At 41.9% G+C, this 72,089-nt stretch overlaps 1 protein-coding gene across 4 annotated transcripts; it reads right to left on the bottom strand.

Moving 5' to 3' along the window:
• Positions 1-17,795: 17,795 nt before the first annotated feature.
• kif23 (kinesin family member 23) lies at positions 17,796-67,871 on the bottom strand. 4 transcript variants are annotated; one of them, XM_033050513.1, is made up of 25 exons: positions 67,868-67,871; positions 53,337-53,351; positions 46,765-46,831; positions 44,391-44,519; positions 44,196-44,301; positions 43,696-43,832; positions 42,814-42,929; positions 41,751-41,921; positions 37,291-37,332; positions 34,125-34,237; positions 33,690-33,811; positions 32,882-32,984; positions 32,193-32,272; positions 31,718-31,837; positions 31,228-31,387; positions 29,418-29,576; positions 28,597-28,763; positions 28,284-28,457; positions 27,756-27,941; positions 25,624-25,917; positions 20,088-20,321; positions 19,730-19,818; positions 19,255-19,330; positions 19,034-19,104; positions 17,796-18,605 (listed from the first exon to the last, which is right to left on the bottom strand). In XM_033050513.1, exons 2-25 carry the CDS (start codon positions 53,345-53,347, stop codon positions 18,590-18,592), a joined length of 2,943 nt encoding a protein of 980 aa, XP_032906404.1. In that variant the 5' UTR covers positions 53,348-53,351; positions 67,868-67,871; the 3' UTR covers positions 17,796-18,589. The 4 variants fall into 4 exon arrangements, with proteins under 4 accessions (XP_032906404.1, XP_032906405.1, XP_032906407.1 ...); XM_033050514.1 differs by lacking the exons at positions 37,291-37,332; positions 67,868-67,871 and having other exon boundaries at positions 53,337-53,436; XM_033050516.1 differs by lacking the exons at positions 25,624-25,917; positions 67,868-67,871 and having other exon boundaries at positions 53,337-53,403.
• Positions 67,872-72,089: the final 4,218 nt, after the last annotated feature.

Here is a 72,089-nt window from a genome sequence, read left to right as displayed (position 1 = left end):
TGCCAACCACGATGTGTGCTGTGCCCGTTCATTTTTACAATCGAGGATGAATGATTCCCAAGCCCATCTGCCCGCACTTCACCCTACTCCTTTTGTTCAGCGATCCTGTAATAAAACTTCCCCCTTTCCCCCCTCCCTCCCTGTGACCTCCAGTTCTTTGTGCTATTGGCGTCTGTGTTGATTGTGCAAATAGCAACTCTTTCATTGTTGACAGAGCTAATGTTGACATTTTGTCACAAACTGCAGAGTCAATATGATAAAATTAATCGCTGATTAAATTCCCAGCTCATTCCCACAGCCTGCTGAACAGATCAGAGCGCTTGGTGAGCTTCTCTCTGCTTGCATAAGCACATTACTGAACCACTCTGGAAACTTCAAGACTCAACATGAAGCCTCACTTGTTTTTTAACCCAGACATGGCAGGATATTTAATTTCCTTTTCTCTCCCCATCTTCTCAAAAACTGCCTTGGCTAAACGTTGGCCCAAGAAGGAATTCATTTATTCAATAATCACGTCACACCAATATAATAATCCATACGTCACAGTGGCTGCAGTCTCGGGAAATGGCACAAAGCGTTTTGTCATTACTGATATCTTATGGCCTATGAGTAAAGCTTTAACTGTAAACATTCAGCACCATCAAAAACAGGACAGTAGTTAGATCACCACACTGAATATACAGTAAAGGAACTGGCCAATCCACCCATCTAATCAATGCTGGGAAAAGAAAGTAAAAAAACCACAGATGCTGGACATAGGTTTAGAGATACAGTGCCAATACAGGCCCGCCGGCCCAACGAATCCGCATCGACCAGCGATCCCCCCGTGTATCCCATTACCCTACACACTACGAACAATTTACAATTTACCCAAGCCAATTAACCTACAAACGTGTACGTCTTTGGAATGTGGGAGGAAACCGGAGCACCCGGTGAAAACCCACATGGTCACGGGGAGAACGTAGAAGATAACACCGGTAGTCAGGATCAAACCCGGGTCCCTGGCGCTGTAAGGCAGCCACCATGGTGCCCAATGCCCAGGTGTGGGCACTGATTACATCTCAAAGAACAATATCAACTTCCACTTCTTCCTGGTGGCCAAGTATCAATATTCTAACATGGGAGGCTGAATCATTTAATGTATTCAATGAGGAGTCAAGGGTGAAGGATAGCAAGCAGGAAACTGGAGCTTACGCCAACGTCAACCACACTGAATGGCGGAAGTATCTCGAGAGGCTGAAAGGCCTTCCCCAGCCTCTGTTTCTGATATTGTCCAGCAAAACACTCTGACACAAAATGCTGGAGTAACTCAGCAGGACAGGCAGCATCTCTGGAGAGAAGGAATGGGTGACGTTTCGGGTCGAGACCCTTCTTCAAACATTCTGACAATTGCATGAGGGTGAAGGGGCAGGGCAGGAATGGATGCATGTGGCAACGGACACTGGATGGCAGATGAGTTTACAGCTGTCAAAGTTAGAAGCTCCAATTCAAGCAGGTGCATTGTACAGTGTTTGGCTGCTCGACCTCCCTCGATCGCACTCTTTGCCGGGTCTACACAACCCTCCTGGTGGCTTTCAGATTAACTGAGTTAATCGTGCTGCCTGAAACCACAGATTAGGAGCCAAGCTATCTCCAGTGTTTGCTGTGAACAAAGCGTTTCTGTGAAGTCTCAGGTGCAGAGGGAAAGAGATAAAGCCATTGTGTGATTTACACAGGTCACTGCACGTACAATCATAGCTCAGGCTGCAATGGAAACACAAAGCTTATCTTTGTGTTGGGAGTTATTCTCAAAGTTTTACATTGCTTGCAAAGCTCTTATATCTCCTGTTTATTTTACAGTATGTTGTGCATTAGTGAGTGGCTCAACAGCACCAGTGCTGATGCAACATGTTTAGGTCAGGACATTTCAAATGCTGTTTACCCAGTCAGGTCTGGCTCTTGAGAGATGTTTGCAGCAGCACCTTAAAGGGGAAGAGGCAGAAAGGCAGAGGGAGAGAATCCCATAGATGAAGGCCTTGCGGCTGAGGGCACAACACCAAAGGTGGAGCAGGAGAATTTGGAGTTACACAACTGCGGGCAGTGTCGCAGCGGTGAAGTTGCTGCCTTACAGCACCAGAGACCTGGGTTCGATCCTGACTATGGGTGCTGTCTGTACGGAGTTTGTACCTTCTCCATGCGACCGCGTTGGTTTTCTCCGGGTGCACCGGTTTACAGGTTTTTAGGTTAATTGGCTTCTGTTAATTGTGTAGGATGGAACTAGTGTACGGGTGGTCACTGATCGCATGGACGAGGCACGGACATTCATCTGGTCCCACTGTGAGAATGTAACATAGACCATTTTACACCCTCATTCCGCACCAAAGTACCTTGCAGCCGCTGACGTTATTTTGAAGGAGAGAACAGTTGAATTCCATGGAGTGCAGCTCTCTTACAGCTCAAATGACCCAGGTTCAATTCTGACCTTTGAGAAGTGCTGAGAGGAGTTGATATGTTCTCCCCATGGCTGGGTGAGTGCTCCAGCTTTCTCCCACTTCCCAAAGACATGTTGAAAGGTTAATTAGCAACTGTAAATTATCCCAATTGTAGATGGCTAGTGGAAGAATCGGAGATGTTAACGGATACGCCTGAGAGAATATATTAGAGGGAAATAAAGGGAGGTATCGGATTAATAGCATCGCGCTGAGTAACAGCATAGGCTCAGTGGTGGAACAACCTCCTTCTCCACAACAGGAAGTATGAAACTATATAAAATGTGGTTACAATATCGCAAACATTAGTTTCCACACTGTAAGCTCCCATAGTGTATAACAACAACCAATAGAAACAAGGAACTGCAGATGCTGGTTTACAAAAAAAAGACACAAAGTGCTGTAGTAACTCAGTGGGTCAGGGAGAATGCTCTTAAGAAAAGCCCCGACCCAAAACGTCACCTTTCCATGTTCTCCAGAGATGCTGCCTGACCCTCTGAATTACTCCAGCACTTTGTTGTCCTTTTGTGACAATAACCAGATCATTTAGCATTTTCAATTATTGTCGAGGAATAAATATTTTCCTTCGGACTTCAGAGATACAGAGTGGAACCATGCCCTTTGGCCACTGTGTCGACCCAGACCAGTGGTCACCCCATACACTAACACTATCTTACACACTAGGGACAATTTTACAACTTACCAAGCCAATTAACGAACAAACCTGTACGTCTTTGGAGTGTGGGTGGCAACCGGAACACCCGGAGAAAACCCACGTGGTCACAGGGAAAACATCCAAACTCTGTAAACATCCAAACTCCCTAACCATAGGTGGAACTCCCCATGGGGCGCTGGATACTTTACACCATATCAGAAGGAGGATGGGACCTCAGTTTACCTGTTCACACAAAAGGCAGTTCCTCCGACTGTGAGATTTCAACCCACAACTTTCACACACTGAGTTATCGTTGCTGAATCAAATGAAAAGTGCTGGTAACATTCAGCACGGCAGGCAGCATCAGCGAGAAAAGACTGATGATTCCATGACTCCGGAATCTCTGGACATCAGGATTAAATTAGTATTTCCAGTGGCGCCGCGAGCCTCGCCATCAGCTGTTCATCCTTTCAACTTTTTTTGTTTTTAGTATGTCTAAAAGTGCGTTTTAGTGTGGGGGGGGACGTTTTTTAGTCACTCACCTCGGTGGAATGCGACGTCTCTCCTAGTTGCATTTCGCCCTCCCTCGTGGCCTAACAGCTTGGATTGGTGCGGCTTCTCCCAGTCGTGCCCAGAGCTTCAGCAGCGGGCGCAGCGCGGACTTTCCATCACGGAGCAGGGCAGAAGAAGTGCTCCGATCACTGGCCCGCGGGCTACAACATCCCGAAGCCGCGGTCTGCGGAGCTTCTAGCCGCGGGCGCGGCATGGACTTTCCTTCGCTGAGTCTGGGATCCCTTGTCGGGGATCGCCGGAGAAGAGCTCTGACCGTCGGCCAGCGGCCTATAATATCGTGAAGCTGCGGTCTCCGGTAGGAAGCGGCCGATTCGGGACCTCCAAGCCGCAGAATGTCCGTCCGTCCCGACGTCGGAGCTTTGAGCATCCCGATGAGAGGGCCTGTACGTCCGTAGCAGCAACTGTGGAGGGTTCATGGCCCCGACCACAGATAAACAAAGGAGGAGGACTGACTGAACGTTATTGCCTTCCATCACAATGAAGAATGCTGATTCCACTGTGGTGGATGTTCATGTTACATTCTATTGTGTTTTGGGCTCTTTTTGATTGTGAGGCTGCATGGTCAATCAAATTCCACTGAACCTTAATTGGTGCTCGTGGCAATAAATGTGAACTTGAACTTTGCCAATTCTGTATTCACCTGTAGTCCCATTTACACAGGAAACTACATCTGAAATATTTTAAATTGCTCTATATGCCCGGAATATACATCACCATAAGCACATCCATTAAACAGGATTAAATAGGGAATTGTCTACCTTTGAAAGTGTTACCTAGTTGTTTTCTTCTCGTGAGAATTAATTACATACCCAAATTTTCAAAAGTAGTGTTACCTAATTTCCAACAATATAAATAAATTCAAATGTTTCATGTTTGAACTTGAAATTTTTACAAGATAAAAGTGCAAGCATATCAATGAGTGCATTAAAAATAGGGCTTTTTCCCCTATGTCGTTTCTATATCCTCACTGACCTCTTTGGGAAGAAGGGGTGCATAGGAATGTATCCTTTTGTCATCTCCAAAACACCATCAATGATATCCTCTCATCGAGAGGCCCATTTGAGAGTGAAATAACAATTATTTTCCTCACCTCTTCAGAAAAGCTGGCTAATGCTGCCAGCTGAGACTGCAGTGGGAGAAATAACTTGGGAGAAGAATTCAAATACAAAAAGCAGTTTGATTGCTGGTCCTCTGATTTAGATTGCCATATAGTTCATACCCTTGTGGAGATCAAGGTCTCAAAGCCTGGCAGTGGAGATACAATGGAACATCTTGGGGTACTGAAACAGCGCGCCATTAGTTCTGTGCAAGGTGGATCTGTCCATCCCACAAGCTCACTTTCATTCATCCAGTGTGAAAGGTTAATGCATGAGGAGTGTTTGATGGTTCTGGGCATGTACTCGCTGGCGTTTAATAAGATGAGGGGAGGCATCGCATTGAAACCTACGGAATAACAAAAGGACTAGATAGAGTGAATGTGGAGAATATATTTCCAGTTGTGGGAGAGTCCAGGACCAGACGGCTCAACCTCCGAATAAAAGGTTGTACCTTTCGAATAGAGATGAGGAGGAATTTTTTTAGCCAGAGGGTGGTGACTCTGAGGAATTCAATGCCACAGATGGCTATGGAGGCCACGTCATTGGGTATTTTTAAAATCAGAGATTGGCAGGTTCTTCATTAATAAGGGTATCAATGTTTACGGGGAAAAGGCAGGAGAATGGGTTTGAGATGAAAAATAGATCAGCCCTGATCGAATGAGCCAAATGGCCAAATTCTGCTCCCTTGTCCTATGATCTTAAATTCTCAAAACTATAAAATGTCAATCACTAGACCTCAAATGCTTCTAAAACAGTTTTAACAAACAAAGGATATGGTATGAATATTAAATTTTGACTTGTTAGCTCGGCATTACAAAAACTGAGCATATAAACTGCTGGAGGAACTCGAGAGGTCAGGCAACATCCGTAGAGACAAAGGGAACTACTGACCATCCTCTTGCATCCACAGATGCTGCTGGACCCATTGAGTTCCTTCAGCTGTTTCCCCCCCCCCCCTCCCCCACGATAGCAACATTGGCAATCTCTAGTGCCTCCATTGAACAAATAACATTGTGCATACCAGTTATTTAAAATTGCACGAAATAGGCTTGTACTTATAACAATACTCCTTCGTGATTACACCAATCACCAATTGAAATAAAATGTTCAGAACCAATGATTCACATGATAAAAAAATAAATCTGTTTTGATCTTGTAAAAAAGAGCAAACTGAATCTGTAACTGGTTTGGCAGCTAATTTGCAGCCTTAATGCAACAGGAATCAGAGATGCAAGAAATCAGGAGACAGTAACATGAATAAGCCATCAATCATACTTAGGCATAGTGAGATGCAATAATGACGTGTGCAACAGCAATTTTGCTGGGTGTTGTGTCAAACTGGCTTTAATTTAGCAAAGCCTAAATGCATCAGAAACTGGAGCCCAGCAGAAGAAAAATCACAGATAATCACTCCCAAGACACAGCTTGTCCTTGCTAAATTCCATTGTTGTTCTTTTAACAGGAAGACATAAAAGTTAACAAGAGTACGAATGCTCTTGACTAGATTCCACCAGTCATTGTACCAGAGAATTTATCAGCCAACAATTCCCTCCACAATGTCACGCTCCCCCCCTCCCCCTTCCCCCACCCCCTCAAAATACGGTCACAGTAGACAAAATACCGTTTGGCAATTCTGTAATAATTAAGAGCTTAATAAAATATATTAGAAGCCCATTATGAGGCTTTTTTGAAGCATCCTGGCCAATATGGTTCCTGAATTAATGCCACTAAAAACAGAATGTTCCCATGGAGGTTGTGGAAACTTGCTGAGAGAGAGATAGCTGTGTTTGTTTCCACACCACCATAAAGCCACATTCAAACAGCACTCAGGACATTCTGAAAGGCATCAGAGGAAGTTTATTTGCAGTTGTCCATACCCACACATGCGACTGCAGGGAAAGGCTGCAATGCCTTATCCAGTTGAATAATTCGCCCTCTGCAGTCATGCCACACTGAGGACCAACTTTGTTTACTCCGTTTGAGGCCTGCTAACTCAATATAGTTGGGATCCAATTCTGCTGCTTTCCAGCCCTGTAGCAGTGTCATACAGCACGGAAACAGGCCCTTCAGTCCATCTCATCCATGCCAACCAACATGCCATTGTTCTTATTCGAGTGACTTATTCTAAGAGAATTGTGTTGAACTATCGCAACACCTGCTGGGAGGGGGGGGGGGAGAGGGAGAGAGAGGGAAAGCGAGGGGAGAGCGAGGGAGAGAGAGGGAGGGGGAGAGAGGGGGAGAGGGAGAGAGGGAGAGAGGTAGAGAGGGAGAGAGAGAGGGAGAGAGAGGGAGAGGGAGAGAGGGAGAGAGGGAGGGAGAGAGGGAGAGAGGGAGAGAGGGAGAGAGGGAGGGAGAGAGGTAGAGAGGGAGAGAGGGAGAGAGGGAGAGAGGGAGAGAGGGAGAGAGGGAGAGAGGGAGAGAGGGAGAGAGGGAGAGAGGGAGAGAGGGAGAGAGAGAGAGAGAGAGAGAGAGAGAGAGAGAGAGAGAGAGAGAGAGAGAGAGAGCAAGCAAAGAGAGAGAGAGAGAGAGCAAGCAAAGAGAGAGAGAGAGCAAAGAGAAGAGAGAGAGAAATAAGGGAGAGCAAAGAGAAGAGAGGGGAAGACAGAGAGATAGGAGAGAGAAGGAAAAATGGGGAGGAGAGAAAGAAAAATGGGGAGAGAGAAAAAGGGAGAGAATGAGAGAGAAGAGAGACAGGGGCAGGGAGAGAAAAAGATGGGGAAGAGAGAGAGAGAGAGTGTGTGTGTGAGGAGAGGGGGAGAGGGGGGGGGGAGAGAGGGAGAGAGGGAGAGAAAAAGTCCACACAGACATTGGTTCAGTTATGCAAACAAGCACATATTGAAGCTGTGTGTATGAATAGAGAACAGATGCTGGGAAGTATTTTTATTTCCTCAGCTGGAATAGAACCCATTGTTGTCCCTCCTTTCTGAAACTTTATTGAAGTGAAGTAATACCATAGTAACTATTGAAATTAGTTTGGCCACACGAGATATAATTCAGAAATTATGACGTTGCCATTAATAACTGTATCAAAGAGAAGAGAGAGATACCCAACTGAGAGAAAGAGAGAGAGGTCAGGTCAAAGAGGAAGTTACAGTTACAATTGTTTATGGCAAATGGCGTATTTTAAAACTAAACACTCTGAAGTCAGGAAAAGTGATCAATTCAACCAGCAGGCAGTCATGCGAGACTGGGGCTGCAGTGGAGAAGGGTGGACTGGTCAGTCAACAGAAGTTGTGTCTCATCAAATTGTTCACAGACACACTACAGGACAGTCGTAAGTCTAAGTAGAGCCAAGTACAGAGGGGAAAAGAAAAAGGCTGGGTGTCCTAGTGTTAGCTGTTACATTAATGTTACTGTAATCCCTCAACCCCAAGTGAAAGTATTACATCACAAAATAATATTTGCATTTTTTTATATCACTTTAAAAAAACTGAGGTTGTGACATCTGCACAGTTTGTGGAATTCACCCACAGGCCTGTTGTACAAATCGGTGGGCGGAGGCAACGTCATTCCTCCCAGAGGTTGTGTTTGTGTTCTGCTGCCTCTTTGTGTCAAGCAAGCAGGTCAGAACATCTGGGGGATGGTGCCGACAGTAGTTGGAGATAAACCAACATCAACAACGTCTGGTGCTTGTGAAGCACCGAGGATTAACTCTGAACCCAGGATGTTTGATGATCAAACAACGGCAGTGGGCGCCACCTCATGGACTGCAGAGATACAGGATTCTGACTGGATTGAAATATTTGTGCTTTTATTACAACCACTATGCCCCTGGTCTTCATGGCATTACCACCCATTGGGAGCTTGCTGTGTACAAATCAGCTTCATTACAACAGTCGTCGCCTTTCAAAACTATTCTCTTCTCAGGCAGAGAACACTTGACTGGAAGCGTGTAGGAAAGAACTGCAGATGCTGGTTTAAATCGAAGGTAGACACAAAATGCTGGAGCAACTCAGCGGGACAGGCAGCATCTCTGGAGAGAAGGAATGGGTGACGTTTCGGGTCGAGACCCTTCTTCAGACTGATGTCAGGGGAGTGGGCGGGACAGGTAGAATGTAGTCGGACACAGTAACACTGGTAGGAGAACTGGGAAGTGGGAGGGGATGGAGAGAGGAAAAGCAAGGGCTACTTGAAGTTAGAAAAGTCAATGTTCATACCGCTGGGGTGCAAGCACCTCATATTTCGCTTGGGTAGCTTGCACCCCAGCGGTATGAACATTGGCTTGTCTAACTACAAGTAGCCCTTGCTGTTCCTCTCTCTCCATCCCCTCCCCCTTCACCTCATGCATTGTCATGGACTTGTTCATTTATTTGCACACTCTTTTTATCAACTTGCAAAATGTATGTATAAGTTATGTACAATTCATGCTTTGAGTGTTATCTGAGTTTATGTGCTTGTGATGCTGTTGAAAGCAAATTTTTATTGTGCCTGTACTGAACCGTACTTTCGCATAAACCCGACTTGATGTGACTTTAGGGTTACATTTCAGCAATGACCTCACTGAATGGTGGAACAAGCTGAAATGGTCTTAAGTGTCTCAAGCCCTCAAGTGTCAGATAAGATTTGTTCTCCGCAGCACAACAGAGACACCTGCTGGACATCTAAGGTAGACAAAAATGCTGGAGAAACTCAGCGGATGAGGCAGCATCTATGGAGCGAAGGAAATGGGCAACGTTTCGAGTCGAGACCCTTCTTCAGACTGCTGGACATCTGGTGTTTTGCACAAAACCAGTGCTGAAGAGACCCAGGATTATAGGAGGTGGACAGAAAGTGGAACAGCCAAAGACAGATACACAATTTAAACCATGAAAGATTAATAACACGGTAGAATTTTTACCCCACTTTTTCTTTTACAAAATGTATGTCAACTCTGCTTGGAGAGATACAGAAACTGCATCCAGCTTGGGACCTCATTATACAATGCATTCACAGAGATTTATTTGAATCAACCCATTCGTATGAGTAGTATCCAATAAATAGGTGACCAACCCTCCCAAGGAGATATTTGACCTAGTGACCAAAGGTTTGGTCAAAGGGATAGATGTTTTGTAAAGGAGCATTTAAAATGGAAGATTCAGGGATGTTTAGGGGTGGGATTCCAGGGCCAACGGCCCAGGCAGCGAAAAGCACAGTGGCCAATGGTGGAGCAATGGAAAGAAAGAAAGCATTGTTTCAGAAACAGAAACGTTTGCAGAGTTGGGAAACATATCAGTGAATAGGTATTGGTGGGACATGAACATGCTTTTTTAAAAAAAAATCTTTAGTTTTATAGGATGTGCAGCTGGGAGCCAATTTAGGTCAGCAAGCTCCACTTAAATGTGCCAGAATATAGAGCAACAGAGTCGTACAGCACATGTACATTTTATATACCTCAATAAGGTCACTCCTCAATCTCTTACATTCCAGAGAAAAAACCCGCAGCCTCTTCAGTATCTCCTTATAACTCAAGCCCTCCATTCCCAGTAACTGCTCGGTAGCAGTTTGGGGATCAACCCAGTGAAGTACAGGAGCTACCTTTCTCCCAATACAAAGAGAATTTCCAGCAAGAAAGTGAGAAGTACCAAAGATCTCCAACTTCTACACGCAACGTTTCAACCTTTATCCCACTCAAAGATCCCTTGCAGATTGTTTCCTACTTTATAATGACCACATTCAGAACTATTTAAGAGTAGCTTGCTGTAAAATGGTTTAAAAAGACATTTGTAGCATTTTAAAACATTTCATGTATTTAAAAGTTTAGAACTTATGACTATTGCATTAAGTTACTACCTTGATCGCTTGTTCATTATGTCTAACGAAACATTGTATATTACTTCCTCCTTTAAGAATACAGTGCACCTGTAAATATAAGCAGATTCAATTCTACGACATCTTTTGAAACCCCTGGGTCACTCACTTTAAAGGCAATGAAATATTTTAGAAGCTTGATCAGTTTTCTAAGCTCTGTGGCAAACAATTTGTACACAGCAAGATCCCACACAACTATAATAAAAAGCCAAAAAAGAAACAGTAGTTGGTGGGAATTTGGAGTATTAAAAAATGCTGCTAGTACTCAGAACTTCTGGCAGAATCTGCAAAGATCTAAAGAGTTGAATTATTGATCTTAATCTTTTTAACTGTTTCTTTGTCCACAGAATGCTGGAAAAAAACTCAGTTCAATTTTCATCCCACAAATAATAATTGATAATCTATTTTTGTGGTGATGACTGAAGGATTTTGTGAAGTGCTTTCCTGCTCCCCTTTGAAACTGTGGTGGGATTTTTAATTGAGAGGGTGGCTTGTTTTAACCACATTTTGAAAAATGCCACCACCAACAATGCAGCGCTCCCTCAGTATTGCAATGGATGCATCACCCTGGACTTACGTCACTGCGGTCACGGTGGCGCAGCGGTAGAGTTGCTGCCTTACAGCGAATGCAGCGCCAGAGACCCGGGTTCGATCCTGACTACGGGTGCTCTCTGTACCTTCTCCCCGTGAACTGCGTGGGTTTTCTCTGAGATCTTTGGTTTCTTCCCACACTCCAAAGTCACACAGGTTTGTAGGTTAATTGGCTTGGTAAATGTGTAAATTGCCCCTCGTGGGTGTAGGATTGTGTTAATGTGTGGGGATCGCTGGTCGGCGCGGTCCCGATGGGGTCCCGCTCTGTATCTCTAAACTAAATGAAATGTCAACTCTAGCAGTAGGGATGAAACCCATAAATTTCTGACTCCAGAGGAAATTCAACAGTACTAAATAAGGGGTTTGTGTCCTTGGACCACTAAAGTCCCGGTCTCTCGCAGCAGTTATTTCAAGCGAAATCAATTGCAAATGAGCCTCATTTTTTCCTTTATCAATGAATGCCTCTGTGCTGAAGTGGACATAAGCATCAATTCACACTTACCTTCTTACAGTCTAGAACATTTGTAACCAGCTTTGTAAACCCATACAATCCAATCCACAAAGTTTGATGTTTGGCATAGTGGAGTGTGGATAGAAAGTATCAGTGAATGTCTACTATGACAGTCACCGATATCGGTATTCCCTGTCAACTGGAAAAAACACTATTAATTCAGGAAGAATAATAGGCAATTCTAGCTGCAAAAGTGCTGAGATATATTGGCTGAACAAACTGTGTACTCAGGTCTTAAAACGATCCATTCTGTGCAAGCAGCAATGATGCCGTGTGGTAAAATAAACACAAGGTATAGTGCAGGAATTGACAGCGGCAAGGTTAAAGTGCCCAAAAATAGAAAATTTAACTCGCCTTACTGGCAGCGAGTCAAAGCAAGAGGAAAATAAGCTTCTTTAACTCTGGCAGCTGACTGAAACCATTCATGAATCACTCCAATCCGGAGAACAGGAAGATAAGCAGAAATTCTTGCTTGCAACTACAGACTTCCATATGCAAGTGCGAAAAATATGGAAAAATACCGGCTGTCTTTTTTATCTTCAAAACAGATCATTCAATGCTGGGGGACACACAATAAGTTTTATATTAATAATATGAATCACCGACAGCAGTCATCACAATTCACTGCTGCAACCTGCTTGGGGGCCAGTCGAGTCTTTGTTCTGGGAAGATAAAACTTCACTCATAGAATCTGTCACTGACACAGCCAGCATTTGCTCCTCACATCTAATTGGCTTTGGGTAAAGGCGAGCTGCTGCTGAGAACCATGCTGTATGTCTGCACCATTGACACTGTGGTAAACTGATAGAACGCAAGCTTGAGTCAGATGAGTTCGAGTCCCACTCGAGTACAAAAGGTGCGCCTGTTGTAGCAGTAAGGGAATGCTGCTGCATTGGATGCGGTGCCTTTCAGCTGGGATGCTAAATAGAAGTTTATATTCTCAGGAGGATATCAATGGAAGGCCCAGGAAGGAACTGCAGATACTGGTTGTCACTGAAAATAGATACAAAATGCTTGAGTAAACTCAGCAGGACAGGCAGCATCTCTGGATAGAAGGAATGGGTGACGCTTCGGGTAGAGGTCCTTCTTCAGACTGCTTAAATTTTTTTAAACGGGTCAGCAAACAAAGCGTCAGTGGTCAGCTGGAGGTGGTGTCGGTGGCCCCGGGGAGGTGGTGAGGGTCAGCGGCAGCGGCCCCGGGGAGGCGGCTGTAGATTCGGTGGTCCAGGCCTGGGATCAGCGATGAGGGTCGGAGTAGCTGTGGACGTTTGTGCTAGTCTTCATGGCGATAATGGCCTCCGGGGTATCTGCCCCGTGGTGGTTGAGCAGGCGGCGTGGCCCAGCGGTGGAGTCATGGGCCTGTGGGCAGTCGAGTTGAGGAGTGTCGGTGGAAGGACCGGTCTGGAGGCGGGCAAGCTTGTGATCCTTAGTAGAGTCCAGGTAGGCGAGGAACTGTTTGTTGAGGACATAGAATGAAGTAAAGTTGGGGTCCATTGCAGGTCTTGGTGAGCATGGCCCAGATCTGCGGGAGAGTCAAAGCGAGGGCCTGCTCGTGCCGGCTCATTGATATTTATCCCCCAATCACCAGAACAGATCAGCTGGTCATTACTTCTTTGCTGTTAACTTTGGCTTTGCTTGCCAATCACAGATTATTTGTTGCACATTCCCAGTTTGAAGATTAAAGAATTTTGCTTTTGCTACATTTTGGCAAGCCAAGAAAGGTGCCACGGAAATACAAGTTCAGTAGTGTTTCCTATATTATATTTGCAGGAATTACTTCAACAATTCCTTCCTTGGGTGTGACAATTAATATAATCCCAGCCCCTCACCACAAGGAGCACAATACCACCGTAGACAAGTTGTTTTATTTCTGCTGATCAAGAAAGACGATTACAATATTAACTTCAAATCTCAGTCCAACAATTTGGGGCCGAAGAAAGACTGAGATCAGAGCTGGAGGTGCAACAAGCCTTTAACCAATCACAATACAAGCATCTACTCGGCACATCAGGTGGAAAAACCCCGCCCAAAATCAAAATATATTCCAACCCAATAAAAGTGTAAACTGCTGAAATACTCAATAGGATAACTGGCAGTGATATGACAATGGCCTCATTTGGCAAGGCCAAGTGCCGATGTAGCCTCCTATGGCTCAGTGTATGACATTTTCAGCCAGATGGCCCTTTGTATTGAGCTTCAATGGCTCCAGATACATAACCCAAACATAAAGTGGCCCTAATGTCCAATCCAAGCACATCTTGTCTGTTTCCTAAGAATGGCTATTCTCAGCCATTTCCAAGTACATTTTACACTCATTTACAGACGAGTCATCCCATTAGTCAATAGTCAGATTTATTCGTCACATACACAATGAAGTGCAGTGAAATGAACTTGCCAGCTGCGGTACGATAAAAATAAATAAAAAACACACACAATACACAATAATTTTTTTTAACACAAAACATCCACCACAGCATTCATCACTGTGGTGGAAGGCACAAAGTTCAGTCAGTCCTCCTCCATTTTTCCCCGTGGTCGGGACCAAAAACCTCCACAGTCGCCGCTGTGGGTGGCCAGATGTACAGGCAAGGTAAGTCCCGAATCGGTGCTTCCCTACCAGAGACGTGATGACAAGAGTTCAGGGCTTGCCCTCTTCACTATGGCTTTGTGTATTGAGCCTGCTTCAAAGGTGCTGATTAGTCATTCATCACCCTGTTTTCTCTTGTCTTGGCCTGGACCATGCACATCTACACAGGCATCCCAGAACAGTTCCTATTACATGTTTCCACTCTCTCACTGCAAACCTGTCTGCTTGTTCTTGATTCCCCTACCCTGGGTAAAAGACTCTGCATTTGTCCTATCTATTCTCTGCATGATCTTACCCACCTCCAAGGTCACCCCTCATCCTCATGTACTCTATGGAATATAGTCCTCGTCTGTCCAACCTCTCCCTGTAGCTCAGGCCCTCAAGTCCTGGCAGCAACTTTGTAAATCTTCTCTCCATTCTTACCACCTTGACAACATCCTTCCTATAGCAGGGCGACCAAAACTAAACACAATACTCCAAATGTGGAGCACTCATCCACATATTGTACAACTAATGTAACATCCCAAATTCTTTACTCAATTTTACTCAAACTTTTTTCCATGAGTAGTAGCTCTACTCAATAACCAAAAATCTGTAGCCTCCTTTTGCTCTGGTATTTTATTTAATTCACATGTTTAATCAATGTTTTATTATTAATGTTTAATGTATCATTCTTAACTGTCACTGTATGTAATGTTGTCACTTGTGGACAGAGCACCAAGGCAAATTCCTTACTTAGCCAATAAACGTATTAATTCATTCAATACCCTGACTGATGACCAGTGTTGAAAACCTTCTTGATCATCCTATCTACCCATGGTATCACTTTCAAAGATCTATTTACCTGCAATCCTAGATCTCTGTTCTAGAACACTCCCTGGGAGCTCTGCCATTCACTGTGTAGTTCCTGCCGTCATTTGACTTCCCAAATTGCAAAACAGTGCACATATCTGTATTAAATCCTATCAATCATTCTTCAGCCCACTTGATCCTGCTGTAATGTTTGATATCAATTTTTGCTATCCATACCGCCTAATTTAGTGTCATCTGCAAACTTACTAATCAAGCCGTCTACTTTCTCATCCAAATCGTTGATATAAAGCATAAACAATGGATCCAGCACCAATTCTTCAGGCACTCTATTTATCAGACGTCCAGTCTGGAAAAACAACCTTCCATCATCACCATCTGTTTCCTTCCATGACACCAATTATTTATCCCGTTGGCTATCACTCAAGGCATTTGCATTAACTGTGCAAACTTCCCCAGTCCTCATGTCTTTCTCCACGGTAAAAACAGAGGAGAAATAGGATCTTGCCCATCTCCTGCAGCTCCAGCGATGACTGCCCAATTCTCTCTATTCCCTCTTTCCCTTATTGTACATAAAATCTCATTGGATTTTCTTTAATATTATCTGCCAATGCTATCACCACTCCCTTTTCACCTTCCTGATTTCCTCAAGAATGTTCCTCAGTTCCTCAAACTAATAGTAGAATTAACCCCATTCTCCTGCCTTCTCCCCATAACCTCAGACACCTGTCCTCCAGGGATGCATTTGATCCAAGCTATCGATGCCTGCCTCGTACCTCGTTTCCTGACCAGAGCCTCATTTTCTCTCTACAACCAAGCTTCCTTACTCTCAGCTGACTTGCTCTTCACTCTAACATGCATGGCCTGAACTCTTGTCATCACATTGTTAAAAGCATCCCACTTTCCAGAAATCCTTTGCCTCCAAACAACTTAGTCCAATTGACATTAGCAAGTTACTGCCAAAGTTGGCCTTGCCCAAATTCAAAGTTTTAACTTCTGGGGCCGCCCTCATGACTAATTTTAAAGTTAATTGAAAGTAGTCGCTGGTCCCAAAACACTCGCCCATGGATACTTCAGTCACCTGCCCGTCCCAATTTCCTAGCAGCAGATCAAACTTTAGGGCCCTCTACATATGCCTTATGGGGCTGTCCCACTGTACGAGCTAATTCAAGAGTTCTCCCGAGATTCCATTGATTCGAACTCGGAGAATTACGGTAATAGCCGCTCGTGGGTACTCGGGGCTCTCGTGGACATTTTTCAACATGTTGAAAGATCTTCACGAGCTTACCGCGTTTCCCAAGTATCCGCCGTTAGCGTTACGAGCCACTAAGCGACATCCCGAGCTCCGACGTACCCTCTACGTACATTCTATGTGCTTACCACAAGTTTGATTTTTTTTTAAACTCAGGAGAGCTCTTGAATTAGCTCGTACAGTGGGACAGGCCCATAAGAAAACTTTCCCATACACATTTGACAAATTCCACCCTATCTACATCCAAACTTAGTCCAATTGACATTAGCAAGTTACTGCCAAAGTTGGCCTTGCCCAAATTCAAAGTTTTAACTTCTGGGGCCGCCCTCATGACTAATTTTAAAGTTAATTGAAAGTAGTCGCTGGTCCCAAAACACTTGCCCATGGATACCCGTCTGAAGAAGGGTTTCGGCCCGAAACGTCGCCTATTTCCTTCGCTCCATAGATGCTGCTGCACCCGCTGAGTTTCCCCAGCAATTTTGTGTACCTTCCACCCTTGACACATGGACACTCCCAGTCTATATTGGGAAAGTTAAAATCCTCTATGACAATGTTATTATTCTTGAAGCTACCAGCAACCTCCTGGCATATTTGCTCTTCTAATTCCCATTGGCTGTTTGGGGGCCTGTAGTACACTCCCAACAAAGTGGTCCCCTTTTTTATCTCGGCTTTACCTGTATAGCCTGACTGGATCAACCATCAGTAATGTAATCTCCAAGTACTGGTGACATTCTCAACCAACAAAGCAACATCCACATCTCTTTTTCCGCTATCTCTATTACTCCTGTAGAACCTATACCCTGGAGCATCAGGTTGCCAGTCCTGCCCCTCTCCTAGCCATGTTTCCGTAACTGCTACACTAACCTATCCACACCCATCATTCTTCTTACCCATGTTGCCTTGCATCAAAACAAATGCAATTCAATCCAACAGTCCTTCCTCACTCCCTGCTGTGCTCCTGCCTGCCTATTCTGTCCACAGAACATTCTTTCATCACCTTTCACACCGATCTCCAGACTCAGTCCTGCATTGAATCCTGAATCACAGAATACAAGTGTCCTGATCTCCCTCCCCCCAGGTTCTTCCCCACCCCTGCCATCTTCACCATCGCTTTTGACACTCAACAATCTGCCTTCAGCAGAGGCCTCACACCTTTGTACACCTGCACCCACACCTTAGTGAGTTTTGGGCCAATCGTGATTGCAAGTTCTTCTTCCATACCAGTCACATTTTATTTTCTTCGAAATAAGTTCTTGATCCTCATCACCCCCCCCCCCTCCCCCCCCCCCCACCCCATGACTCTCTCTGTAGTCTCCAACGTTTCTCCGCTTGGACATCGTCCACTGGCCTTTTATTCTCTACGATCTTTTTATCCCATTTGCCTACAATTCCCGTCAAAAAAAAATTTCAAACACAAGTCTCCTGTCCAATTTGTTCAAAAATAATCAAAGACAAAACTGCATATGTTATGGCAGGAACAATTTTAATGAAAAATGAATTCACTATTTGCATTTGGGATGCTGGAAATCACTTACAAAAGTCACACTTGAGATAAAAAGATGTTATAACAAAAATCCATAGTTCAACTGTTTATAATGTACAGCAAATCCAAACAAAATTAAGTCTTATGAAAAAGTATATAGTACAAGAATACAGAGATGTTGCCGTGATGTGGACAAGCATTTATACACAAAGGGAATTGTTCTAAAGTGCATCATCTCAACTGAATAGCAGCAGCGCAGACTGAGATACCAGGATTTATCGAGGGATGGGCGATCAATGCAGAGTTTGCCTTGAACTTTATATAGCATGCATTATTCTATTTCTTTTAATAAAAAAGTAGGCCAGCAAAAGTATCACAATAGAATGATGCTGTTTAAAAGATGAAGTTCATAAAAAATGTAATTTTGTAACGGCAGCCAATCTGGAAATGCAAGTTTTCATTGATACTGATCAATTGTTCAAAATATTTCAAAACAAAAGATCATGATTATTTTACATGGGAGAGGTATAAAGCGGTATCCTCATGCAAGAGAAAAGACCCACGTAAAATAAAATGCATAATTTTAAAGATATAATGTAGGGACAACCAACTATCTAATATACATATCAGCAAGATTTACTATTGTTATAATTCAAAATGTTTTACAACAATGTTGGGATCATAAGCACCCAAATTTTGCATAGCCTCTACCCTGCAGTATTCGGTTTCCAATATTGCTCGAGGTCTCTCACAGAATGAAGTTTATACACAGCATTTACGGTTTTCTGCGCCTATATATATAAAAAAAGAAAACCATTAAGATGCAGCTTGTTCAAGACATTACACAGTGAACACGGTTTCTGCGTGTGTGCGCGTGAGTGTATCCTACTATTATTTTGGGGAACTACAATTTTTTATCCAAGTCATTCTGCCAATTCCACCTCGGATTGATAGTATGCGTCCTATTGCCTTTGCAGGCTTTGACCATTCCTTGCACAGAGGTGTGCAAGGTCCTCAGCTAAATACACAATGGTCATTCTGCAGACATCCAAAAGGACTACAACTAAACCCAATGTGATAGTTTATTGATCATTTCAAACCGGAGTTACATTTCAGAAGCCACTTAAACAATTTGGACTAGGGACAACTAAATATTTGATGCCAAGGCAACATTAATAAAATGGACTATATAAAAGGTAAAGCTGAAAAGGAGACATACTTTGGTTGAGCATGATGCTGATATCCAGGTCCAAAGTTGCTGCCTGCCTTCATTTCCACAGCAACAGAACACTGAAAACAAAAATTACAACAGTTTATAGCAGTGTTAGTTTTCTTTTTCACAATAGCACTGCACAGAGTCTGACCATGAAAAGAGCAATAGAAACATTTGAGAACATTTGCACTATTCCGTTTAATCGTGTGTTGATATTCAGCATTTACCCTTGTTTCTACATCTGTCCACTCAGATTCTGTGGTATCATCTCGAGGTGGAGCAATTGGAGAAGATCTACGTTTCCTGTTAGAGATAAAAACAGCAAGTCAAAACCAAAGACAAATAGGACATTTTCTGTTTTCACTGCATTTTTAACAAAGGGGCTTCAAATGTTTAAACTACCAGAAATTTGTTTTCTGAGATATGCAGTGGCAAGTACAATGGGCAATGCATGTATTTATAGTACTTTGTACTAAGTTACATATTTATGCACTGAAATTGCAACGGCATCATAAACTGCTCCCACGATTCATAAGTTTTGGACTGCTCTCATATATTGCTCATTCCAGAGTTATTAAAATAAGAGTAATTTTGTATCATCTTGTTCACAACTAAATCTTACATGCAAGTTCATGTTGAAAGCTCAAAATTAAAACAAAACATTTTTGCAGCTTGATAATGTAATCTTCTCACAATACACACCTTGGACCAACAGGGGACTCTTGCTTTAGTTTCTCCACATCTGTGAACTGGACACATTGGCCACCACCCCTTGTCTTGAACACTTCTCCCTAGAAATGAAAACAAAAAAATGAAAGACACCATCAAGACTAATTTCACTTATTACAAAAAAACTCTTAAAAGGCATGCTTTATAGTTTAAGAAAGATGAACCCAAAATAATTTTGATTATTAACACTAGAACAAATATCACTTTCACTGTCAAATTTGTTTGAAGCATATACTATAAAGATTATCATACGTGGCTTGTCTAAGTACCAGGCTACATAATTATAAACGTTAACTTTTACTGGTTGGTTTCTCTCGATATAGGTCATTACCTTAATGAGCTTGGTTTGAATTTCCCCATCTGATGCAAGCTCCTGATGTGTCAAAATGTACTTGTCACATTTAGCCAGAGCTTTTTCATTTGGCACTGCCACTGTGATGGCATTGGGAATGTGTGGCTGGAGGACAGTGTCTATTTCGACGTTACCAATTGGCTTATGGTCTACCCATCGTTCCCCACCCGCTGAGCGCGACCTTCGGTGGCGTAGACGAACAGGTGGTGCATTCTAAGCAGATTGAAAAAGTAATCAACAGAAATTGTAATCAGAGATTCCCAATTAGAGGACCCCTTACAGAACAGAATTGATTGAGCAAAAATAATTCAAAAGGAAAAAATGTTTAATTAGCAAAACTATTTTCTTCCCAATCACACTGGTCTTGATGGAATGAACAAAATTCCACATTTTGATGTAAAACCACAGCTTTGCTAGAAAACAACTCTGCCATGTTCCAGTAATTTTTTTAGATGCATGGCAACTGATTAAAATGTTTTAACCATTGTTTTCAAATTTTAATTGCAAATTACACAGTAAAATATCCACATAAAGTTAGCAAATTTAGAATGCCCCAAATCATTAAAAAAAAATTAACGTAGGTTTTCAAGCTGATTATGTTAATACCACACTGCAGGTTAGCAAAGGACCCTTAACAGATATGAAAACCAAGCCACCAACCACCAAAAGCAGAGTAGGACTAAAGCAAAATCATGCAACCACATGAAAGAGTAGTTCTCGGGAGAGGAACAACATTAGAAGACCATAAGACATTTAGTACATGCACACAGCATCTGTTACCCACTTTACTTTCCCAAATGCACCTAGCCCAATATCAGTGCATTTTATATAGAAAAATATGCACATCTTCAAATTGTTAGAGGAATAATGTTTAGTTAAAGAGCAAATTTAAAGCAGATTGGGTTAGCAGTCATCATGCCAGGAATCATGCTCTTCACATTCAATTGCCAAATTCCCTTTCTGTTAAGTGCAAGTATTTGCTTTCAGACAAAAAGAAAAAAAATGGAAAAGGAGGAAAATAGATTTTTTCTCTCTTTCTGGCATTCACCGTAAACAAACATTAAGAGGATAACGAAGCCAATTCACACAAATTCAACAAGTGGTCCTTAAAAGTACAACTTCCATTTCCCAACGTTAATATATTTCTATTTAATTTTATTGTTCACACCACTGCACTAACTTGAAGCAATTATCTGTCAGCATTATTCAGAACATTAAATATTATACACATATAAACACACACCCACCTCAGTTTAGCCCACGTTAGATTTTATAACACATAATCAAAGTTACCAGTTAAATACATCAATGCAAATATGCACATGACTGAATTATTTTTGGACAGATATGCAAGTAACTCACTTCTATCAGCAAAATTTAAATGCTTAAGCCTGTAAATACAAACTTATAGCCACACATCTTAAGCACCATACTGAAAATGGTTTAAAATCACTAGAATTTCTGCTCTGAAAAAAAAAAATGCACTAAACACACAATAATGGAGAAAGGATTACAAGTATAGCTAAGTATTCTTTGTTGATCAAGTCTTCTTTTTCACCCAAAAGGCAAATGCCCGAGGTGGAATTTTGGACAATAAGCAGCAGTCAATACAATGGTAGCTATACAGCAGAGACTAGGCCGGTTCTTATCTGACATATTTCACTCATTTTCAAATAGGTAGGAATGAGCATTAGACAGCAAATGAGGGAATGGAACTCCAGAGCTGATCTTCCTAGGTCAAGCAATAAGGACCATTTTCAGTTGCTGGAACACCTGTTAAGGAGCATAGACTAAGTATCAAATTTGCCACCTTTTTCTATGCATGGTAGAGAAATGCATTTCACAATTACTAAATGAGAATAATTGAATGGGGGAAACCATCCTATTGTGTTGAACAGATTATATTCTTTTAAAATTAGGACATGTCATGGTTTCATTGAAAACAACATTGAGCAAAAACACATCCACCTGATAAAGCCTTTAACTTCCAATTGCAACTAAATACAGAACAGTATGCGATTAAAATAAATATCCATGATACAGCCAGGATATCAAACAGCACTATTTTTTTTTTATACCACTTCCACTGAAACTTCCTTATTTTGTCTAAAACAGCCATATTGCTCTTCCCCAAGGATGGAAGAATCTAACTCAACATTCCAACAATATCAATCATAACACCAGGTGTTTAAGATCATGAGAGGAATAGATGGGGAGAGGTGGGGGGGAAGAAAGGATTTAATATATTTTTTTAGAACACAAAGGATGGGAGGAAAATGGAATGAGCTATCAAAGGTGGAAATTGAAGCAGGTACTATCATAGCATTTAAGAAACATTTACATAGGATAGGTTTAGAGGGATAGGAGCCAAATGCAGGTGCAACTCGTGTAGTTGGGGCATGTTGGTCATCGTGGACAAGTTAGACCGAAGGACCTATTTCCACGCTGTATGACTACAAAATTGTTCTTTACTGGCATTCACGCATGAAATATACACTACAGCATTGCAATACACAAAATCAAACCATTTCTTAAGTATCTTAAAATGTGTGGTATACAAAAATTGCAAAGCAGCAAAACATTATCTACATTATGCGCAGAAGCTGGAATTGATTCAGAACGGATGTAGATTTGTCAGAGACAGATGCTGCAAATATCAGCTGAATGTAACCAGGTACCAGGTATCTTTAATGCAATGGCTGAAAATAAAAGCAAAGCTAATTTCAAGCACAACAAACAATGAGAGACTGTTGCGGCCTTGAATTTAGTGCACTTCGGAGCATTTGTTCGTTGTACAGGTGAAGTACAACTGTGAATCTGATAATTATAGCAATTAAAGCTGCAACAAAATGCAAGAATGAAAAGAGCAGCAGCACATTGCTTGCAGTTTCACCAAAGATGCAGGTATTCTCCGTGAAACTCTTGTGCTTTGCACATTAAACAGATTCTAAACTTGCTAACTTACCATTCTTGGCTGTACACGCACTGATCTTATAAATTGTATGCATCCCGCATAAAGAGCTTGTTATCACAAGATCTTGCAGATACAACTGTAAGTTCACTTCTCCCTTAATTTCTATACTAAAGTATATGCCTGCTTCAGGATGCTACACAGGTACCTATAATTACACAGTAAAGATCCATAAGGAAGCTTGCCTGAGCATAAGTGCAGGTCCCAGATGCAGACAAGTTATGGGAGAGAGAAGGAAGACAGGTAGCTTTCTGTTTAATCATTTCATTTCTCAGGAGGTTGACATATTTCAACCCTCCAACTGGCCCTGAAGGTAATAACAAACTGCTACAGTCTATGTTTTAAGAAAATCCACAATGCTCTGTGTTTAGCCTCAACAACAAAGTAATAACAATCTATTTCTAGGTCAGGATAGCGTGTTACTTGGAGGAAATTTTTTAGTGGTGGTATTCTGGGAGGGAAAGTTTGGGGATTGAAGGCAATAACGGTGCCAATCAAGTGGCTATTTTGTTTTGAAAATCATTGAGGTATGAGTGCTGTTCTCATCTAGCCAAATGAAAAGTTCCCCATCACACTTCCAATACATGCCATGTACAAGGCAGATAGAGGAAATCAGCTATTCACTTCAGCACAGGCATTCAATTCACAAATTGTCATCATCATGTGATTAACCCTTTAGGGTATTATCTTGTACTTACAAATCTACTTTTCACCATAACAAGTAGCATGCCACTCTTTACCCTTGCGGGGTTAACTGTACAGAAAACTCATACTGCGTTTCGCCCAGCTTTTAAGATGTGCAAGATTTAGCCAAATTAAATATTCTTCAGGAAGGCATCACTTTTGTAAATTGACGAATGTCTGTACATTAAGCTGCTACTTATGTAACTGATATGGATGAGTTACCAGTTAATTGTGAGTCCCAGAATGTTCATGCTAGCTAGCTTGGTAGGTGAATCAGAGATAGTAATGCTTTGGAATGTCAAGAGTTGGGGGGGGGGGGGGGGGGGGGGGTTGCAATTACATACTCTTTCTTTCTGAAGATGTTAATTTCATATTTAGCACGTGCCTGGTGCTGACCATTTATTCGTCCATGTTTAAATATAGTCTAGGTCAAGCTGCCTGCAGACATGGACTGCTTTATTTTCATAGAGTTCCAAATGGAATCATTAACAAGCACCCTCACCTCCTTAAATGGTTTGATATAGAAGGGTTTGAGTAGCAGCTGACACTGTCTAGTATACAGCCCTGAGGAACTCCCGCAGATGCGATGATTGACAAAAAACAATGATCTTCCCGTATACATGATATAATGGGAGCAATGGGAGCTTTCACTTGTCTTCTATAGGTCAACACAGTTATATTATGAATATTGGCTGATGAAATAGGAGTAACAGGATTACCATTTTTATCAGAAAAGAAAGTAGTGCACTGACATTTTCAAATGAAGTTTGAAATTGGACTTTTCCTGAAAATGGATTGATTACCCTTACAAAGGGATGGCCAGGCCCTATAGTTTTTAACATTCCATATATTTATGGTCAACTTGGATTAGTTTACTGTATCCATTTAGAACCTGTAAAATGTTAAATTTATCAATGCATTCTATGTTCCCTATTATATAGAACAAATTTAGAGTGTCCCAAATATAAAGAAACTATTTTGATAGGCAAGCACCAAGAAACAAGCCATTTGGCCAGAGTTCACACTGACCACCAAATGGCTATTTTATTATCTGCACATTCCCAACCTTCCCAGATTCTACCACTCACCCACACACTGGAGGGCAATTTATGGTAACTAATTAACCTACAGATTTGAGACTAGAGGTGGGTCACACGGGGAGAACACAAAAACTCCACATAGACAGCACCAGGGGTCAGGATTGAATGCAACTCAACTGGATCTGCAAGGTAGTAATTCTATCAGCTGCATGACCCGAGTGGAACAAGACTTGACAAGTAAAAAAGTGTGCGCAAATGACAAGATATTTAGTCAGCATTAGCCAACTATGCAAACATGTGGGTTTGAAGGCTATATGGAACTGCCGAGTGCATTTTCGACATGCGCTTTTGCTCTCAACACTTTCACCTGATCATCTGCTACTTAATGTTCCCAATAATACATTTTCAAGACTGAAACCCCTAGACCAACAAGTGCAAGCAAGCAAGCAAGCAGACAACTCTTTCTGGAAAGAAACCACACTGGCAGAGAGTGGCAAGATAAAATAATAAATATACATTTGTAGAATGTATATTCAGGTTAACAGGTTTACAACCATGAAAAACAATAGTCAATTATAAATAAGCATCAATAAATTTATATAGAAGTTGACTAAATACACTTTTTAAATACAGACAAATCTTATCACATCATCCAATACTTTGCAGTGTTAAAATAACTGTGATAAGATTAGGAGTATTCTCAGTGGGAGATGGGAAATATGCAACAATTAAGGCAGGCACCTACTAAAACTTTTTTTTTTGAAAACTATCTCAATCTATAACACAACTTTAACCTCCCTTAATAATTTGCTTCACTAACCCTCGAACGTGCATCTTGGCCTACTGCGATGGTTTTGCAGCCGCTCGACGTGTTCACTCCCTGCCATCTCCCTTGGAAATTGGAGTCCCTAACTTGCAGAGATTCCGGCAGTCTATGCTTATTCTTAGAAAGAGTGTCACCATCTGTTTTCCAGTCTGGAGTCTTCTGCTCCCAATCCGAGATGCAAGAGGCCACAGAGATGCTGCTGTGGGAATTAGAGCGCCTATGTAGCTGTGACCTAGATGCTGAATGGCACTGTGCAATGGATTGGGGAGGTGCAGCACTACCAGAAAACTATGGAAATAGGATAAAAATTAGAAAAAGCATGCAATGTTTAAAGGATTTATAAAAATATATACTTAGCTTTGATCCTCTAATGCAAGCGAAGACAATAGTTATAATTATCTACTTTTCTTAAATCATCTTCTGCCCAAAACAAGTAACAAAACTAATCCTTTTTGGGTTTTCACTCAAGTATAATCAACCCCATGATGCCTCATCCAAATACTATTCCTCATATGAGACTCAAATACTGGTGTCTCATGTCAAGTCAGTTAACTGAGGATGGTATCAATGCCAAACATTTAATGTAACCAGACACCAAACTGTGCACTTTCAGAAGCTCTGGAACTCTTTGCAAAGCTTAGAAACCAGAAAAATGTTGTCACTATAGATTTTTCAGACAACGGCAGGTTAGAAATTCTACAGAAATAATCCTATTGTACGCCACACCTACAGGTATGGCACACAGCTTTCCTAAAATTACATAGTTTACATTACCAGTGCAGCTTCCTAGATTATAATGCAGTTTCTCTCAAATGTTATTTGAGTGAAAACCAGAATACAATCCTCCTAATGAAATCATTCATGCCCAGACATCCCAGGCAGTACATTTCCATAGCAAAGTACAAGGGCAGACATGCACAAATACACCTACCAGGATTGCTAACAAGGAGCTGTGGAGTAGATATATAGCTTGTAATTACGGCAACATTTAAGAAAAGCGTCAAAACTTAAATTTAGATGCACTTAAGCGGAAAATTTGACTAATGTAAAATTATGCACGATAATTAAAAGCTAATCAAAAATAAGCATTGCAGGGAACATCTTTAACATAGATTGGATGTTTGTAACTTAATATTGAATCCTTGGGGTAAATTAAGGATATTAAAATGACATTTATTGAAGTAACCAATTGTCTATGACATTCAATAGTTTTAATCCAAGTTATAATGAGTAAGGGCATATTCTGATGTTGACAGACCAAGCAACCTGAAGCAAAAAGGCTGCAGAATCACAGGCTAGGTCACAATAAAGGGCATTATCTAATCCACCATCACCCCATCTGTCCACTGAGCACCTATAGGAAACTTCCATATTTGATTACAATATCAAAATGTTCATATAGTTCATCCATCCCACGATAGTTCTAGACTATTCAAGCAATGCATTTATTTGGTTAGTTGTCTTTCTATCCTTCCACTCTACCAATTCATTTTGAATATTAATCTTTTGGGAAATATGGCTTTAGAAAAGACTCCAATCTTGAAGAGGGCAAAGATCAACAACCTAAGGAAAAAAATCAACTTGATCTCCTCGGTAAATTATATGAGCATTTCAACATTAAATGCCACACTAAATTAGCTAACAGGCAAAAATAATTGTAAATGAACACATGTACAAAAGTGCATATGACAATAAGCTTAACTTGATTAATATACAAAGGGGCTTATTTCTAGAATGAAGCCCCAATCCCATACTGTTCAACATAACTACATTACACTACTCTATCATATGTGTCCTTGAGACTCTTGAAAGGCACCCATAAATAAAATTTATTATTATTATTATTATTATATACTTCCACAAGATAACTTTAGACCATTATAAAAGAAGAGTCACAGAAAGGTTTAAATGACTTGAACTAATTTTCAAAAAAGCTGGTGGACAAAGGCAGTGTTTTAACCAGGCTTAAGATTTCTAGAAAAACAACTTTTTTTTTTTTTTTTTAATACAAAAACACACAAAAGTATCAAATATATCCAGATTATGTATTCATGTATTCATTTCCCAAAAGCAAGCAGATCTAAATTGCTGTGTAAAATACTATGCAGAATCTCACTGGTACCTACAGGAACAGCAGGCGGGGACGCAGACCGCACATGTACTTTTTGGTCCCTTGCCCGTGGAATTCTTTCAGGTTTCTCGGGCCTTTCTGTCCTTGTCTCGGCAACAATTGCTTTCAGCTGTTTAAGCTTCTCGTCTTTTACCCAAAGCTTGTTTTGCATCTCAAGCTGCTTGGCTTGAACTCGACGTTCCTGTTGAATAGTTTCCCCCAACATCCCACAGGTGAAAGAAAAGATGAGAGAGAGAGAGAGAAATAAAAGAGATTAGTCTACATATTGTAGGTAATATGATATTGTATACTTACAAAAATACTCCAGATTAACAACGAGCATCAGCTACATAACCTATTAAACCACAAAGCTTTATCATATTTGCATTTCACGCTGGATTATTCTGGAATCAGCTCCTTAATCTGACATTTATATTAAAAAAAATACAAATCAATAAAGAGCAATACTAACGACAAGACAATGGAAAATTAAACCAATTAAAAAAATTAAGTCGCAACCATGTTCTTGGAACCCTCCACTCACGCATTCTTTCTCCCATTTCATCTTTGTATCAGTCACCACTCCGTGCATTCTCTGCTCCAAACGTCGTTTGTCCGACACCTCTCTGTGCAGCTTTTGGTCTCTCTCATCCAACTCGTGTTGTAAAGTCCGCTTGTCATCTTCATAGATATTTGCTGTTTTTTGCAATATTTCAATCTAGGAGCAAATTGTAAACATTTAATATCAAGTTTAAATTTGTATTTTCAATTAAAAAATTCAAGGCAGTATGTAATCATGTTTGAAGTACATCTATGCACATTGACATTCACAGAGAAAAGGGCACAAAAAGTGTTACTTTATATTCCAAAGTTCTGATTTTCTTCTCTAGCCGATCAGCTTCGGATTTCTGCCCATTTATAATCCGGTCTTTTTCAATCATTTTTTCCGTCTGATCTTGTATGTAGTTTTCCTTTACTGAGAAATTGCTGTCCCAGTCTTGAAGCATCCCTCTGAGAGCATTCACTGATCAATAATAGAACAAAAAGTCTGTTATGAAAAATTAAATGAAAGACCACACTGAAGAGCAACTGAGCAGACAACCAGAGAAGCACCATCTGTTTATTCTTACTCATCTCAAATACCATTGCCCAAACTTTTTATGCTATCAAACTTAACCCCTCTGTTGTAGTCTTCCAACAAGTTTTCAACCTCAGCATTGCCTTTCAAGAACTATCTTAGTTGAAGACACAAGATGGAAACAACAAGAACCATTTTCCTATCAGGGCAAATCAAACACTGAGTTCACGGGTCAAAAGGAAGTCAAGCTCGACAAATTTAATTTCAGTCCTTCTTGCAGATCAAAGAGAATCCTTCTCCAAACTTCAACAGTGAACTCTTGAACCACCTTTGCTCTTGTACTAACAATCTCTCATGCCCATTCATCTAATAGCTGGGTCTCTATTTGCATGGGTCCTTAACTGTCAAACTCAACCTCCCATCTATTCTAGCTCTTCGATCATGTTCAAAAGCAGAGGATCAGTATATTCAAGACAAACATTGGTATTTTTTGGTATTTTGAAAAAAGCGAAGGAGGTGGGAGTTTAGTCACAATTAAATGATGGAGCAAGAGCAAGGGCCCTGCTCCTTTATTTCTTGTGTACTTTGTCCATTACATACCGCTTTTTTTCACCTCCTCAGTAGCCAGGTGACGGGCTCTTTGCCGTTGTTCCAAACACTCTATAAGTCGTGGCAATGTATGTTCATCACTGGCATCTGTTATCTCAACGGAAGGCAAAGGTGCAAAACTTTGCAGAAAAAGTTCTGTAAAGGTTAGATCTGTTGAAAAGCAAAAGTAAGAGCTTTCAGATAAATCTTTTGTTTGCAAAACCATTCACGTTTTGAAACTACAAATTAGTAACTTAAAAAGAACTCTCCCTTTTCCACTAGCCTCATTTACAGAGGTGGATTTAAAAAACGGTCTTTAATGAGACAATTTATATATATAGGCTAGGCATGTCAGTGAATAACATTAGAAATAGAAAGCTTTGCAATGGATATTGCTGAGGAACAAAGACTGGGTAATGGTCATCTTAACTAAACAGTGAAGAGATTCATTGTAGACATTTACCAGATTAGGAGCAAAAAGATAAGAATAAAGACAAGTTTTCATTTGGACCAAATAGCAAATGGATGGGTAGAATTACTTGTCACAATCATACATAAATCACTCATAAGAGTCTATAGAAACTGTTCCCACAGGGCAGGAACTCAGGAATTCCAAGAGCTCCGCACATATACACAAAAATTGATACTACAGTTCACCCAAGGACTTATCTTTGACAGTCAATGGCATTAGTAGCGCCAAATACACCATCAATATTCCAAGGGCGACCATTGACCTGAAACTTAACCGAATAGGCCACAAATATGGCTACAAATGCAAATGAGAGGCCTGATATCCTATGGTGAGTGACACACCTCGTGCCATCCTTAGGAACTTCCACCAAGTCTGCAGTATGATGAAATACTTCCTTCTCCCTACATGAATGCAATGCCAATAATTCCTAAAATAAGCCAATTCAAATAATCTTGGACAAAAATCAGCCTGCTTGATTGGCACCCCACACATTAGCTTAAACATTGATGCCTGCCACCACAAGCACAGTGTGCACCATCTACAAAACACACTGCAGTGTTTGCCCAGATCATCAATGGCATTTCCACACCTGCAACTTCTTTCTCTGGCATGGGGGAAGTCGTGAGGGGGAGAAGTAGGAACACAAGAATATCACCTTCCGAGGGTTTCCTGGCAGGTCACACCATTCTAACCTGGAAAATATAATCACAGCTCCACGATCATTGGGGTCAAATCCTCAAACTCTGTACTCGGTAAAACCGTGGGAAACATTTTCACCAGATGGACAGCAGTTCTTTGAGGATTGAAACCCAGTGATGGCAGAGCTGTGCTTGTATGTTCCAGTTGAGGATCGCGCGAGTTGCCAGGAAACCTTCAGGTGGCAGCGTTCTTGTGCTCCTTCTCCCTATCCCAGAGATAAAAGTTGCAGGTCTGGAAATGCCATCGGTGGTTTGGGCATTGATGCACCATCCCACCTCAGTAGTACAATAATATTTATTGAGTGAAACACAGGAGAATGCTCCACAAAAGATGCAGCATCAAACTGATGTCAACTGTTGTCTGAAGCATGACATTTGCATGCATAACAAATTGTTTGGGATTGTTAAGATGGGATAGCAATCTTATTATAAGCAACAGTCTTTGAAGAGTTAACCTGAAATAGCAAATGCCACAAATAATCCATTTTCAATTTAGATATTACAGATAACTCATTTCAAAGAGGTGATACCCATTTAATAAAAGAGGTTAGTAAGGGTCCCACTTTTTCAAATAAAGTGTGAAGATTGAGTATTTTGATAAACAAAAATCCCACAATCTACAAAATACGTTATTCTGTTTGCAGCACAATACCTCCATCAATGGGGCCTCCTCGCAGTTCTAATTTTCTTGTCAATTCTTCTTTGAAAGCCTGATTTCTGTATCTGCGTCCGGGAGTGAAGCCACAGATGGGTCTATCTATAGGTCTGGCTATTTCCACTTCTTGAGTCATTTCAGCAAACCTCATGACCAGCTGCATGTGAAACAGTGGTGAATTAGAACAATGCAAATTTAAAATGTCACCAAGATTTTCATCTACCAGACATGGCAGAAAATACAATAACATTTCCAAGAAAGAGAACTAATGAATTTTCAAATGCTTCAGACACTGCAACCAGCTAAATAACAAAAGAGCCAAGAAAGATTAAAGAAGTTTAATGGAGCAACAAGTGTCACATCCAACATTATAGAAACATAGAAAATAGGTGCAGGAGTTATCTCTTATAAGAGAACTCCTAACACTTATCTCTTATAAGTGTAAATCTATAAATGTTGCCCTCATTTAATAAAATATAGCACTCACCAGGGTTTCCTCATAATCATCTGCTTTAGGATTGACACACACAATCATCCGAACTTTACCCTCACCATCAAAATAGTTCTTGAACAGATGTGTGAGCTTTGAATCTCTGTATGGCACCATCTAAAGAAAAGCCAAACCAGATGTCAGAACAGGTTTAAAAACATATCTACAATTTTAAAACATCCTTTACATTCAATATGTGCAAAATTTTAAATATAAACCAACATTCCTTGAATCTCATCTCAAAACACCCTAAATATGCTACAATGCTAATAAAGTAAAAACAGAAAATGCTGGAAATACTTAGGTCAGGATGCATCTGTGGGAAGAGAAGCAGAGATAATATTTGAGATCGGATATAGCCAGATTTATTTTGCTTTCCATGCTACTGTACTAAATGTTACCAATTTGGGCATGTTTGTTTGCTCACACAGAGTAAACAGTTACTTCGAAAAAGTTAACAGAAAAACATTACCTTATTTGTTCCATACATTTGGTTTTCTCTCAGTACTTCAATGCAAGTTCTAAGAGTCATCAGTGATTGATTAATATTACCTGCAAGGAGTTGGAAAATAGAAATGGAGCATATTTACCAACAACATCCCTGGGTTAGAAGGGAAACAGACCAGTGTCACAGCTGGACATTGACAAAGTAGTAAAAAACACTTAGACTCTCTTTAAAATGAAAGAATCCTCAAAAATAATCTTGCTCATGGTAAGATTCTACTTGAAGTTTATTTCCTCACATAAATCTACACACGGCTTGGGATTGTAGCAAAATGAAAAAAATAAACTGCACATATGTAATTCTGGCAAATTAGCGCAAATAATTATTACTGAAGAGATGGACCACTCTTGAAAAGGTACCAGTTTTATAGCTTGAAACATTTCAACAATCAAGTGTTGTGGCCACTACCATCTTCTAAAATTTTCTAGCACGTTGCTGTACAAATACTTGTGGTTACACGGGGGCATTTAAACTATTTGGATAAGTGATTTCCTCGTTTTAAAAAAGGTAGTTCAAAGAATTTAATTTGCAGCAACTTCCAGAAATGGCACTAAACTAACTATAAATAGAGCAATAAAAAGAACAGATATACAAACACAATTAAAAAGTCTAAAAAATCCTCTCAGCAGACATTCTTGCTTTGTTGAAATCCTTACCTGCCTCTCGCAACCTGCTGCCTTCAGCTCTTGTCCTAGTTGTCCTCTCACTTCCTGCCAAGTCCACCAGGGACAGTTGGCTTACAGTTGTCTGATCTTTTGCCTGAGATAAAAAGAACATTCAAGCAACTGAATTAACTCAGACTCCGGAAGAAAATATAGATCTATCGAGTAAACTAGCTTACATAATTAGGTACACAGGAATAGGAGAATATTTAGGCAATCTAGGCTGATCCACTATTCATTGGGATGATGGGCGATCTGCAGGCTGAGGCAAAGCATAGAAGTGGCAAGAGGCACTCTGAAATTTGGACCAAAATGCAAGCGGAGAGAAAAGTAAAAAAGGAAGAGTTCAAGTACAAAACCGCAAAGATGATTAACAGAAGACGGAAAGAGAAAGGATAGTAAAGTTTATGGACGACCAGCTGATCATTCTCTTAATGTATAAAGGGCTGAACAAAATATTTCAATGGTAATGATAATAATAATAATAATATATTTTATTGTCATTGCACATAAGCGCAACGAGATAAAATTTGGATTTAGATATCCGGAGAACATGGATTGTAAAAAGAACAGTAAAACAGTCAAAACAGTTCAACAGACTAAAGTGCAGATGTGTCTGTGCGACGTGACCATCCGAGGGAGACAGTCCAGGGGGGATGGGGGGCACTCAGCAGGGCCGGTTCAGAGCCGCTATAGCTCTGGGAATGAAGCTAAGTAACTTAAGTTAAGTAACTTGCAGTATCTTCAATAGCATTAAATGACTGGAAAAAAAGTGATCAAAACCATCAATGATGCAATATACCTGAAGAACGTTATCCCCATCAGCATCCAAGGGAGCCTGTGCTAACTTGATTATAAAAACACTATGCGAACGACTTGATTCTCGATTTAACGTTGTGTTAGCAATACGACGTTTCTTCTGGCCTGCAATGAAGAAATAATGATAGGTAGAGTAGCTCTCTGGTGTTACTTTCATTTCAATAAAGAATCCGCAGAACTCGATTCATTGACAAGTCATAGCAGGGAATGAAGGAGATCTCAATTTCTACGAAACCAGGACAACCAACTGTTGCCTACACATCTACAACAATAAACTTCTATTCCTGTGAACTAAATATAGTGTCAAGGACCCGCGTGCCAATTGAAGATATTGTGCATTCAATGGGCAAAATCATTTAAGATCTGTAACTTAAATCTAGTTTCTAAAAAAAATACCCACACATTCAATTGCATTTACCTTTCCAAAAGACTTCAAAAGCTTCTTCTGTGGACTTCACTTCTACTTCAGTGCAACCAGATACATACATGTTATGGTTAGAATCTTCTCGAAGATTTTTAGACTGAGGAGCTCTGCAAATGAACATTGACTATTTAAGCTCAAAGTAGAAAATATTAAAATATTAAAACTTAACTCCAGAAGTATATTGACCAGAAATTAACAAAAAGATTCAAGTGTCTCATACATTAACCAGGATATTAATTAACCAACTTAAATTCCAACAGTCATGTGTATATTTGGGCAGCAAAGCATCTACATTTTAAGGACAAGGGCCCAAAGCTTCAGAGCCATTCTAAAATTCTGTACTTTTCCTCAATCACAAAGAGGCAGATAGGCGGACACAGATATAAATAAATATAAATATCATTGGATAAGTATAATTTGGCAGAAAGAAAAATCAGACCCTTTTCCTTTAAATTGTTTTTGAATTTCTTCTATCCCCATCCCCACATCTAGAGATTTGAGCCAAACCAGAACTTCAATAAAATCCATTTTAATTTTACTGAATCACAGTACTGTCCGAATGGATATCTTAGATTTTAATACTAAAAATTGCTGCTTTAAAGCAAATTTGTTAGAAAGTCAAGATTTAGTGGTTTCGCCATGTCAACATTAGAATTATTGCGAATGCATGAAGCAAATGGTATATGCAGATTTCAACATAACAGAATTTCAACATGTTAGATAGATCTGGATCACTTACCTAGATCAAGATCAGGAATTATCTTAAGCAGCAAAATGCAACAGGAAGAATCTGCAGATAATGTTTAACTTACTCAAGAGAATCATTGACCTGTACTCACACTATTTTCCAAGAAAATGCAGCCTTGCCCAACCAGTAAATAGGCTCACAAGCAGAGATTGTTTGTCAGCAGTTGGCATGCAAGGAGAACTGTAGTACCGCAGGGTTAGAATAATTTAAAAATGTGACTAAATAAAAAGCTGTCTAGGCAGACACCACTGCTTTTTACCCTAAGTATATTGAAAGAAAATGTCAGCCAGCATTTAACTGCTATGAAAGACCATCCAATCAACATGTTAATTCGCCTTTTGCTCTAGAGCAGATTGACCTGCACAGCACTTCCACCCATTATGTATTATTTTAGATACAACTTTTGCAGCAGTTTGAATGGATTTTAAAAATGACATACTATTATTCAGAAGTATTTTTAAGTCAACATAATGAAACGTAGGAAATAGGTGCAAAAGTGGGCCATTCGAGCCAACACCGCCATTCAATATGATCATGGCTGATCATCTAAAATCAGTACCCCGTTCCCGCTTTCTCCCCATATCCCTTGATTCCGTTAACCCCCAAGAACTAAATATCACTCTTGAAAACATCCAGTGAATTAGCCTCCACAGCCATCTGTGGCAGAGAATTCCACAGATTCACAACTCTCTGGGTTAAAAGGTTTTTCTTCATCTCAGTCCTAAATGGTCTACTCCTTATTCTTAAACTGTGACCCCTGGTTCTGGACTCCCCCAACACTGGGAACATTTTTCCTGCAACTAGCCTAAAGAATTGTATATGTTTCTATAAGATCTCATCTCATCTTTCTAAATTCCAGTGAATACAAGTCCAGTCGATCCATGAATATACACAATTGCTTCTGAAATGCATTTAGATAAATTTGTAATTTTTAATTAAATAGTGAAAAATTCAAAAGATACAGCCCAGAATGCAAGTTGTATGCTCGATCAAAACGTTTTTAACTGGTAGTGATAGGTTTGCCGTTTCATCTATGATATTGGCCTGGTGAGTCTCTTTTGGGCTGCCTCCAATGCTCATAAAGGTCCACCACCTATTTTCCGGCAACGGATTCCTTCTCCAATCCGGACATAAATTTCATAAACCCCCTCCCTCCCCAGAAATCTCCTCGAAAATGTGGGGCCTCGGCCGTGTGAGGCGACCAATCTTGACATCATCGGGACTTCCGCGGCCGGAATTCCAATCAACGGGTTGAACTTACTCCCTACGGATGGGGCTCTGCAACTCCGGCCCAGCCAGAGCCGCCGCAGCTGCTCCCACAGCCGACTTTGCAAGCCTCTTGGCCCCCGACGGACCGCTCAGTAACTCAGAGGCCGTGACTTTTGTTGTTGCGGCAAAACAGATAATCCGGCTAAACTCTGGAACCAAGGGTGGTTGTGGGGGAAAAAAAGTGGACCAGTAGAACCTCTCTCAAAAGAGACTAAAGTAGTGTAAGATACTCAAAATGTGGACATTGACATCCTGTACGTGTAAAAGTTCTAAGATTCAAATCCCCATGCAATAAAAGGCCATAAATGTAATTTGTCTTGCAAACTACTTCACGTAATATATCTGCATGCTAACCCTTTGCAATTCATTCATAGTAACACACAGATCTCTCTGAATTTTATTCATTTGCTATGTCTCTGCATTTATATAATAGTCTGCTTTTTGATTCCCAAGTACATAACCTCAAGTTTTATCACATGAAACTCCATAAAGGCACAACACAAATCCAAGTTAACAGATGTCAAAGATGCCTGATAAATTCTGGATTACACTGAATGGTGGAGCAGTCCCAAGCGGCTGCATGTTTTACTTCTTAGCTTCTGATGCTGGTTCTCAACTGCCTGAATAGTAACTGCAACGGTTCACAGGAGTACCATCAATGTGTATATGGCAGAAAGAAAAGGACAGATATATCATTCTGAAGAACAATGACAGAAGCTAATGGATAACTACAAGTAGTTCAATTTTTGTTACGTAGTATAAATAATGCATTTTAAGGACAAGGGAGAGAATGTTCAAGACTTTTCATAATTAAATATTTGTTTAAACAAACAGGACAAAACAAATTGCTTACTAGTGAGGAATTAAAAAACAGCAACGTAACAGCCATGTATCTGTGCGCTAGCATGATTTTCCATGCTACAGCCCAAGCACTAATGCAAGCAGTGAAAGCCTCTATTGCATGCTCGAGACTATTTACTGGGCACAATAACTAGACAGCTTTAGTTGGGCAGGTTGCCAGTATGGACTGTTAGCCAAAGGGACATTATTAACCAGCACAAAAGACCAATCAGTTAATTTTACCCAATGACTATACTGATTACCCTGATTAACAGAGGTAGCTTGTATTTTATGGAGACATACATGAACTCAACGTCCCGCACAGGAGTGGCGTTACTGTTCCACCTTAAAAAGAAACATGGCAACAGTTATAAAGGTCCAATGCAAAACATCTTTTAGGCAGTTGGTGTGTGGAAGAGGAAAGTGAACATGTATTGTATCAACTCATGTTGAATCCAATCAACTGTGCAGAAATTAGATAGTGTTTTGCCACTGAATTTTCACACAATGTATTCTTTTCTCTTATGATTTTCACAAAGCTATTTTGTTAGCCATAGAAGTGAAATATGCACCTTTGGAAAACAAAGCTTTGAACTTCAGTTTTGGGAGATTATGGCCTACATTTGGAAAAGCCAAATAGTGCGCTGAAAGAAAGTAGTAGTATTCCAAAATAGGTATACAATATTTAATAAACCACAACTCTGAGGATATCTTAACACTCAAATACACCCTGTCCAACTCCAAGATAATTTAAAGTCATTTCCACTGGTCAATACATTATCTTGGCATGATTCTCCATTTTGTAAGTAATGATACTCAGAATTGCATTGGTAATTAAAATGTTCAATATAGAACCTTATGAATACAAGTTCATATTAACTAGTTATGATGTGTGAAAGGAAACCAAATAAAGAATCTTTATAGCCATCTTTCTCCACCATTATTGAAGCCAATAATGTACAATATATGAATCCAATAATGTACATGTGTTCAGGAGCATCAAGTGATGCATTTTATCAATTACTTCCCCACCTTCATTGAGAACCATGGGGTGGAAAATAAGCCACCTTCATAAGCCTTCTGGAAAAACACATCATAAACTCACCTCAACAACTAGAGTGAAAGCAACAGTGTCATTAAATAAAATTTGTGAAAGGAATAGTTTATTGCTTCAAATCCTAAGCACAGCATTCCAAACAAATGTCACAAGGCTTAAGTTATCTTCTATATTACTAAAAGTCTGATCTTGACCGCTTTTGGCTCACTGTGCTGTGATTTCTGAGAGAACGCCGCCACCTATGGCCGTCATTTTTGGTCACCTCACTCAGAGCCCCCCACTGCCTTCCTGGACCAGAGGATTTTTTCGATCGATGAAAAATCAGAGAGATATTAATGTTTTTTTTTTTAATTGCCATTCTCTCTGCTGCCCCTGCTGGAGGGAGGAGGGACTATGAAACCAGGAAGTGGTGTGCCTCACTCAGTCTCTGCAAGATGGAGGAAGTCAGGGGGTCACGTCTCTCAGAGCTCTGAATAATACTGAACACATGTCTACTCAACTGTGAGTGCCCTTAATGTGGTTTGAAAATGAAAATATGGTTGGTTTGAAGTAAAAATGCACTGCCTGCAAATGGTTGTTTGAGTTGAAGTAAAAAGGCACTGCCTGCAAATGGTTGTTTGGGGGGTTTGGGTTGAAGTAAAAAGGCAATGCCTGCAAAAGGTTGTTTGGGGGGTTTGGGTTGAAGTAAAAAGGCACAGCAGGTACCAGCCCTCCCGTGTGAACATGGGACCGAACGGGTCCCACTTAGTCTAGTTTTTAAATATAAGTTACCCTGTTGTACAAGTGATTAGCACCATAGCTGTGGATCAAACAAGTCATTACATATACACACCTTGGACAAGGGGCAACTGCAGAAACCATAGGTACATTCTTTTACCCATTCCTGATGCATTCATTTTTAACAATCTGCATCTCCCCAAATGTTATCTTTGGATATACTAAAAATCCAAAGGCAGCAAATAACACGAGTAATTGCAGAATTGGATCCGAGTTCAAAGGCATAATGGCAGGAAAATCAAAACATGACCTTCGCCAATGACAATCCAGAAGCATGCACAGGTCATGAGAAGGAACAAAAAAAAGTGTGCATTTATGTGCAAGTGCACAGAGTGAAAATATAGTGGTACAATATTTTCCAATTCAGAAAGGCCACTCACTGATCAGATAAATGTGGACATAGGCAAAACCTAATACTATGAAGCAGTCGACAGATAAATTAAAAATGTGATTGAATTTTAGTCCAAATTTAAAACAAATCCTAATTGGATTATTGGATTAGGATTTGGTGCCTCCATCATATTGATCTTTAAGCATCTTTGCAAAGAAAGGGCCAAATATGTATATTTCACTAATTTCCCCATGGTTATGTATTTTCCCATATAGTGCATACCATTCCCCATTAAAACATGCACAAAACCAAGAAAACATTATGCAAAGAGTAAATACATCAATAGAAGATCAGGGTAAATATTTAAAACTGAGATGCAAGTTTTGCATATGGTACCTGTGTGTAATTATGCCCGTATTATATGAAGTAGAGTAACATAGATCTATGCAGTGTAAAGTGCAACTTCTCATCATTTGTTCCAAGATGCAGACTCAGCGAGAATTCAAAGTCAGAACAAAAAGCACTATAACGTTCCCATTTTCCTATAAACAATATTTAAGTAATATGATGTGTATGTTACTAGATCAGGTCTGGAGATTAATCTGTAGACAATTTCAAATTCTATCATGGCAGTTGGGGAAATATATATTTAATCGTTAATTAGGCTGGAGTAAATTGCAGACTGCCATGAGAATTATTTTTTGCAAGGCCAGGCTCAATATGATAATCATGTTTTATCAATTCAAAAATTACATTATGATCTTCAATCAGTAAAGAACAAATAGTTTACACGCGACGCTAGAATCTGAATGTAGTGCAACGTGAACCGCAAATATGAAAATATTGTAGAAACTAAAATTTCCATCTTCTGCAAAGAGCTTCCCATTAAGACTGGTTGGAGTCACCCTCAGCTCTGTCCAAGTCAATAGAATTGTACACAAAAGGTGCAATTAGGCGTTTCATTTGGGATGGGTCACCATCACATATTAGGTATGTTGCAAAACGTACCTGAAGCGTCGCTGAAAATCTGTCCCAGCCCGTGTGCGCGATTTTGGCGCCGTTTAGAGGGGGGCGGGTTTAAAACGCGATTTTCCCTAGGCTGTTCAAATCGAGGTTTTTCAGCCTAGTTAATTATTAACGAAAAATCGCTGGAAGATTCCCTCCCTTGAGCTATTATTAGTTTTAAGGGCTTTATTTACTTGTTATAGTAGGTTAAAAATTAACCTCTAAACCCCCGACCGCCGGCCGGATCTCATACAAGGGAAAACGGAAGGTAGGCTGTTTATTTTTACGTTAAAAAGGGCTTCTTAAGATCCCTTTATACAAAGTTTAATGTTGCGAGCAGCTAATTTTGGGCGCATTATATCCCGCAGTATTTTTCTGGGCATTTGAGGGCACAAATCTACCGCAATGTGAACGTTCTAAACCAGCGCGTTCACAGGACCCCACTAGAAAGCTGATTTAAATGGACTTTAATTTACAGCAATTAAACACTAAATTCCTTCCATTTGGATTATAAATTAATGTAAATGAGATTTAAAAATCATGTTTTATTGTGAATTATTTGTGAATATTATTTGGACACTTAGGCTATTTAAAAATGTTAATCATTTATTAAGAAATGGATAGATGTTTAGATCTAGTGATTGAAGTTTGGAATTAGATACAAGTAGGTAACTAACTAATTATATGCTTTAATTTCAGGTCATCCAAGTAAGATTATTTTATATTTGTTTCAGAATGCTTCAATCTATGATAACTGAAAATTTCATTCAGTTCTCTTAATTTTTAAGAAAGTTATGGGCTTTTGACTGTCCACGATCACAGCTTTTTTGTTATGTCCATAGAAAATCAATAGGGAACAAGATGCTAATTTCCGAGTATGAAAATGGCCATAACTTTTTAAATACTTGAGATATGAAAGTGAATTAGGTGTCAAATTAAACTTATTTTTATGCTTTATCTGATGGGATAAATTGCAGACTTGATTTTTAAAATCTCAAAATGTTGTGACATTGCTACACATATCTACAAGAAAAGCTTTGGGTTAATTGTTCTCACACTTCCATTTCAATGTTGGATCTCACATGTATATATCCTCACCTTTTCTTGGATTCTTCTGCAATGTCCCCATCATGCATGGCAAACAAATATCTCTTTATTCCTAATAAAGACACAAAGTGCTGGCATAGTTAGCGGGTCAGGCAGCATCTCTAGAGAAAAAGGATGTCTGGAGAAGGGTTCCTACACAAAGCATCTTTTTTCTCCAGCGATGCCGCCTGACATGCTGTGTTACTCCAGGACTTTGTGTCTATTTTTGGTATAAACGAACATCTGCAGTTCCTTTCTACACTCTTTATTCCTGTTGGCATCACTTCCAAACCCAACAAATACAATAAACTATAAATGTAAAATCACTACCCCATCTCAGTGTTGCCCAAGTCCAAAAAAAACAAGTCAGTCAACTTATTTGGAGAAACAGCTTGGTTCTATAGCAGCACCTTTGCAGTTATTAATCTGGTAAGAAGTTATTTTCAAAAGGCAGACAGACACAACTAAAACAGAAGTAATATCATTAAAAAGATTAATGCAACCTACTTTGGTTTAATTGGATCTTGTGATACTTCTTCCAAAAGATCATAAAGGTAGTTGTTGTAGATTTCAACGTAGGAAACAAAGAGACTATACACGCTGTCTTCATCGACTCCTTCAGCCTTGCAATGTTCAGGTACAGTAATCATGTCTGCAAATTCTGGATCCATCCTCTGCCTGTGGAAATCATTGTTACAATAAAAATATTTTGTGCAATACCAAAAAATCTGTTCAACAGCCATGTAGCCATTGCATGACATTGGAAGAATTAATAAATCTGCATTTGTGAAAATCAGCAACATTGTATATTCTGGATTTTCTTCAAAGAGGCAGGGTGGGTGGAAGTCATGATTACCATGGGGGTCAGCAGGTTTGCAGTAGACATCACGGCACAAGTGGCAGTCCCAATACAGTTATCAGCATAGCAGAGAAAGAGTTGGGGGACAATGCCAGTTTACGTTTGAAACAAGGACTGTTCAACGTAACGGAAAGGCAGGCTTGGCTGGGACTCATGACTTCTCTTTTAACCTGCAGAAAGTAAGGGGAATCAAAGAAGTTGTTGAGGGCGAGTATAAGTCCTGCCAGGCAGAGTGCTAGTAGAGGGAAGTCAATTGGGTCTCTGTTAGAGGAAGAGCCGGAGGACCTCTAGGCCTTCCTAGTGGGGGATGGAGGTGAAAGGGACTGGACATCCAAGGTAAAGATGAGACAATGGGGGCCTAGAAATTGAAAGATATTGTAGAGTTGATGGGCGTGTGAGGTGTCTTGGAGGTAGTTTGGGAGGAACTGGACAAAAGGGGGGTGGAGAGGAAATAGGATGGAATCAAGGTATGTGGAAAGAAGATCAGTGCAGTGCAGTGCAGGCATAAACAATGAGTCTGCCGGGAGAGACCTGTTTGTGGACTATGCAAATCTTGCAAAGCAGGCAGAGGAGACACAGGGGAGCAAGAAGGTTTGAGGTTGTGGATGGGGTGGTCATCAGAGGTGATGAGATCAGAACAGTCTGGGAGATGATGGCCTGGTGTTCATCTGTGGAGTCATGTTTAAAGACTCGAGCGTGTGTTCTATTTACCTGGAGGACATGGCCTTCGGAGTTGCAGTTGGCTGGCAATCTCGTTTCTGACGCTCCAACAGAGCATCAACTTCATTCTGTACCTCCATTGCATTCTTATCATCTGGTTTGAAAATCTGCACATTGGATACATCATCCAAAATTAAGTTGCTCAACTTTTAAGTCTGCATACATTAATAAGATTTTTGGATAAATTCAAGGCTGAAGAATGAGCAGCCGACCAGCTCTTCAAAGTGCAACATTGACGCCAACTTAACCAATAATTCTTACTCATTAACCTAAGAGCTAGGACCCTTGTTTTTTGTGCCACATGTCAATGATTTTAGGCACAAGTTGCTGAGGGCATGATTAAAGAAGTTTGCTGATTGGCACAATTGTCTACGTGGTTACCAATAGGTCAGATCACGTAAAAAATGTGTAGTTTGCAAAAATATATCAATCGACTGATTAGTCGTGCAAAATGAAACTCAAAATGAGCAAGTACATGGCAAAACATTGGGAGAATCTAAATAGGCCAAGGCTATGTACAATTAATGATAGAATAGCAAATTTAAATGAAGGAAACATTAAAGGCACAGATCCCTGAAGGTAATGAAGCGGATGGAAATGGTGGCATTCCAAACACTTTATTAGCTGCACAACACAGTGAGATGAGAGAGGTGATGCTAGACTTCCGTCAAAACACTAGTTAGACCATATGTATAATCGCATACTGTTATTATCATACTACAGAAAGGTGCGATTGTGCCGAGAGGGGTCGCAAATAACATTTACAAGAACTTTGCCAAAACCAGTGATTTTTAGCTTACCTTTCCATGCCTGTTTTTGTGTGCTCCCTCTCTGATAAAGTACTTTTGGATGTTGTTAAACAGTAATACTTACATAGCGCTTTGCTTGGAATGGTCCAATGCTGCAAAAGATCATGTCCAGGCACCGGGGCAGAAGACCTCCATCGCCAGGAGACCCCGTCATTGTGTGCGTTTTTCCACTTCCAGTAACACCATAAGTAAACAGGAGCCCTGATGGACAACCAGCATGCAGTTATGTACAGCAACACTTCCCTCCCCCCTACCATAACTACATTAGAAAGGAAAACTGTGCCACATTCAATTTTGAGAAATTGGATATTTATGTAGTAAGCAAAACTGTACAAATCCAGATAATGTGAAAATTATGTCATTAAGCACCAATAAGTGGATTTTGAAAGATTTAAATCTGGTTCAGAACTCCAATTGTAGACCATGTGAAAATTCACTATATAAGTTTATAGTTTAAGCAGATGCGTTAATATTGAAACTTCCTTACATTGACAAAAATCATGGTTGTATTCCTGGTGTTAAAACGGTGAAACTATCATGTATTATATCACCTAACAGACATACCATTTTTGCCATGAATCAAATCTTCTACTAGGGGCTGTGCAACAACATTGAATAGTTCCTTCTGAGTAGTATAGGCACCAAACACTTCTTTAAAAGAATACTGCATCTAAAAATGGAATCATAAAATTTAATATCACACCGCAGAAATGTCCACAAATAAGAGATTATCGCATGCAGCGTCATATTTCAAGTTACCTCTTTGAATTCTCCATTTCTGTTGACTTTAATCCCATCAGGAGGATGAAGCTGTATTGTGGTATTACTGATAACTTCAACACAACATGCATCATCACCTGCAGTCAGTGGGCGTACACGACAATACACCTGTCAACCAATGTGAATGCCAAGAAATTATTATTTAAAAAAAAAGCACAAGTTCTAATTTAACGCATTACTCTATGTAGCTGAATCCCCAAAACACAGGATCAAGAGAATCCAAAGGGTTAATTGTCAAATATATAACAAAAGCATTCCCAAATACAGAATGCAAATTCAAACAGTTTTAGAAATCTAGCATTTGCTATTCACAGCACGCTGATAGGTCTGAAAACAAAAGACAATCATATAGTATGGAAAATAACATATTCTGACCAGTTATTGGCTCATTTAAAATTCAATCCAATTGAACCCTCCGCTTTGCCTCGATCCATGATGTTTTATCTCCTTCTTCAAGTATTCATCCAATTTGCTTTTGATAGCTTATATAAAATCATAAAACCATGTGGGGCATTCCAAGCTTTAACTTTTGTTGTTTTGCCACTCACCTTTAGTATCCCTACTTAGAATCGGCCTTTCACTCAAGGAATCATCATTTTGTTATTGACTTTATATAAATATTTTATGATTTAAAAACCTGGCAAATCTCTAAACCTTCTCTGCTTTAAGTGAATTCAAGTAACCACGAATCCTCACTGAAAACAACCAAGATGGTTTATTCCTGGATTCTTAACGTAACGTATACAACACAAAGGCCACATATGGACATTGCTCAAGGCCAAGCTGATCCAGCACTTTAAATTTAGCAATATGCGAGTTCAGTATTCCAACTGCGCATGCCCAGGTCATAGGTCACTCGCTAGCAGCTGTGGTCATTCTCGGCAACTGTGGTGTTGCGTTGTGTGTAGACCTGTGTTTCGTCCGTGGTCAGAGTCGGGCCTGGGTCTTCGGCGCTGTTGAGTTGCTGCTGAGCCGTCCCCTCCCAGTCCGAGGTGACCCTGGGCTGGTGCGGTGCTGGCAGCCCAGGACATTCGCGGGGAGGGGCGCTGGCTCCAACTCGGCTGCCTGGAGCTGTGGCAACCCCGGACTTGCAGCCGGTGCGGGGTGCTCTGGCTCCAGCTGTCGGTTGACTCGATGGGGCAGGCGGAATCGAGCTGGGGTTGGCGCTTCTCCGCGCTGGCTGTGGGCCTGGGAGCCACTGCTCTGGGCCAGTGTCCTGTTGGTCCGGAAATCTCCGGCTGCCCCCCCCAGGCGGGGACAGGCCAGTGGCGGTTTGGCAGCGCGTGCGGCACCTGGGGACACGGGTTCGATCCTGACTGCAGATGAGGCGCGTGTCTGTGTGTGTGCAGCTGCTGAGAATGTCTCTCCGCCGGACCAGTCTCCCCGTCTCCCACTCGCATCTGCCCCCTCCATCTCGCTGTTACACACAACTCTCCCGCTACCTGGCACCTCCGTTCCTCAGATTAAATATAATTTTACACATAAATCATGAATAAAGATAAGAATTTACACCGTTTATAGTCAGCGCCTCATTCGCTTTTTCTTTAGTGAGTGACCTTAGACAAATCTTACGATTTCTTGCGTTTTTCGGAATACCGAACTCGCTTTTCATTCAAGCTTTATATTCTGTAGATCAGTGTCACTCATATTATGAGTCATGAGCCAAGTCACAACATATTCTATGCCTAATATCCAACAGCCTTTTTATTTTCAAATATATAACAAAATTTACTTTTACTGCCAAATTCATGAGATTTACATGCAACTGGCTTAACGGTGCCATTTGAGAACCTTCTCGTTCACCCTTCAGAAACCCATTGCACATTTGATTTTCATCTACCACAAACCTGACCATTCCAACAGCCCGTGCTCCGTCAATACAATCTCCTTCACCATTTCGAAATTTCACATCATCTGCATTTATTTTAAAAAGTTTTATGCCCCATATCCCCAATTCCAATTGGAACGTGATAATTTATTAAAGGCTTGTGGACAGTCTTATATACATCAGATGGAGGGGCTTTTTGGATTTATTCACTTTATTACCCGACTAATATAATCATTCAACTTTCTGCTCCGGAAAGAGTTGCTTCCCCTCAGCAAATATCAATGAGAAAGGCTGGATTTAGTTTATTTTATTTTAGAGATACAGCGTGGAAACAGGCCCTTTCGGCCCACCAGCGATCCCCGCACATTAACACTGCCCTATACCAACTAGGATAATGTGAAAACACGTTAAATTGGAAAGTTCTTACGACCTTAATCAATGCAGGAACAAATTATTTCAAAACCATTTCAAATAATCTGATGGTAGCTTAATTAATCTGGAAACAAATGTTTTCCTAGAACTTACGCCAACTGGATCCTTGGGGCGATTATTTGATGGCTTCTTTCCTGGCCGTCTAGGTGTCTGCAGCCGTCTAGGACAAGATTTAACCAAATCAAAATTAGAATTAGATTCCATCAGGCAAGATGGCTCAAATAACTTCACAATAAATACTGTTTTAATTTGAAAGCATATTACATTTAGGAAGACAATATTATACATTCTTCATAGAGGATGGATTTATGAACACAAATCCACTATTGTTGTATGCAGCATAGCACAGTTGTGGCAGTTTACTGGATTGGTAATGTATTGATCAGGCTCAATAACTTTGTGACAAGCGCACAGCAGTTGAGGAATTGAAACTAGTTAATTCTGGATTTTATTAAGCTAATGTGATGGTGATTGTAAAAGGCATAAAAACCTATCTGGTCAATTTCTAAAAGCTGCCTTTTTTAAAATCCAGACCCAAATCAATGTTTAAACTGTCTCTTAATTGTACCATTCAGTTCAAGCACAAATAAGGATGCTGGCCTAACTAGCAAACCACAAATTCCAAAAACACATGAAAAGAAAAACAATAAATCAGAACAAGTAAACATAGATCTATAACGATAGCACAATTTGGCTGGGATACATGTTGGATAAGCCAGCCACTGAAGGAGAAGTAGTTAATTTTGGGACATGGTCCCAATTGTCAACACTTCAGCATTAATGATGTAATTGGGTTCCAACAAAACTAGGCAGTGATGTATAGGGCATAAAATGGACATATTAAATTAAATTACTTTCTGCCTATATGCTATTACATGCTCATTTGAAATACCTCCCGTCAGAAGGATTCTTTGAGTAATACATCATATTTAGGAAAGACGAGGAGGACTTGTGAATGCAGATGATCTACTATACAAGATTAGTTGACTATATCTGAACAAAAACATTGACATTAGCTTTTACATTCTGTTAGCCATGTCTAAGCAAAGCTAGAACAAAACAATATTAAGAATGTCTTACAATCCCCAATAACAAATGTTTTTATGCAGAAGCACCCTTCATAATTGGCCAAGTAATGACTAGTATATTGCATTGAGAATAACAGCAGTATATACCACAGCCAGCTCTAACCAAATGCCACAAGCAATGCAGTGCATTATTTATCTACAAAGAATGTGGACAAATCTACAGCCATACAATCAGCAGCTAAGTTACTTGCAGCCAACTTAGAAGACTTAGAACTAGGTGCTACAAATGAGTTAGTGCTGCCCTATTTGTCATTTCCTTTTTATCCCCTTCTAGCAGTTTCTGTCCAAGGGCTTGTTACAAGTATTCTACATTCCATTTCTTTATCAAAGCTTGCACGGTGACCGAGGTGAGGCAGTGAACAAGAGAAGCTTACCATGCAACACAAGTGTGCAAAACTATGACACATAGAATGCAGTGCAGGGAAATGTCAACTGCACAAACATGACTTGTATAACCTTGAATTAATAAGGCCACAAGATTATTTGATTGATTCAGTTATTGGTAGGTTAGGTAAACAAAACACTTTCTATCATTAGTGGAGCCAGAACAAGTGGATGTAATCTTAAAAATTATGGCGGATCTAGTTAACAACAAAATCGGGAATTAATTGATTTAATCAATGCAGGTATTGGTGGCGAGCTGAGCATTTAATGTCCGCTGTTAAATGTCCTTTCAATGGTAATGGTGAATCTCTTGTTTGTTTGCAAAAATATTTGTTCAGTTTTAGTAGGAGTAACAGAATTTAGACTCAATTAATGAATACCAGCAATTCATTTCCTGGTCAGGATAGTGCACAGCTTGTCAGGGAAATGGCAAATATGTAGTCGCATTCCTACATTGGCACTGCTCTCAGCCTTCAAGTTGGAAGTTGCAGGTTAGGAATTCTTGTTGTAGAAACCTTAACAATTCACTACAACGAATCTCGTTGTTTTATAAAAAAAAATGATAGGAACTGAAAGCAACAAGACATGGGTGGCAAATAATGTAGAAAAAACGCAGGTAAAGCAAGGTTTGACATTCTGACTAGTTTTGGAGGAGAATAACAGAAAATAAAAACTTAGATTGAAAATAAGAACAGGATTCACTGGGGATGCATCACAACAAATGGGATAAACAAGCACATTGTAGTTGCTGCAAGCAAATAAAAAGTGATAACAGGATAAATTCAAGAGAAGTTTATTGTCATATACACATGTACGGTGTACTTGACTCCACTGTGCCCTCAGCATGTATAAATCTCTATAAGTTCTCCACTCAGCTTCATACGCTCCATAGAATAATGACCCAGCCCATCCTCATTTCAAATCGTCAAACTCCCAACATCCTCGCAAATATTTTCTGCACTGATTCCAGTTTAATGACATTCTTCTTATAGTAAGGTGGCCGAAATTGTACACTGTACTCAGGTCGGGTCGCATTTGTGGAAAGAGAAAGATTTAACGTTTTGGGCTGAAGACTGTCAGTACTAAGCTTCACCCATAGAAATAGACATTCAGTTTTGCCAATTTAGTTCCATTTATACATGGTTTTGTGTGGGTTGTGTTTGGTTGGGAAGCAGTTTCTGCACATGGTTCTCATTTACAGAAGGTATCGGTGAAGGATCAAAGGCTGGCCAAAATGAACCTGCCAAAACACATGCAATTGTTTACAAATTATAGCCACACCATTTCTGGTTATGGCCAATGCAAAGTGGGGAGAAAATCCATATTAACCCATCAATGTTTTATTCCTTCAAAATGCTGAGTTTGTAAATACCATCCACAGTACTACTGGAGAGAACCAATTTTTAATGATCTTACTTTCTTTTAAAGAGTTGACAGAGCTGCTGCTGTTGTAATAGTACTCTATCTCCAAGGGACTGGAGGAAAGATCACGCGTGATGGTTGTATAAATCTTTCGCTGAATAATGGCAGAACTCAGATGAACCAATCACAGTGACGACGATTGACAGCAAGGCTACATCATTATCCAGCACTTTTTGCAATCTTTCTCAAGGCAATGCTATATCTCGCCTTCAACAAACTTCCTGCATGTCCAGTTAACCTTCAGAACTAATAAAGAACTGTTCAATTCACGGCGACTGCACTCCAAAACCAGTTTGAAGCATGTGGACAAACTCAGAGGACAAGCTTCAGTCATTGAAGACAAATTCACTGAAGCACAAGATGGGCCTTGCATTTAACAATGAAAAGATAAAACACTTTACCGATCAACCTGCTCAGGCTATAAATACCACCCTCCAACAATAAAGGTTCATGGCAAGACTCAGGAAAACAGATTATTTTTCATCTATCTGGAGCCAGCTCTCAAAGGCAGACACCAGTGACTAAATTCACCAGTGCTTTCAGTGGGCCAATCTAACCCTTGGTCGATTGAGGAATTAAACTTCAGACATTGCAAAACTCATGGCCTAATGGGCTGTGGTGATCCTGGCTCTCTTATATGCTTCCATGATCTGGATCATCTGTGACAGGCATCGGAAAGATACCACCAACATCATCTCTGCAAAAACCTTGTCTACTGGAAGGGCAAAATCGGCAGCACTGAAACCCTAGTAAAAACATCATATATCATCTCAGTGAAACACCTCATCATTTGAATGGCTGACACCAGACTCTTACAATAGACAATACAGACCAAATTATGTAATTGGAAAAAAATTCTAGTTAGGAAAGGGGAAATGATTCAATGTCATCCTTGCATTTGCATTGCATCCTTGAAATCAATGAATCCAAACTCCAATCCATGCATCAAGTGCACACAAACACCATCATAAAGTGGAAGGTATGCAACCTCCTTGTACATTAACCATTTGCCCATTTCATCAGAAATGGAAGCAAGTCTCCTCAAACGGTGGGACTGCCTAAGACAACATCAAATGTGCAAAAGCAAACCTAATATACAATCTTTTATAAAGAGAGGAACAAGGAACTAGATGCCGATTTACAAAATAAAAACAAAAACAAACACTTCCTCAGACTTCTCAAATCAGACTTCTTCTATCCTTATCTCACACCTTTTGTCTTTTTACTTCTGAGCTTCGTCCAACCATCTGCCTATTAAATACTTTCCTAACGTGTCTCCATCTATCACTCGCCAGGCTTTGTCTTGCCTCTCCTCTTCCAGCTTTCCGCATCCTCCACCACAATCAACCTGAAGATGGGCCCCGACACGAAACGTCACCTATCCATATTCTCCAGAGATGATGTCTTTTTTTCCTGTATAAATATCAGTTGGTTTCTAGGACCACCAGTGTTAACTGATTACAGTCCTTGTAAAGAGAACAGCTGTTGTTCCAATACTAGAATCCTTTAATTAAAATGACAAAATCTCCAGGTACCTATGGACTTGGCTGTTCTAAAAGGCAGGATTAGGCATAAGGCAAACATCATTACTCCAGGCAACTTGATATGGTAGCGAATGCAACAAAGTGACATGGTCATTGAATTCAAGACACCCAACTACTAATACCCCCCCACACCCTTGACCACCAGATTATCTTGTGTATCGTGAATGAAATCTGTAACGTAGAATGTAGATTCACATATCCTAGGTACAAGGATTTGCTTCAAACCCCAATAATGCTCTATTATTTGCTTCCATATGATCAAATCTTATGTAAATTTTGAGGCCTTCACAAATAACCACGTATACTGCTTCTTCATCATTGAATAAATTCTAAAATAAGAAACGCTCATTGGTAGAAGATAAGGCAGGCAAATGCAAATTATATATGAAAATATGCCCAGGAATCCAAGGGACACATCCACATTGTACTCAACAGCATTCCTAAAATTACACAGCACTTAAGAACTATGTAACAGAAAACACGATGTCGTCATTGCAACAAGTATATGCAAATCAAATAATTTGTCACATAACAGAATGATAAGATGGACATTCTGTCTTCCAATTAATCCCATTCTCCCTACTCATTCCTTGTCTCGCCAATTTTCCAGTTATTTATCAATTTGGAAAGTTATTAATTTGGCTCCCACCACTCAGTCATTAGATGCCAAAAAACTAGCCTGCGAGGTTTTACTTTCATCCTGTCGGGCTGTAAAGTACCAAAGCAGAATGTGCAGCACTGTTTTTCCAGTTTGCATGTGGCCTCGCTCTGGCAATGGAGGCAGCCCAGGACAGAAAGGTCAGAATGTAAATGGGAAGATGAGTGAAAATGGTTAGAAACCAGGAGGCCTTTTGCAGACACTCAATAGGTTACCATTTACCTATCAAAAAACTGTACTCACCAGCATCAACCTACTCCTTGTCCCATATCTTCTCTTTCCCTCCTCCCTACCCAATCGGTCTAAAGATTGGTCCCGACCCAGAACATCACCAATCCATGTTCTCCAGAGATGCTGTCTGACCCGCTGAGTTACTCCAGCACTTTGTTTTTTCAAATACTGGCCTCCCTTTTTACCCTTTATTGTTAGGTTGCTTCACTAACTAAAAGTGCTTTATAAACGCAAAACATTAAACCAGACTTTGTTTCTGAAAAAAAGGGAACTCATGTGAGTGACCAAAGTAGATAAAAAGTTAATTATTCAGTAGGAAGTCACACCATAGGGGAATGGAACAACATATTATCCTGCTGATACGTCAGTTCATTCAAGATACTATTTAAATACCGGATGGTGCCATTTGTTCCCAGTTCGAAGATAACTTGCTTTAAGAAAATGAGAAAAAGTGCTCTCTACCATCCATCCAGAGGCATAACTTCTGATCATACGATGAAACACAATGTAAACAAAGGCTGGTGGATCTTTGGATTCTCGATCATAGAATACCATGGAGCTCCATCATCGATTACATTCAAATTTGAAATCAATATATTTCTAGATATTAAAGGAATCAATGAATATTAGGGGGGGTTACAGAGTGAACAAAGTGTAGCTGAAGATCGGCCTCGGTCTTAATGGGTGGCAGAGTAGACTAGAGGTGTCAAATGGGCCTACTTGTTATATACATCCCCCCTTATAGCAAAACAAAACTATTCATATTTACAAGTGAACATTTAGTTAACTAACATAAAGAAAAAGCTACCTAAAGTTCAACGATTAAAAAAATTGGCGACCATGTGTTTAAACAGTTAACCGAAATGGCAGTGGTTAAAAAGCTAGGTGATCACTAGCTTAAACAGGCAAACTGAAGCTATTTTTAATTAATTTTACTTTTTTAACCAGTGGTCATTGATTTATAACGTTGCCTTTTTAACATTTTTGGGCATTTTAGGTAAGAAATCACTTTTTAAAATCAGTGAAACTGTGATCTCTTCACTCTCATGTCTGTTGGTTTAAAAAGCTTAATAAATCAATGACCAATGGTTGTTAAAAGTTAAGGGGAAACACTGATCGTTAGCAGCAAAGATCTTAGATCTCAAGTTAGCAGGTAAACCGCTAGCGACCAGAGAATGGAGAGAGGACGGTTTAGTTCTGCCCGCTAGTTTAAACAATTAGCCGGGTGGGAAGAAGCGCGGCGCCGGAAGGTATTGAGGGCCCGGGAGCGGCCGTGGCCCCCACACGCCGAGTGGAGACAGGAACGGGACAGACAGACAGACGGGCCCCGGTACTCACGCCGTCTTCATGCTTCTCCCTCTCTCCCCCCCTCGCCGTCGCCTCTCACTGTGGCCGCGCGCCGCGCCCACCCCCCCGCCAACCGCCGCCCGCCCGTTCAAATCCCGCGCCTCGCATTGGCAGCTGCCGCATTAACGCCTCCCTATTGGTCTACACGTACGGCCCGCCCCCGCTCCCTATTGTCATTGGACAGTCCGTGTCAATCATTGCATCCCCCTTCTCCTCCCCTTCCCCCTCCCCCTCCCCCTCCCCCTCCCCCTCCCCTCCTCCCAACCCTTCCCTGCCCCTTCCCCTTCCCCCTTCCCCCTCCCCTTCCCCTCCCCCTTCTCCTCCCCCTCCCCTTCTACCCCTTCTCCTCCCCTTCCCCTTCCCCTCCCCCTCCCCCTTCTCCTCCCCTTCCCCTTCCCCTTCCCCCCATCCCCCTTCTCCTCCCCCTCCCCTCCCCTTCTCCTCCCCTTCCCCTTCCCCCTCCCCCCATCCCCCTTCTCCTCCCCCTTCCCCTCCCCCTTCTCCTCCCCCTTCTCCTCCCCTTCCCCTTCCCCCTCCCCCTTCTCCTCCCCTTCCCCTTCCCCTTCCCCTTCCCCTCCCCCTCCCCCTTCTCCTCCCCCTTCCCCTTCCCCCCATCCCCCTTCTCCTCCCCTTCCCCTTCCCCTTCCCCCCTCCCCCCATCCCCCTTCTCCTCCCCCTTCTCCTCCCCCTTCCCCTTCCCCTTCCCCTTCCCCTTCCCCCTCCCCCTCCCCTCCCCCCTCCCCCCCCCCCCCCCCTCCCCCCCGCCCCTTCCCCCGCCCCTTCCCCCCCCCCCCCCCCTCCCCCCTCCCCTCCCCCTCCCCTTCCCCCCCCCCTCCCCCTCCCCTTCCCCTCCCCTTCCCCTTCCCCCTCCCCCTCCCCTTCACCTTCCCCCCCTCCCCCTCCCCCACCCCCTTCTCCTCCCCTTCCCCTTCCCCTTCCAAAAGAGGTTGTGTGGTCAAGGCAAAGAGTTTAGAGAAATTGTTAGAAGAAATGTCATACAGAAAAATCGCTCAGGCGTCTGAGTGTCACAAAACACCTGGAGTGGACCATGCCTTGGTGACCATGGCAGTGAAGAGGTCTCAATCTGGACAACTGAGTTGTCTGGAGACACAAGAGACTTACAGATATCGATTAGCCAGTCTCTCTCTACCTGGGTAAGGAGATGTTGACATCTGCCAAGATATCACTTTTCATAATCTCTGGAATTCTCCACCCTGGATGGCTGTGAAGGTTAAATCATTGGGGATAGTCAAAGATAAGGTAGATAAATATTTGGAAGCTGAGGGAATTGAGAGCTGGTCCGGAAGAGCAGATGAGCCATGGGACAGATCAGCCATGATCAAAGTGAATGGTAGGCTAGGCTTGAAGGACTGAATAGCCTATTCCTGCTCCCGTTTTTTTCTTATCCTCTTAAGTTAATTTGATGTCTTTATTTAAGTTAATTCTAATTTAAAATTTATGGCTGTAGCCCTCCATATAGTTCATGTTCTCATTCAATGATTTAATCATCCTTACCATTTATAAAGGTGTGCCTAATTAATTCCCTGCTCTGTATTTATCTCTGCAACATTTGCATAATTACTGATTTAAGTTTCTTTCGCTTCTAATTTCATTTCAATTATGTTTCCAGTGTAATTTAATTTATTTCCAAATGACTCATTTGCACTTGTCTTGGCTCACTGCTGTCCTCAGGTGGACAATGGTGGTATAGGAATCCCATTCACAAAATTAGAGTGCATTTCACTTGTCTTTTACCAAAGATCTTTGATTTCTACTGTAAAACATAGTAGCAATTTAAAAATGCAAACTACAATATAGTAATAATCAGATAAAAACATAAGAAATAAAAGCAGGAGTAGGCCATTTCCTCCTTGTGTCTGCCCCCTCATTTGATACGATGAAAATTAAAAAACTGCAGATGCTGATAATTTGGGGGGAAAAAAGAAAATGCTGGAAACCTCTAATTTCTTGATTTATTGATATCTAAAAGTTGATACAATTGCTGGAGTAATTTGGCGGGTTAGGCAGCATCACTGGAGAACATGGATAGGTAATGTTTCAGGTTGGGATCCTTCTTCAGACCGAAGAAGGGTCCCGATCCCAAAACGTCACCTATCAATCAGTTTGAAGAAGGTTTCCAACCTGAATGGTCACCTATAAATCAGTCTGAAGAAGGGTGAAACGTCACCTGTCAATGTTCTCCAGAGATGCTGTCTCACCCGCTGAGTTACTCCAGCATCCACAGTTCCTTATTTCTACTTCTAATATCTAAAAATCAATGTATCTCTTGAACATACTCAGTGATTGAGCCTTCACAGTCCTTTTGGGTAAAGAATTACAAAGATCTACTACCCTTAGAGAGAGATAAAGCCATAGAGTGATACAGTGTGGAAATAGGCCCTTTGGCCCAACTCACTCACACCGGCCAACAATGTCCCAGCTACCCTAGTCCCGCTTGCCTGTGCTTGGTCCATAACCCTCCTAACCTGTCCTTTCCATGTACCTGTCCAACTGTTTCTTAAACAATGGTATAGTCCTAGCCTCAACTACTTCCTCTGGAAGCTAGTTCCATACACCCACCACCCTCTGTGTGAAAAAGTTACGCCTTGGGCAGAGAGAATTCTTCTCATCTCTGAATGGCCGACCTCTTATTTTGAGCCTTTGTTCCCTGGTGTGGAATATCGCAGGCAGGGGAAACATCAATGCTGTATCTGATAAGTTAGGTAGGAATTTCATACGGCAGCTATTACACTCAGCAGGTCAAGCAACATCTTTGGAGAAAGAATGTGAGTTAGCATTTCCGACTCCTCATCCAACTTTGGAGAAGACTCATCAAGAGGAAGCAAGCTCAGTGCCACTGTGTTACTGTGTCAAGTCATCCGTAGCTGCCTGCTGAGGAATGTCACTTAGCATACAGGAGGAGAGAGTATGAAGGGTCTTAATCTGAAGAACTGTCCATTTCCTTCTGTAGATGCTGTCGAGTTCCTCTAGCTGCTTTCGATTTTTTTTGCTCCAGCATCTCCAATCACTTATACCACTATAAGATGGTATATCTATTATTAATATTGCTTCTTGCATTATCCCACAAGATGCTTGGTAACTCGGCCTCAGAACTTCAGGATGAGACCAAGCCATGCTGTGCATTTTACACAATAGACCCATTGTGAGATGTCATTTGGCTTTGCTAATGCACCTTCAGAAACTCTGCCTTTTGGAGGTTTCAGTGGAATAATGACTTGTGTGAAGTCCAAATACTTTGCTCATCTGCTTGGTGCCTGGTCAGTAGCAAGCGGTGAGCAATATGCCCCTTCATGATTTAATATCAGACACTGCCTCTCCACCCACTCCCCTCACCACCCATGTATGAGATCTGAGGATCATCGCAACATCTTACAAAGATCCATAAAACAGCTGTGGAAGTTCAAGAAAAGAAAACAAAACTTCTCCGAAACATTGTCAGAACGAACCATGAAGACGCCACTGTGTGGGAAGTGAGGTTTGATTTGCTCCTTTGTTCTATCTGATGAATCATTTGGGCACAGGTTGCTATTCCAGCTGTCAGACTTAATCATGGACAATATGGAGACCCACTGGCGATGGAAAGTAGTCGCAAGCTATGAATTAGAAAAACTTCTTGTGGACTCCCTGAAAGAATTACGCACAAAACCGCAAATGTTGTTCTAACCCTGAAAACAGGGAATGGGATCAGATTAACCATTAGAAAGCCGGCAACAAACGAGTTCCATTAATTTCATATCCGTCACATAACTAAATTATCACATGGTTTTATAGGACCATTAGTGGATATTTTTGTGGTTCATGTGCAAGAACAGCTAGATTTTTTTTTGTAGTTCGCTTTAGTGAAGGAATTATAGAACTCAGGGGAAGCTGAAGGCATGGTGGTCATTTGTGAAGTGACTAAAAACATGGGATGATCAAGAGTTCAAGAGAGTTCAAGAGAGTCCCAGATAGGGCAATGAAATTCTTGCTTTGCTTCAGCACACCAGAACATAGTAGGCATGAATACAGAACAGATCAGTGTGTCCATATGCCATTATATAAATATATACACACATGAATAAATAAACTGATAAAGTGCATCAGAGGGTGAATTCCAAGAACGGAAAAATTGTGGAGCGATACGCAGAGGAGGAGAGCTTTGAAAGTAGTAAGGCTTGGACAGGTTGTCAGATGGCAAGACCAACAGTGACGGGTGTCACGCTAGAACCCAACGCTGTTTTGGATGGGAGATAACCGGATCAGCAGTGGGCAATCACAGAGCCTGTCACCTTCCACCACCCCTCTCACCGATGAGGTCGGTTCCTCACCTTCCCCACAACTCCATCAGTCTGATGAAGGTCCCGGCCAAAACTCATCTGCCTATTCCCTCGACAGATGCTGTCTTTTTATTCAAGTTTGCAGAAGCTGCGGTTTCTTGTGTCTTCTTTGCTTTTTAATCTGTTGTTTCTCAGTTCTTTCCAATCCATGAAAAGGCTCCTTTAAATAACAGGCTTGTCGTGATGAAGTGTATGCTGCACTCTGCCATATAGACTTGCCTTTATTTTCCATCTCAACCCTGCTTAGCGCCTCAAACGTTTTCTCTTTTATATAAAAGAAAGATGATTGTGTTTACCAAATAAACCAAGACCGGTCCACATAGCAGTACAAGTTTAGAGAGGTATGCGGGGGAAAGAACGCTGGTACTTTTGTGGAGCCACAACATGTGTGGATTGGTGAAGACATGGCCAGCTTGAGATCTGTTCCAAAAAATACTTACTTCCAAGGAACCGTATTATTATCTGTTACTAAAGGACCTGCCAATGACTCCAGAGCCTTGCTATTTCGGCCTGATGAACTAACATTTCTTGCTCAACATCTACAGCAGCTTGAGTTTCACTGTGGCTCACAGTTGAGTTCTGGCTGTTTTCTGGATGAGGCAATGCTTGCCTAAACCTTTTTAACTTGATGGATTCATTTGAAGAGATTTCAAGGGGTCAAAATATGCCTTACATCATACCCCAAATGCAGAAGTGGAAGGAAAATACCAGGTGTGGCAGCTAACTTTGCTGCACTTGATATCCTTGCTGATTAATTGTAGGCACTCCATGAATGGATGAGACCAAATTGTTCAAGAAGGTAGACTTGCCGTTACTTATTGATTCACTGCACCTTATTGAGCCAGTTGGATCAGTTCATTGAGTAACAGCCAGAGATGAGTGAAGCTACACAGCACCAGAGTGAAGCTTAAATCCACTCACAAAGGTGAAGCAGAGAAGACAGCAATCATCATCAAAGACCCGCACCAGCCCGGCCACGCTCCTGTCTCGCTGTTACCATCAGGAGGAAAGTACAGGAGCCTGAGCACCATTACTTCCAGGATCAAGAACAACATCTTCTCATCAACCATCAGGCTCATGAATCACCCTGCGTAACCCTAACCCATGTCTACCTCAGCAACACACTACAATGGACTGTTTTCATGACGTTCACTGTGTCCTTTTGGGCTCAACTATTAGGTATGGTCTTCTTCTTGTGTATGGCGTGCACAGCCTAAAGTTGTAGGACAACTTGTTCTATTTGATCTTACTTGATTGTGCACGCCAGGTTGATTGCATTCGTCGAAACAGGGCGGACCACGTGAAGGTTGCAATCTCCCACCCCTATTAGGTATGGTAATCTAGCATAACTGGTAATTTATTGTATCATTGTTTATTTGTTGTGTTAATGTGCCTAAAGCTGCATAATGTAAGAATATTTAGTTCCAGTCAGAGTGCATATGACAATTAAACACTCTAGAGAAACAGTAAACCTGACCTTTTATTCCAGCAACATGTTAAGAGATAAACCAGGTCTAATATGTTGTCTTGCTCCACCAAAGTGTTCTCCCATCCTTTTTTATCTCTCCGCATTAACCCTGCCTTCTATTCCTTATCCATCCTTTCTCCTTAAAGGGATCCACACTTACTGTGAAAGAAATGACGGATTTAAATCTCTATCACAGTTTACTCAACATCACAATTGTATGTTTGAAATGCCAACGGTTGTGATATCGGAAATGATAATCAAACAAGTTTGAGATAAAAACAAAAAAAACTGGAAACACTCAGCAGGTCAGGCAGTATCTGAAGCGAACATGTTCTCCAGAGATGCTGCCTGACTTTCTGAGTTACTTCGGTTCTCTGTGACCTGATTTTATCTGTTGAAAATTGTAAAAAACACTAAAAAATCAAATTTTGTTTAGTTTAGTTTAGAGAAACCGTGTGGAAACAGGCCCTTCGGCCCACCAAGTCCGCACTGACCAGCAATCCCCGCACACTAACACTATCCTACACACACCCCTAGGGACAATTTTTACACATACATCAAGCCAATTAACCTACATACCTGTACGTCTTTGGAGCGTGGGAGGAAACCGAAGATCTCAGAGAAAACCCACGCGGTCACGGGGAGAACGTACAAACTCCGTACAGACAGCACCCATAGTCGGGATCAACCCCGGGTCTCCGGCTCTGTAAGGCAGCAACTCTACCGCTACGCCCACATCTGTCACGAATAACATAGCTGGGATCTCAGGGCTACTCTCTGCCACATGCAGGCTAGATTATTCACCAACACGTATCGAATGCCCAGTTTTACACCATCATTCTTAATTTTTAAAAGTAACACTACAAAGAGACTTGAGGAGAAAACTCTGGACTGAAGCCCAGTGCACTCGTGGGGGCCGTATTAACAGTGAGACTTAAACCAAGCTGCTGTCAGGTGCACTTGAGAGACCATGTAACTCTATTTTGAACAGGACTAAGGGTGTCCTTTTAGTACTACTGAAAGCAAATTATAGAATAATTTATGTTCTAGTTGTTAGTGGAAGCACATTAAGCAAACCTTAGCTGTAGTGTTCCTGCATTATATCAGTTACGGTTCAAAAACCACAAGTTTCAAATTTTTATGTTTAAAATTTGGAACTGACATTTCGAGAAATATTGCTCACACTTAGCTGTGTCTTTGTATCATGATGAAAGTAGAAGTATTGTATGAATAGATGTTGCCTAAATAATGCTCCTGTTAAGTAGCCTCATTATGATGTACAGAAAGCCAGTGATTCAGTTGCAATAAATCTTCTGATCAACAATTTCAGTGTTGTGAGCTTCTGGTAATGAAGCTGGGGTGGCAGTGTGGCGCAGCTGGTAGACTTGTTGCCTCGCAGCGCCAGAGAATCGGGCTTGATCCTGACCTCAGCCGCTGCAAGTGGAGTTTGCACATTCTCCCCGTGTCCGCTTGGGTTTCCTTTGGGTGCCCCGGTTTCCTCCCACATCCCAGGGACATGTGGGTGTGTAGGTTAAGTGGCCTCAGTAAATTGCCGCTAATGTGCAGGGTCAGGATGCAAAAGTGGGTTAACACAGGGCTGCCAACTCTCACGCTTTGAGCGTGAGACTCACGCCCTCAAACAAACTCTCACGCCCTCACGCTCATCAGAAATTTCTCACGCTCAGTGGTGAGAAATTTTGTGATCAACGAAAATTTCAAAACTCGGATAAACTGCATGGTCCGCGGGTGTTGGAGAGCAGGGGCTGCGGGAGGGATGGGAGCAGAACCAGCGGCGGGAACAGATGCGGGGAGCCGGGACTGTCGAGTGTTTGCCGGGGCCGGCGTGTCGCTCGTTGCAGCTCTGGCCATGGAGCGCTCCGGACAGGGCTTGTCCCGGGTGTCGGAGGCGTCGGAAGCGTTGCGCCGCTGCCGCGAGAGTCTCTGTGCCGAAGGGACAGACTCTCAAAGGGAGGTGGAGAGAGAGAGAGGGGAAGGAGACAGGGAGACAGTGGGGAGAGAGAGAGGGGGGGGGGGTGAAAGGAGAGAGAGGGGAGAGACAGGGGGGAGTGAATGGAGAGAGAGAAGAGGGAGTGTGGGGGGAGGGGGGAGAGGGGGGAGAGAGGTGGGGGAGAGAGGGGGTTAGAGTGAGGTGGGAGAGGGGGGGAAGTGAGAGAGGGGTGAGAGGGAAGAGAGAGGGGGTGGAGAGGGAGGAGAGGGTAGGAGAGAATGGGAGAGAGAAGGGGAAGAGAGAGTGGGGGGGAAGAGGGGGAAAGAGAGAAACGGGGGAAAGAGAGAGATAGGGGGGCAAAGAAAAAGAGATAGAGACAGAGGAGAAAGAGAGGGGAGAGAGGGCAAGGGGAAGAGTGAGGGAGAAATGGGGAAGAGGAGGAGAGAGGGGGGAAGAGAGAGAGGTGAGAGGAGAGACAGAGAGAGAGGGGAAAGAGAGAGGGGAGAGTGTGTGGAGAGGGAGAGAGGGGGAGATAGAGAGGGAGGGAGAAAGAGGTTGGGGGGAAGCGAGGGGGAGAGAGGAGAGAGAGGGGGGAGAGAGAGAGGGGAGAGAGGGGGGGGAGAGAGAGGGGGAGAGAGAGAGGGGAGAGAGAGTTAGGGGAAAGAGAGGGGAGAGAGAGTTTGGGGAAAGAGAGGGGAGAGAGAGGGAGAGGGGGGAGAGAGAGAGGAGAGAGGGGACAAGAGAGGGGGAAGAGTAAGGTGGGAGGGAGAGAGGGGGAAAGAGAGGGGAAAGAGAGGGGGGAAGAGAGGGGGAGAGAGAGAGGGGGGAGAGAGAAGGGGAGAGAGTGAGAGGGGGAGACAGGGGAGAGAGAGGGGGTGAGAGGAGAGACAGAGAGGGAGAGAGGAGAGAGAGAGGGGGAGGGGAGAGATAGAGGGGGAGAGAGAGAGAGAGAGAGAGGGGGGTTGAGAGGAAAGAGAGCGGAAGAGAGGGGGGAGGGAGAGAGAGTCTCTGTGTCGAATTTGCCCAGGTGACCGGCATGGATCAGGCTGCGGCTCAGTGCATCCTGGAGGACAACCAGTGGCTGCTGGAAATAAGTACCAAGCACTGGGTAGAAACGGTGGAAGGTAGTGGACTTCAAATGGGGGTGGTTGGTGAAAGCATCCCGCTTGCCTGCTAGATTTTCACTTACTGTAACTGCAGGAAAAATGTTCCCGATGTTGGGGGCGCTCAGAACCATGGGTCACAGTTTAAGAATAAAGGGGGGGGGGCAGTTAGGACTGAGATGAGGACAAACTTTCTTCACGTAGAGAGTTGTGAATCTGTGGAATTCTCTGCCACAGAAGGCAGTGCAGGCCAATTCACTGGATGTTTTCAAGAGAGAGTTACATTTAGTTCTTGGGGCTAACGACATCAAGGGATATGGGGAAAAAACAGGAAAGGTACTGATTTTAGATGAATAGCCATGATCATATTGAATGGCAGTGCTGGCTCGAAGGGCCGAATGGCTTATTCCTGCACCTATTTTCTATGTTTCTATGCTTGAGTATATGGCAATAAAACTCGATCACTTGATTTTGAAGCATTCATGCATGGTGGAGGTATAATGTAGTCATAGAGTGATACAGTGTGAAAACAGGCCCTTCGGTGCAACTTGCCCACACCCGCCAACATGTCCCAGCTACGCTACCTGCTTATGGTCCATACCTCCAAACCTGTCCTATCCATGTATCAGTCTAACTTTTTCTTAAATGTTGGGATGGTCCCTGCCTTAACTACCTCCTCTGGCAGCTTGTTCCATACACCCATCACCCTTTGTGTGGATAAAGTTACCCCTTAAAAAGTTACCTCTTAAAAATACAATACAAAAAACATTGAAATCATACTTCTACAGTGCACTAAAACATGATTTTAATACATAAAATTTCAAAAAGTTCCTACCCTTCTTCCACACCCGCTCTCCAGCGGTTGCTCCATTCCCTCACCGGGTACCCCCAAGGCCAGTGATCAGTGATCGCACAGCCTCCCCACTTTCAAAAACGCTCCAATCCAATTTAAAGCATATATATTGCATTCAAGTGTAAGTTATAAGACTCGCTACAGTATGCACCATATTGCACAATTTCAAGCTGAAAAATGCAAATGTTCCTCCCAGATTCACCACTCTCTGCTAGAAGTTCCAATGCAGCTTAGTTTTAAATGACCCGCTCCTAGTCTTATAAAAACATCTCGACATACACTCAGTCCTGCCTCCTAAAGAACTTATAATAAGATCGCCCCTCAATCTCTCCAACTGCAAAGAAGTTTATTATGATCATGAACCTGCCCCTTGAACAATCACCGTGACACACACAGTACTCACCATTCTCACAGGGTCATCAGGAGGTCAGACCATAAATCTCAGCTTCACGATGACACTCATGATACATGAGCCACTCCTCACAAGCCAAGCATGATGTTCTTTCAACTGCCAGGGAGAATAAACTAAGAACACATCTCTAAAATTAATTAAAAGATAGAAAAAGTTATCAAGGAACGTTTTGGTTCATTCTTGGGTAGTGATCCCTTGGGTAGTGATCCCTTTTTCATCTGTTCGTAGCCGAATAATCTGTCCCAAGGAATTGAAAGTTGTTTTCATGTCATTGAGTCATACAGCATGGAACAGGCCCTATGCCCTATTTGCCAACTGACCAACGTGCCCCATCTACACTAGTCCCACCTCCTACCTATGTTTGGCCCATGTCCCTCGAAACCTATCCTATCCATGTACCTGTCTAAATGTTTCTTAAACATGGCGATAGTACCTGCCTCAACTACCTCCTTTGGTAACTCGTTCCTTTTGTTCCCCTCAGGTTCCTATTAAATCATCATCCCCTTAACTTGTCCTTCAGTTCTCGATTCTCCTACTCTGGACAGGACATTCTGTGCATTTACCCAATCTAATTATCGCATGATTTTCTACACCTCTATAAGGTCACCCATCAGCCCATTGCACTCCAAGGACTAAAGTCCTAGCCTACTCAACTTCTCCCTATAGCTCAGCCCCTCGGGTCCTGGCAACATCCTCGTAAATCTTCTCTGCACCCTTTCAGCTTAACAACATCTTTCCCATAATACGGTGACCAAAACTGAACCCAATACTCTAATACGCAGTGACTATTGCACTTTACGAAATGTTCACCAAATTATTATTTTTTGAGCATAGTGCGAAAAACATGAGCCAATATTAAGCCAAGAGCATCAGCAGGAGCAACTAATCATTGATGTAAACCATCTGAGGCCATTGCAAAAACTGCAGACATGACCATGGTTTAAACACTCCATCCAAAAGAAACATTCCAACAGAGAGCAGCACTCCTTTGGTACTGCACTCTTAGTCTCGGTCTCAATTTTGTAAGGGGTTGGTTTTGGACCAATATTTTGACTCCAAATCTAGAGTGCTATATAGCTGAGCCGCTGATGCTGATGGGTTGGCTATGCCGACATATTTCTGATCCTCAGTGTTCCCTTGTATTCTAGATCTGCACTATTTGGTTACGTTCATTAGAAAGTAAGTGGGGAAAAGAGGCATATGTCCGGCCGCCAAAGATCACTGACCCTACTGCCTCTTGAGGACATCTAATTCCTCCCATAGCGATGATTTTAATTGCTTTGGAGTGTGGGCGGTTGGACTGGTGTCTTTCTTCCTGTTTACAGCATATGGCAATAATTTCCTCCTCGCTGTCATTCACAAAGAACAATTCTCAGTGGAGCATAACTTTTGTGAGGCATCACCATTTCATTTTATTAAGTCTTAGCTGATCTCCGCAATAGATTCCAGAGCTTGTCTTTGAGTGAAATAATCTGCCATGGACAGTGACTTAACGGACTGGCCAAAGTTGTAGTTAAGTGTGCAACGTTTTTAATATGATTCTTATATATCACACGTGGATTTCTAAGGGAAATATTCAAAGGATAACTCTGAATTAAATCATCCTTCATTACTAAGAGTCAAGAGTCGAGTGTTTTATAGTCATATGTCCTGAAAAGGAAAAATGCCATAATTACTTGAAGTAGACAGCACAACAGGCTTATAACACATGGTAATCAATTGATAATATAATAAGCAAACTGAAAAAAGGTTCATTAAATTAAAAATGGTGAAAATGGTGTAAAACCAGGTTACACTCAGTATATCATTCTACTCTAATGGCAGGGACTGACTATACTGGCATGTAACCTGACAGCTTGGGAATTTATAGCTTTCATATTCCTCTGTACAACTGCAAAGGAGCTGGAAGCAGATACTAAGGAACACAAGTGCACACAATACAGGAGCAGGAGTAGTAGGCCACTCGGCCCCTCAAGCCTGGCCCACCATTCAATGTAATCATGGCCGTTCTGTCCCAGGCCTCAACTCGTCTTTTTGTGTCAGTTCGCCATTACCCTCAAAGCTCCGATCTTTCAAAAATGTATCTGCCCAACTTTAAATACTTGTAATGAACAAGCCTGCACAAATTGTGTAGGAAGGAACTGCAGATGCTGGTTTATACTGACGATAGTCACAAAATGCTGGAGTAATTTAAGAAGGAGCATCATCTTCTTGTTCCCCAGCAATGTTGCCTAGCCTGCTGAGTTACTCCAGCATTTTGTATCTAGCCTGCACATATTGTCTGGGATAGAGATCCACCATCCACTAAAAAAGCCATTTTCAGGTTTTAATTAACTTGTCTCTAACCAGAAACTATATCCCTTCATTTGAGAGTTTTTAATTAATGTGGAGGTTTTCAAAATCTGATGTAATTCCAACACACTTCACATCCAAGTTTAGGAGGCCAGAACTTCCATCTGCCTGTCTGATCCTTCTAGTACTCCCTCAGCCAGATCCAAGTCAGATAACATCTCAGTTTAAACATTCACATTTTTGAATCCAAATCCTCTTTCCCCTCATTCATCCCCATCAGCAGGAATGTACATAATCCTCCAAGATCCCTGCATTCCTCCAATTCTCTCACTTCATGTCAACCATTTAATTGTTCTACCATTGGCAGCCATGTTGTCTGCTACATAATAACATAGTGGCCCAGTTATGTCACTGACCTCAAACAGAGATTATGGGAGTGATTAATACAAGTCTCGGACACAAAACCAACAAGATTGTGTTTATGATAATATTACCCTCTGCCCACTGCAATCCTTGTTTAAGTCAAATTCGATAATAGACTATTTCAAAAAAAAAAATTTAAGTAATTAAATGTATTTTCCTTTTAGGTTTTATTTATTTTAAGTTATTAATTTATTACCGAGATATGGTCCCACATTGTCCACCCTGATACCCTTGGCTAGCCTTCACATCAGAAGCAGATCTGAGAGTAGGAAACAAGAACCGAAAATATCTGTCACATCAGACAACATTGGGGGAGAGAAGCCAGATCGATGAGAGAAGGGGAGAGGAGGAAAGAATGATAGGGGAAGGCTGTGATCAGGCACATGCAAGAGAGATTAAGTGATACAAGGGATGATAGCCAAGGCAATGGTTGTTGGGAACACAACACAACAAATGCAGGAATGCGGCCCATCGCCCAAGCTGTAAGCTAGCAATCCACACAATCAGCCCCATTAGCGCTGGAGGTTGTAGAGGTTGACTGGCTAACTTAGCATAAAGCAGAAGCGCATTTGTAACAGGACTAACTCCATTTTGGAGAGCATTCGAGTGCACTCCATTGGGGGCAATGTAGAGCTCCCTGTTGCCTTCCCCTTTAACTCTTTGTCCCACTCCCATTCTGATCTGTCTGTGTCCTGCATGGTCATAACAAGGCCTAATGTAAAGTTGAGGAACAGCACTTAATATTTCACCAGTGCGCTTTCCATTCCTCTGGGCCCAATATCAAATTCTACAAATTCAGGCAACTTGCTTTCTATTTGCTTACTATTATAGTCTGAGTGCCTTATATAATTGGTGATGTATTGTATTATTGTTTATTGTATATTAAATTATTGTGTAGTGTGTTAAAGTACCTGTAAGGCTGCAACAAGTAAGAATTTAATTGTTCTCATCCCGGTGCATATGACAATTAAACACTCTTGTCTTGACTCTTGAAACCTCTGCATTGGAACTGGCCGCTTCTGCTGTAAGTCATTCACCTGAGATACTAGTGCAGTTTATCTCGCTCCTTTAGTATGGCCTGACCTGCTGGACGCATTCTACAAAGGCAGGCTTGGGAATGCAAAATGGGGCCCATCTCATAGAAATATAGAAACATAGAAAAATAGGTGCAGGAGTAGGCCATTCGGCACTTCGAGTCAGCACCGCCATTTAATATGATTATGGCTGATCATTTAAAATCAGTACCCCTTTCCTGCTTTTTCCCCATATCCCTTGATTCCTTTAGCCCTAAGAGCTACAACTAACCCTCTCTTGAAAACACCTGGCTTCCACTGGCTTCTGTGGTAGAGAATTCCATAGATTCACAACTCTCTGGGTGAAGAGGTTTTTCCTCATCTCACTCCTAAATGGCCTAACCCTTATTATTAAACTGTGACCCCTGGTTCTGGACTCTCCCAACATGGGGAATATTTGTCCTGCATGTAGCCTGTCCAATCCTTTAAGAATTTTATATGTTTCTATAAGATCCCCTCGCTTTCTTCTAAATTCCAGGGCATACAAGCCCAGTCGACCCATTCTTTCATCATATGTCATATCTCGATAGCGCCGTTGCAAGCCTTCAACACGATCAGGCGAGTTAGTTCTGAGGTTTGCAGACGGACCGGATTAGCTGAGTTAGCATAAAACCGTCCCCGTCCTCCGCTTGAACAAATAATCAAAAATAAATTTACAGATTAAAAGAGCAGAGGAAGGAGACAAATTGAATGGCTCCTTAAAAGTCCCAGCAGAGGTATGGTCAGCAAAATAGCCTCCTGCGCTGGATGATTCTTCATACAGTAATAATGAAGAATCATACAGTACAGAAGCAGGTCAATAGACAATAGGTGCAGGAGGAGGCCATTCGGCCCTTCGAGCCAGTGCCTCCATTCAATGTGATCATGGCTGATCATCCACAATCAGTACCCCGTTCCTGCCTTCTCCCCCTATCTTTAAGAGCCATATCAAGCTCTCTCTTGAAAGTATCCAGAGAACCGGCCTCCACCACCCTCTGAGGCAGAGAATTCCACAGACTCACAACTCTGTGTGTGAAAAGGTCACACAGTGTCATTTTGCCAACTGAAATTCAGCCCTCACCATTCAGTGGATTGGCTAAAAATGTTAATGATGAAGACATTACTGCAGACAAGATTCCATCTGCCCCATTATTAAGAGTGTGTGGTGCTTTACACATTACCGATGCATTGCCGTATTTTACTCTACCTCCCACATAGACCTGTTCTAATATTCCCCAATATTTTGTTTTGCATTGCCAATCTGGCACATTAACGAAAGCAGCAAACATTCACAGCAAGACTTTTGTTAGTCATTAACAGGAAGTGCTCTTCAGTTGGTGCTTTTGGACCAAAGCAAACTGGGCTCGAAAAATTAATAAGCCTTTGATATGTGCACATTAGAGGTCCCTTTGTTTTACTTTCTAAGGTCTGTGTGGTCTGGCAGATGGAAGAGATGAAAAATAACTATTTTCACTGTACGGTCATCAGGCATTGCTACCAGAATCATCTGACCTGTAGCAGCCTGTATGTAACTTCAATAACCACAGAAAAACCTTTAGAAAGAAAAGGTGTCCATGCGGCCCTTTGAACCTGTTCCACCATTCAATCAGATCATGACCGATAACAGTAATTCCACTACATTACCTGACTTTGCTTCACATCTCTTGCTGTAACAAAGATCTGTTGTTTTTCAAACGTCAATTGACATTTAGCATCCAGAGCCTTTTAAAGATCAGAATTCAAGATTCCACTGCCCTTTGTGGGAAGATGTATTTCCCAATCCCAATCCGGAACAGACTGCCTCCAGTTTTTGTTCTGCCCCCTCATTCTTGATTCCCCAACCGAGGAAATAAATGATCTGTACTTATCATATCACCTCCCTTTGCAATTTTAAGCAAAACAATTACAGTATATTACCCCTAAAGCTTCAAAGAAATATAGGATTATGTAATTTGTGTCTATAATTTAGTGGGGGAGCGGTAGCAATGTGGCTAAATTACTGGACTAGCAATTACTAAAATGTGGTGCGTGGGTCTCGAAAGGAGGCACGAAGTCCAGAGTTTCGAGAAGCACCTTTATTATATTCCTCCCGGTTGTAGGGAGGACGAAACTAGAGGAAGATGGCACCCAAACCCCTGCCTTTTAAACCCTCCGGCTAAGGGCCGCCTCTGGACTGCACCACTCCTGTGCCGAGGGGTTCGGCAGTATGATGGCACGACCCTTAGGAGCCGCCACAGGATCCCCCCCCAGAACCAGAGGCACAAAACGCACCGGCGGGCGCACGACCCGGCCGGCCCGCGTGCGGAAGTCAGCAGATCCCGGGGCTTGCGGGGGTGTAGGTGGAGGGACAGGTCGAGGGACTGGCGGAAGGACAGATGGAGTGACAGGTGGAGGGAGTCGTGAGGGGGGGCGCCCTCGGGGCCGAGGTTGGGCAACCAGCACCGGCTGGTCAATGTCCAGGTGCGTCGGCTTCAAACGGTCAATCGACACGGCCTCTGGCCGGCCCCCCCATGATCACGTCGGGGGGTCACCAATGTGGTGCGTGGGTCTCGAAAGGAGGCACGAGTCCAGAGTTTCGAGAAGCACCTTTATTATATTCCTCCCGGTTGTAGGGAGGACGAAACTAGAGGAAGATGGCACCCAAACCCCTGCCTTTTAAACTCTCCGGCTAAGGGCCGCCTCCGGACTGCACCACTCCTGTGCCGAGGGGTTCGGCAGTATGATGGCACGACCCTTAGGAGCCGCCACAAAAATGTATTTAATTACTTTGGCAGCACAGTGGTAGAGTTGCTGCCTTACAGTGCCAGGGACTCCGGGTTCGATCCTGACTACAGGTGCTGTCAGTACAGAGTTTGTACGTTCTCCCTGTGACCGCATGGGTTTTCTCCAGATGCACCGTTTTCCTCCCACATTCCAAAGACAGGCATGCTTAAGTTTAATTGCCTTTGGTAAAAATTGTAAATTGTCCCTAGTGTGATTGCTGGTCGGCACAGACTTGGTGGGCAAAAGGGTCTGTTTCTGTGCTGTATCTCAGAAGTCTAGTCTAGTTATTTGCAGCCGCTGTTAGGGGATTTGAACCCATATCACTAATGTCACTTGGACTGCATTAACAGTCCAAGCTCCTAAATATCAGCTGAATTGTTTAGCTATTCTGCCGCTCTGCCCTTAAAGGCTGTGCATTTCCACCAACAACGAATAACAATAGAATGAGCTGGATAGTACCATAAACTGAATGACGGGCATCAAGTTATTTAAAAGTGTCAATAGTTTAGGAGTTAGCCTACTTCCCCAATCTGACTGACAAAACCTTCTGAAGCAGGAGAGTATATTTCATGGCTTCATGAAGTTGCAGGGGTTTTACAACCAATGAAACAAGTTTGACGAGCAGTCTCTGTTGTGATCTTGGGGAACCTTGCTGTCTGGAATGAAAGCCCCCAGTTGAAAAAACAAATCTTTGCAGCCTTTCCCTTGTGTACTATTTGATGACATGGGAAATTGCTGCTGTTAATAAGGTCTCTGTACCGACAGGGAGTCCGGGCCCTGCCTTTGTTTTGGGATTTGTCCTGGGGAGTAGTAAGAAGTGTCGTGGGAGTGAGAATTCTGAGTTGCTTTACCGTCAAGAGAGGCTTGTTGTCCTGGATAATTTTAAACAGCAGGTGGCACTGAATACTTTGGGAATCACAATGTCTGCCGGTTAAGCTCTCCATCCCAGACCTCATGAAACTGACTTTGTTTGAAGAGATATTCCCTCTCGCTGCCATGACCTCCCTTAGCAGACAGTGACTCACCTAATCCTGTCCATAGTCTCTTGGCTCTAGTGGGTGCTCCCCGTTGGATTGCAACCTTGTCGTGTTCGGGGAGCTTGTGTGTCTCAGTGACCCCTGGAGCTATGCCAGCGGAAGATTCGTCTCCTGTGAGGGTCTCCCATGCTGGACAGGTCGAAGGGTAGAGGGGAGACGAAGAGCGATCCACTGGTCCTCCAGGTTGGAGGTTGAGCACACGGCTAACAACCCTGTCTCGTAAAACAAATATGTTACAGAAACAGCAACTGAAGGAATCAACACCACTGAGTGGAGGATCTTCGTTGCTGCCCTACATGTCAGGAGGCATAATAGGCAGTAAGTAAGTAAGTAAGTCTAGTGGGTGTGATGTTTCACCACAGTGCTGACTGCCCTCGGATGTAAAGCATTTCTGGCACCAGCTGAAGGAAGAGTTTGGGTAGTTTTTCTCCAGCGTTCTGGCAAATGTCCATTACTGTAGCCAAAACAATCTGCTGATTATCCCACTGCTGATTGTGTGAGCTTGCTGTGTGCACTCACAGGCCTTGACTATCGCAGATTACAACATTGAATGAATTAAAAAAATATCCCCTCTGTTGTGAAGAGTTAGTGCTGCTTCAAAATTGAGAAGTTAATTTTCCTATTGGTAAAAAAAAGTCTATATCTCAATCAAAACCTATTGCCACAAATCATTACACAAATCATTTGTGTAAGGCCCAGATAACAGGAAAGGGCACCATGCACTGTCCTTTCACCTCCCCAGGCATGCGCTAAATGTTTCTATTCATTATTAATGGAATCAATTAGGTTCAACATCAGCAAAGCCGACATCCAACCAACAGTTCAGCCCTTCATTTCATCTGTATCTGGAACACTCAGCATCCCTGTTTGAATTTGAACCATGGTACCTCGTTCCCGATTCAATGGCACTCACGTGGTTGAACATCATCATTAGATAATGATTTTTGGTTTTCAGATGTCAAAGCTCCATCCACCAACCTCCCCCAAAACTCTCACCCATTCCCCAGGCACTTGGTTCACCTCATGAGCTGCAGGACAAGACCATGTTCCTCCTGA

The sequence above is a fragment of the Amblyraja radiata genome, chromosome 34 (assembly GCF_010909765.2).
Source record: "Amblyraja radiata isolate CabotCenter1 chromosome 34, sAmbRad1.1.pri, whole genome shotgun sequence".
Taxonomy (NCBI): Eukaryota; Metazoa; Chordata; class Chondrichthyes; order Rajiformes; family Rajidae; genus Amblyraja; species Amblyraja radiata.
Note: the sequence above shows the minus strand (reverse complement) of the source record. Positions and strands in the feature narration are given on the sequence as shown.

What these genes read in the sequence shown, in the direction of transcription:
- kif23 (XM_033050513.1), bottom strand. An exon ending in CAGCAGGTTGCGAGAGGCAG is followed by an intron (nt 32,273 to 32,881) that starts GTAAGGATTTCA and finishes AACTCCTTGCAG; the next exon opens with GTAATATTAATCAATCACTG. An exon ending in TGAAATGGGAGAAAGAATGC is followed by an intron (nt 27,942 to 28,283) that starts GTGAGTGGAGGG and finishes ACTATTCAACAG; the next exon opens with GAACGTCGAGTTCAAGCCAA.